This window comes from Petaurus breviceps, unplaced genomic scaffold (assembly GCF_028583685.1).
Source record: "Petaurus breviceps papuanus isolate PSGF00001 unplaced genomic scaffold, PetGlider_PUasm1.0 90897, whole genome shotgun sequence".
Classification (NCBI taxonomy): domain Eukaryota; kingdom Metazoa; phylum Chordata; class Mammalia; order Diprotodontia; family Petauridae; genus Petaurus; species Petaurus breviceps.
The window spans coordinates 1,924,971-1,997,059 of NW_027187374.1; the positions used below are offsets into that span (position 1 = coordinate 1,924,971).

Consider the following 72,089-nt stretch of genomic DNA (forward strand, 5'->3'; position numbering starts at 1 on the left):
GTTCGAATGAGGTATAGGAGACTGATATTGGACTTGATGAGGGATGGCTCCCAATAGGTTCAGCAGGAACTCTGATCTTATCTAAGACTAGAGCCTGTGATTCAGTCTGGAAAGAATTCAGCTCAGACTTACTTGGAGTCAGAGTTTAAAAAGTTTATTATATGCCTTACAGCGGGCAAGGATCCTTAGGGGACCTGCAACCTTAAAGGGGTAGAATTAAGGTTTATATAGAATCATTCATAGTAGAACCCATGCCAATTATGCTAACTAGGTGATTAAGGGTGGGATTAGGGAGGAGTTAAGGTGAGGACAGTGTAATGTAACTGTGCAGGCGTATTGCCCATGATTCACTGGGAAAAAGCCCAAGGTGGGGCTACCTAGAGGTATGGTTTTAGGCTTGAAAACATCACTAAGTCAGTGAGCGGTCAAGGGTTGATGGAAAAGTGTCCAGTCTGCCACCCATCAGCGTCATGTTTGACAAGATTAATGTCTGGGAACCAAGGCTAACTGGAGACTCAAGGGATAATGGGCCAAGGAGTTAACCCAGAGATAGGGCCCTGAAGGATTCATTGAAGCAGCCAAGGAGTCAACCTAGAGATAGGGTACCAGATTCATGGGGGCAGCGGGACACTATACAAGGGGGAGATAATAGCTGCCTAAGCTGGAATGTTTATAGATACTTTTGTGAAGGATTGATAGGTATAGCTTGTTAGTGTTTCAAGGCTGAGATAAACAATCCATGAGTTGTTGCTGGGCACAATTAATGCTTTGGAGCCGGGGGGGGGGGGGGGGGGGAGAAGAAAGGACAGAATTAATGCTCTGCGACTGGGGTGGGGGAATGGAGTATGATTTCACAAACTGATACTACAAAGTTTTACAGACTGATGTTACAAATATAGATCCCAAGCACCCCATCATTACTGATGTTACAAATTGGTATTACAAATTGAGTTTACAAATAGATTTTACAAACGTAGATCCCAAGCACCCCATCAGACTTATGGCCAAGGTCACCTCTTTCTCTTAAGACAGGTGAAAGATATAATGACTGAGGAAAACAAAGGTTCAATTTCCCAAGATTATTGATTTATTAAGCAGTGCATGTCAGTTGCCTAACAAATCAGAACCAAGAACAATGCATACAAACCAATAGCCTCAGTTTAAGGCTGGACCCCAAATGCAAGAGGAGACAGACTTTTATACAATAAAAACAAGAAATCAAATAAGGACAATTAATTAAAAGGAAACGATGCAACACAAGGTAATCTAATTCCTAATTAGAGGAAAATCTAGGGATGTTCCAAGTTGGGAGGGGGAGAGTGAATAGCTACTATTCCCTGAATTCAGAAAAAGAGGTGTCCCACACCCCAAGTGCCCAAACAATCAAGGGAACATGGAAACAATAACAGGGCCAGTTTTCAGATAAGACATGTAAGTAGCTTGAGATATACAATTGTGAGAGAAGGCCTTGTATCAGTCTTTGAGTCTGATTGGATTTCTGGTGAGTACAACCTAGGTCCTTGATTAAGTCTCTGAGCAACAGGAAAAAGTGCTCCAGTTTCCCAGCCACATAAGGCTAGGTTCAAATAATGTGATAAGGTTTTCTCCCAATTCCATAAGATTTTCTCACAAGACAGACATTGGATTCAGGTTGTAATTGAATAGAAAGGGAACTGATCTGGCTCCAGAATGGAATTGCAAGATAGAGTCAGTGTGGTTCAGTCAATTCCCACAATTAATCACTTGCTGTCTTGATTCTCTCAATTCCCCCACTTTCAACTTTAATTAGTTTTATAACCATTCTGAAGAGGGTTATTGGGGAAAGAAAAAAGGATTTAAACTTTGGGTAACAATTTCTCTATCATTGGGAAAAACAGAGACTGAAAGTCTGTTATCAACTGCCCCAATGGCTATATCTGTTCATTTGATCTGATCTCAGCTCTAGACCATTCTCACCACTTTTTTGTGTGTGCCAGTGTCCCAGTTGATGTTACTCCAAAACAAAATCTCCCTTTGTCAATTGTCAATATCCAACCCATACCTCTTCAGAACACTTTCCTTCAGAATGTAGTTCTGTCAAAGGGCCTTACAGATTCTTTCTCCAAATGTGGTTAATTCTCAACACCAATATTCCTTCTCTTCTGATTTTTTGTGACCTTCTTACAGATATATAATCAGAGTTTGATGTCTCTGTAATATGGGCTTGAAGCTGGGTTTCACATCATGACAAATTTTATCAAATGCTTTCCTAAAATCGAACTATATTATATCTAAATTATTCCCCTAATCAACCAGTTTAATAGCTTGTCAAAAAAGAAAATCAAATTGGTTGGTGTGTTTCTTGGTTCTTTTTGATTAATGCATCCTTTTCATGCTGGTTCTCTTTGATTACTACTTCCTTTTCTAGATAGTCACTAACCATCTCTTTTAATAACGTTCTTTGTCAAGCTCAGTAGCTGGAGTCCATAAGCTCCATTCCCTCCCCTCTTTGGAAAAATGGGGCATTTGCTTTTCTCCAATCCCACTTCTGTTCTCCATAACTTTCAACTGTCATTAATACCATTTCACCAGAAAAATCTGCTAGATCTTACGGTATGAGAGAATATGGTTGATCCTCCTTAGATGACTTAAATATATTAAGAACTACTAAATTTGGGAGGCGGATTCAAGATGGCAGAGTAGAAACAGGACCTCCGCACCTCCAATCCATATAAAGGGGACTCTGAACAAACTCTGGAGCTACAGAACCCACAAAATGATGCAGAGAAGCTAACCTCCTGCTGAGGATAGCCCAACAGGCTGGCAGGAATCAGCCAGTGCAGCACTCTGGGAGCTGAGCCCAGCTTCACCCAGAGGTTTTAGCCCCAGGGTAGGCCTGACCAGTTGCAGGCTGGAGGGACTCCAGATTACCAGCAGCTGTGGAGGTCCAGAATTATCAGCACATAAATGCTAAGGACAAAGTGAGAGGTCAGTGCAGTGTGGAGTTTGGGACCCAGTAGTTGGGAGTGCATTGGCTTTTGCCTCCTCTCTCCCAGCCCCCTGCCAAGAAGCCACTGAGGGCTGCGGTAAAGCCACCACCACATGGCAGCTTCAGCTCCTGGCCTGCAGAGTGTAGGGAGACCAAGAGACCTGTCTGAGGGGTAATCGCTCTTGCTTTAACCTGCTTAGATCTGGATTGCAGTCTAGGGTGGAGGTCCTGGGATATGTGATCAGCTTGCCAGAGGGTGTGGAGGCCTCAGAGAGGCCAACTAATACCTCCGGCAGCTGAGAAAACCCCAGAGTTTGGGATGGAAGCTCCCCTATCTGGTGGCAGAGTCCTACTGTGGCAAAAAGCCAAAAGTCAAGTAATTGAGTGGCAACATGACCAAGCAAAGGAAGCAAAGCAAACAGAGGAATCCAACATTAAGCTCCTATTTTGGGGACAAAAAGGATCAAAGCATGGAACAGGAAGAAGACAGTGAAGTCAGAACTCTAGCACCAAAAGCTTCCAAGATAAATACGAGCTGGTTGCAGAGCATAGAGGACCTTAAGAAGCAGATAAAAGAAGTGGAGAAAAAGTTGGGAAGAGAAATTAGAACAATGCAAGAAAATTACAAAATGAGAGTCAACAGCCTGACTGAGGAAAATAACACCTTAAAAAAAACCTACTAAATTCTCTCTTCCTTATCTTAGGTATGAACTTCCTATTTGTATTCTGCCCTTCCACTACAAAATTATTCATTTTGGTGGAGAAAACAAAATCAAAATGATAACCTTTCTACTTTTTTCTATTGCTAATTACCATTCTCCCATCTTCCCCAGTCAGCAGTCTTTTTCCTTAATCTATTTTCTCCTTTTAGCTTTAAAATCCACCTTTTGTTGCCCTTTGCTTTCCCCATCAGCCTCCACTCATTTTGAATACCCACACCCTTGCAACCATTCTTCTAGTAGAGTAAGTGCCATGTTTTTACATTCTTCTTCTGTCTCTTGCTTCCATATTCTTTATATCTTTTCAGTTGTTATCTCTACTCTTATTCAAATGCTGCTGAGGAAGTATCAAACCTATTCTGCCTAGGTCTGAAAAATTGTTACTTTATCTAATCTCAACTTTTCCTCATTATCAAAAGTTGTGCCAACAGTTGTGACCCTTTAGGTATTGCACTCTGCACAACAGCTGTTTCAACCATTTTCTTAGCATCTTCATATAAAAAGCTGCCATCCTTGTCACCTATTACCCTACATCTCTGTAGTGGCAAGCAAAGTAGTTAAAGCCTTATTTCACCTATTTAATTATTTAGCACCTTGTTTCAGTTCAAGTTTCTTTTAAGCCTTGCCCTGATTATATCAAGTGTTTTTGAAGAAACAGAACTTGTGAACCCCTGTTGCTGATGCAATAGGAACAGGCAGAACAGGGAGGAGCTTAATGACCATATATAAGGAGAAGCCCAGGTTGGGAGACAGTAGAACTGAGAGAGCACTTGTGATGGCAGATTTTGAGAAGGGAACATTTGTGGTTGCGGCACTCTGTCTCTTCTGTCTGTGTTGATGTTTGTGATATGTGTTGAGTTCTCAGACCTTGTTTGGTTGTGTTAATTTCACAGGCACATAGTGAATTGATGATGGTGCCAGCAATGTGCAATGTTATTGTGGCTCTTTTAAGCTTTGTCTTCCCAGAAACAGAAAATGTGAAGGACTTGAGGTAGACTGCACACTGTGAGCTTAAATATGGAATGAGGACTAGACAAGAAACTGGATAAGGAGCTGTGAGCTGTCTGCCTTTGATTCTAGGTAACAGTTGGGTAGATCTGGGCAAGAGCGAGAACAATGGGAGAGACCATGGAATCTGAGATCCAGCTGTGAGTCAAGATAAAAAGACCTCTTCTTGGGTACCTAATGCTGAGATTATGATTTACTATGACCTAGGAGTTGAGAACTTTGACCTTTTTACTTTGTGTCCCTTAAGGAGACCTGCTCCTTAAGGATGATTGAGTTAAGGACTTACTGAATGATTTCTTTTGCTTAAAACTATGTGGCCACTTTAGTGCTGACTTGTTATGTCATAACATTGTGAATGCTATACTTTGATTTCTGTGAATGTTTTGCTTTAATTTACTGCTGAATAGAGAGTTCACTATACTATGCAATCAGAACCTTGAAGATGTTCACAGCAGCAGTCCTCTGGAAAGGTGCTTATGCTTGGCTTTAAAAATCTCTCCTCCCTTTCTCAGTCAAATTCACTCCCTGCTGCCCTGAAAAATAAATCAGTTTACACTTCTTGCTTCCCTTGTAGCTTTAATAGCCTAGGACAAAATTACATTTATTTCATCTTCTCATTTAAACTGAAATATATATTAAAGGAAAACCATACAAACTTTCACGTTCAAATTTCCCCCCATGTGAAAACACATCACTAATACAAATTTTGTAAAGACCCTTTCCCCACAGGAGAAGTACATGTTGAGGAATTATTTCAGATGAACTAATTAAAGATGAAATATCTTAAGTTCTAAGTCATATCACTTTTGACAGTTACTGTAACTGAAAAGGAAGCAAAAATAAGGTAGGAAATTGTAAACATTTTTCTGGTGGAAAAATCCAGATATAGGTTATTTCAATGTCAATGTTTGGATGACATCCCTAGAATTTTATTTTTTTTTGCATCCATTGAATGATTGTTTGAGAGATTGCTGACCAATTAACAAAATAATATCCAGTTCACCGCAACAGAATTACAAATCTGTTATTTGATTTAAGAAGCAAAAGGAAATAGAGTAATTCTCACATTCTTATAACATGTCAGTATAAAAAACTCATTGTTTTTCATAAATTCAGATAATATATATTAAATTTTAAAAGCTCAGTGGAGAAAGTTTCAGAAATTTATTGCTTTTTCCAATATAAATACCAAAAGGCATGGCTTCTTTTCTTTCTGTACTAAAACAGTTGGCAGAATTAAGCATGTAAGACAGCAGTTTTCTATTGGCTAGATAATTGCATATTGAGCATAATAACATATTTGGATCCCTGATATTATTTATAGTTTTCGTTGTTCATATTAATTTCATGCAAGAGATACAGAAAAATATAAGACAATCCTCTATCTCTAAGTGAGCTTACAATATAACTGGAGAAATGAGGGAGAAACAAGTAAAAAGAAAAATAAATAATAAAGGATTTAAAATGCAGTGCACTACATCAAATAGGAAAAAACAAGTTTGGGTCTTCCATTTCCAAAGTCAAAGGTACCTGGTATTCGGGAAGACTTTCTAATGAGAATCAATTACTATCACCAAAAGATATAAATTCAATTTAATTTATTGGGAAACTTTGAATTCAATTTACATTAACATAAGAATTGAGATAAAGTGGCATTTGAGTTTCCTTTATAACAGTAAAATAATACTGAAGCTGAAGTCTCCTGCTCTAACATAAACCAATAAACAGTATTGATTTGAGTACTTACTATGTGAATACCACTATTGATGAAGAAGCCTACAAATAGAGGATGGAAAAGGGAGATTCAAAAGTAGATAATACTATCCCCACTGACATATTCTTTTAAAATTATTCAAACTGTCATTTATATATTTTAAAATATATTCATTTTGTGATCAAAGAATAAATAACTAGTTGGTACATTCCTATCTACTTTATTAAGGACATTTAGTGTTAGGAGATGAACAAAAGTTTAATTCACCAAAGACGATACTATATTATAGGATTCATTACTTATAGCTTGAATTTTAGAAATGGCAGGTTAGGTTCAGATTCATATATTTCTAAGAAAATATTTAACTTACATAAACATATCATAATTTCATTTATCTTTCAAAATTTTGATCTGTATGCCTATATATCTCTTTTTAATTCAACCTTATCTTTCTTACTGCAACTAGCAATATTTTTTGAAGAAATATACAATTTTAATTTTTTTTCAGAAAGGAAAAGTATCAACTAGTTTTTTAAAATAGATTTTAGACATGCAGCAGGGTTTTTTTATGGGAGCAAAACCAAAGTATAACATAAGCCTATTCATTTTTTTATAACTTTATTGAATTGTCTTAGTTATAAGCCTGTCTTTAAAAAAAAAAAAAACTTAAAAGGCAGGAAGAATTTAACTGTATTTGTATCACAAATATGTAAGCTTTACATTTTTGAAGTCTTGTAGATCCTGATTGTGGGGAAACTTAGAAAGTATTTCATTTTTTAATGGAAATCAAAGTGTTTTCAACCTGTTTGCCACGTTTTCCTAGGCAGAAATGGTAGGTGGAAAGGGTGGTCAAAGGAGGTAACATGAAGAGTAGAACTGGTTCTTCTCTTTCCAACAGACTCCAGGGATCAACTCTTCAGATACATTAAGAGGCTTAACTCTAAGCAAGATTGGATTCAGAAAGGACAGGATGAAGACCTGACAGATCAAATGACACATGATATTTTCATGTTCTTCTACTGTCTGTATTTCAAAGAGATAATGAAGGAAATGGGATTATTACTCAACCATCATAAAAAAAATTACAGAAAAAGTTAAGAAATAAAGGAAGATCATCCTTTATAAGTATCCTTACTTGCCACCAGAAAGAAGAGAGTAACATAAGCAAAAGAAACAGGATTGCTTCAGGAAGAAAAATCAAATCACTGTCTACAAGCAGAGAAATTTTTAATAATAATTTTAATAACATAGAAATTTTAATACATTTTTCTCCAAAATTTCGTCTTGTGATTACTTTCAGTATATTTACATCCCCTTATTATAAAGTTTTGAGGTACACACATTTAATGGTTCATATATTTACATATGCTTAAGTGTACAGTTATGAGGTACATATTTAATGGTTAATATGCATTGCCAATCATTCCCAAAATTTCGTTTAAAGTTAATTTGTATGTTCATGTCTTGTGAATCTTCTCTTCTCTACAAATGAGAATAAAATGAAAAGGATTTTTTCCCCAATAAGGTATCAGAGTTCTCTGTCCCTAGTTACCTAAACTAAATCTGATTAGTTTCATTCAGGTGCTTTGCCATTCACTTATTTGGAATGATAGAAACTCCCAGCTATCAGTGAACAACAATAACTACACACCCACTGAGTTCAGAACTCTACATCCTAGCCATTACTAGGAAAACCATCTTATAAACTTTATTTATTTATTTTTTGAAGCAATTGGGGTCAAGTAACTTGCTCAAGGTTACAACGGCCAGTTATTTCTGGGTGTGGTGCTGAGTATCTGAGCCCGGATTTGATCCAGGTCATCCTGACACTGGAGCCAGTGCTCTTACTCACTGAGCCACCCGGCCGCCCCTAAGCAATTGGGGTTAAGTAACTTGCTCAAGGTTACATGGCCAGATGTTTCTGGGTGGGTGCTAAGTGTCTGAGCCCGGGATTCGATCTCCAGGTCTTCTCAACACTGGAGCTGGTGCTCTTACTCGCTGCGCTACCTGGCCGCCCCTCTCAACTTAACTTTAAAAATACAAGCTCCTGGGTGTATTCTTTAAAACATGCTTAGAACATACTGTGCATACAGTGAAAGGAAAGATTAAATATCTCATGAAGTCAGGTTCTCTATGACTAATAGGATACTACAAAAATATTTTAATTTATTCTCTATACACTTTCAGGACAATGAAAGTTTCAAACTCTAGAAAATAAAATGCACCTCAACTTTAAAGCAGCAATTAACTACCTGTTTTGGAAGGGATATTTATAGCTGTGATGGTAGAACAGGTTTGAGATTTAAACATTCAGCTTCTTCAAGGTGTCTTTTTCTCCTTTCAAAAACCTGAAAAAAGGCTGGCATTCCCTACATTTTCTCCTTTAACACTCGAAGCTACAGGTATTCTTTGAGACTAAAGAACCTGAAGAGACTAAAGACATAACCCTTAAGGGGACTACCCCATCCACCATTCACATGAGATGAGGGATTGATTTTCACCAATGAGAAGTCTCATATCAATAGATTTTGGGGTTCAGGTTTCACGTAAAAAGTACCATTTTGTAAACTCATTATCAATATTTTTAAATTTTTTCACAAAAAGTCACTTTACCTTTCTAGATATGGATATTGTGATCTTGCATTGAGTACTAGTTTTCAAGAAATACCCACCAAACATGAACATTTCAAGAGGAAAATGATTCCAAAATTAATTTTCTTCTTTATTAATAGAAGAGTCCGTATGGTGTCCTTATACTGATAAAATCACAGAAAGGTCCAGGTATTTTTTTTTTTAAGAAAAAAGAAAATTTCTTATTCTAGTTCAAATACCCTTCAAGGTACATGAGAAATCCAGCTTATTGTGAAACAACATTTTATTCTATGTCATGTTGTTCTTCATGCTCAAACCACATTTTACAGAGATGTTGTAAAGGTGAAATCAACAAGCCATGGTAGCAGACTGGATATGGGAGGTGATTAGTAAATAAACCTAGTTGATTCCTAGGATGTGGGCTTGAGGGACTGGGAGAATGGCATTGCTCTCTACAGTAACAGAGGAAGGTGGGGGCTAGGGGCTGGAAGGGGAAAATTTAGGGTGAAAGACAAGGAGTTCCATTTTGGTCATGTCGAGTTTAAGACGTCTATTGGACATCCAGTTTGAGATACCTAAAAAGTAGTTGGAGATGTAAGGCTGGAAGTCATGGTAGATGGTAATTAAATTGATGGGAGTTTGATGAGATCACCAAGTGAAATAGTATAGGGGAGGAAAAGACTGAAAATACCAAAGATTTCAGGAAGAAGAAAATTCAAAGACCTTGAACATCAAGAGATAAATCAACCGGAAAAACAGTAAGAACAGAAGGAAATATGGCCTTCTGATATAGTAAATGAGTTCAGGCAGTTATGAATACATACTGCAAAATACAGGAAAATGTCCCAACACTTAATGAGACAAAGGACCCTGAGGAGTTTGAGAACGTCGAATTACAAAATCCTGTTCCTGAGTGATTTAAAAGCAAAATGAGAATAAGAACAAAATTTATGTCCTACACAGCAAAAATAACGAATCAAACAGAAAAATTGAAATCTGCAATGGCAAGCTTCACCAAAAAATGAAAAGAAATAACATTAGACTGGAATGCAAATACACAGAAGTGAAGGACAACCTAGAAAAAGAAAAAAAAAAAAAGATTTTAAAAAACAGGCTCATTAGGCAAGCAAAACATACTGAACTCAAAAGACAGTATGTGCAGAGTCAACCTGAGGATCACAAGTTTCCCAGAAGAACATAACAGGACAAAAAAAACATAATGAAAGAAATTATAAAAGAGAATTACCTAAAATTTTTGGACATAAATGAAATTCCAGTTGAAACAATTCTCTTATCTATCTACTCCAGAAAAAAAACCCAAGGCTGCCAGTTCCAAGACATACATAGTAGTGGTTAAATTTAACAGTTCAACTCAGAAACAATAAGTTCATCAGGAGAAAATGCATAAGTTCAACAGTAAGTCATGAGGTGAAAGACCTTCAAATACAAAGAAAAGGACATCTGAATAACATAAGACCATTTTGAACCCACTAGAAAAAGGAGGGAAAGGAATAATGTGTTTCAAAATTGCAGCGGAAACTCAGAATGCATGCAGCCCAAGGTGACCTATCCTGACAATCTGAGTTTAACCATGTTTTTTCTATGGATGGATATTCAACAATAAGGAATTTGAAACAGTTTTAGGAAAAAAAAAACAAAACAAAACTGAAGAGATTATCTGCTTCTCCATCAACCCAAATAACAGAAATGGAAGAAAAGTGAATAAATGCAAGAGTGACAATAAAAAGACCAGTAAGAGACTTCTTTCTACCGTGTTTCCCTGATAATAAGACACTGTCTTATTAATTTTTTTTGGACAGCAAAACACCAGAGGGCTTATTTTCAGGGGAGGGCTTATTTTAATGAACATTGACAGCAATTTTAATAAAAAGGTAAATGTGAACAAAAAAATGTACCTTTATTCAATAAGCAAATCACTGGGGAAGAACAGGATGACGCGCTCACTGCTGCAGCTCTGATTGGATGCAGCTCAGAGCGTGGCGTGCGTTTCACGGGGGGGGAGAGGGGAGATGGTGCATACAGAGGGTACCGTAATGTAGCGTGTAGCGCAGGGGATCACATTCACTACAGTAGCAATCTCAATAGGGCTTATTTTCGGGGGAGGGCTTATTTTAGAGGAATCTTACACAGTAAGGGGAGGGCTTATTTTTGGGATATGTCTTATTATCGGGGAAACACGGTAAACGTACATAAGGAGACAGAGAGGTAGAAGTGGAAATCTGGTAGAGGCGACAGTGAAGAGGCAGAGGAGATTATGGATAGAATCTAGAAACACCTTCTCTAGATGAATGCTTCCTTTGTGGGGCTACATTACAAATAAGAGGGTACATAAAATGGGAGGGGGGGAAAAGGGAGCAGGGGAATAGAGAGGACTGAGTGTGATGAATACAGAGAAGCATGGAATGATCTGTATGAACTGATGCAGAGTGAAATGAAAAGAGCGAAGAAAACAATACACACAAGTAATTACAGCAATGTTAATGAAAAGAATGACACACCAAAAATTTTAGAAATAAATATAACAAAATTATGAAGATCAAATGAAAAGATATGAGAAGATTACCCCACCCCCAACCCCGGCCCAGCCTATCCCTTTGTGGGAGGTAAGTGGTGTTATACATTGCACATGTTTTCAGACTGTTGTGCTTTTTTTTCCCCCTATCCACAGAATACCATGGTGATCTAAGAAACAAACAAAAAAATTCAATAAAAACTTTTTTTTTTAAACAAAGAGTTAAAGTTCTAAACTAAGGATAAAATAAGCTGGGAAACAGTAAATAGCTGTTTGATTTACCACACACATATTTTGCCCTAAAATGGAGCCTTAAGGAGTACTACTCTCATAAAACAAGAATTGGAATTAAGCATTTTTTTTAAAAAGAAGAGGTTAAAATGTGTGCTCTTCTAGACCTTTGAATGGTAGAATGAATATCCATTCCTGTTACACATGATAATTTACTAACATTTATATTCACATAAAGCCCATACCAGGTTCACTGTTTTCACAAAAGTATAAGATTAGTAAATTTCCACAACACACAAGTAAACAAAAAATTAACAATATTCATTACTAAATAAATTCTAGGGTATTTATTCAACAGCAAATTTATTGCCAAGGATCAAACAAACTAATGTCTGGTGGTTTGGCTATTTTTAACCAACATCAGGTTAAAAAATAGCATGATGAAAAAGGTGTAACAAATATTACAGAATTATAGTTTTAATACGATCTTGCCCTATTAGGAGGGATAATAATTTTGTTACAATAGAAAGATGTTGAAAGATACAAAGCTGTTATTATTTCAGATTTTACAATCCATATTCCATTTTTTATTGTTATGGCTAAATTTACATTTTGCCCAAAAAGTTTCAAAATATGGTTTATTACATGCATTGACACTTAAAACACAAGTTCAAAATACATGTTTCATGACTAAAAAAAGTTTACCTGAGAATTTGTAATATTGCCATGTTTTCTTTCAAATTGATAATATAACTCAGAATCAACATGCAATCTTTATTCTTACTGCATTAAATATATTTCCAATTACTAAAATGTGGATGATTAAACATTGATCTTCAACAAATGTTTTTAAAAATAAGAAAAATATTTAGCACAGAAATTATATTCACATTAGCTCTGAGTAGCACATAATTTGTCATTAGTATTAAAATTATTTTTTTTAAGTCTGAAAAATAATGTAATACAATTAAGACTGTGTTCAATGTAATTGTTTTCAGAAAATTACATAAGACATTAAAACACTTAAGCAAAGGACAGGAAGCAAATGATTTTGAGTATCATGTACAATGAATATATCCTTAGCAAATTGTGAAGGACTACAAATGGTGGTCAGGTATCAATTGTATTATACTGTCATTCTGTTGCATGCATAATCTATGCAATATACAGAATAAAAACTTCCCCACCTTATGAAGGGGAAAAGCAAAAATGTTTATAAAAATTCTTTAAAATATTCTTTGCACATCTGTTTTATAATTTGACAATCACTTGCATATGAGGTAGTGTAGTTATTTGTATTACATGCTGGTTATAAGGAATATATCAAGAAATAAACATTTTAGTTATTGGCCAAACCTTAGAAAAGGATTCCTCAGGTTAGTTTAGTTACATATTTGAATATGTAGATTTAAAACCCAGTGCCGTGAAAATTATTTTTAAACTCTGGAGACAATGAGGCATTATCATAAAATACTGAATAAATCTGCCAATATTTACAGTAGTAATAAGAGCAGATTATCTAATATTTTTGCATATACACATGCTGATACGAAAAACATTTATGTGTATGAGGTAGGGAATCAAAGATTCTAGCCATTGGCTTATACAAGAGTTGACATTTTGCAAATCAGAAAAAAGTTTACATGCAACTGTGTGAAGCTGAAAAATAAAGAATGAAATCAAAAGAAATGGCTATATGAGATCATTTATGTACAATTCCGTTTTAATCTATTACATGTTATTTACAATTATAAAAATGGTATTTTTCCAGACCACTTCAAATGTTTCCTGAAGCCTATAGAAAATAAACCAAAACCTAATTCATTTTCCTGTTACAACACCTATAATATAAGTAATTAAAATACTAGAGAATATTCCCACATCATAAAGGGGGAGAAAATTACAATTAAAAAAAGGTTTAAATATTAAGATTGGTCCCAATATAAGATATAGCAAGTGTATTTTTAGGGTCATTCAATACATTATGAGTTTATTTCTCAGAACCACTAAACATTATCTCATAAGTCATTCTAAGGACTCAAGATAAATATAATCATGGAACCAACCACCATTCCAAGGACCAGTTCATTTTGGGTAGTTTTTCAATGCAATGTCCTTAGTAACTAAGCCTTTACCTAAGAATTAAAAACCATTTTACACACCAAATCAAAATATAGAACTTTGCAAAAACATTCAGGTTAAGGTGTCTGCTTGTGCCTTTGTACTATACAAGTGGATATAACCCTATTCAGAAAATTTAATTTTCTATGAAAACTTAATTAAGATTCTCTACTACTCAAATTTTTAGTGCTTTACTGATTAGTGTTTTTCAACAAGTATGTCCCAACATGTCAGAAAAGCATGTTGCTTAATAAATGCTTGTTGACTAACCCATATCTAGTGAATTCTTGCAAATTCCATTCCCCCTTTTAGCTCTCTTTAACAGTGAAAATGAAAAACTTTTAAAAATGCAATGCAGGATAAAATTTTAAAACTCAAACTTAAAAAGGTAATTCAGTAGTGGTGTCATGTAGTATGCCCCAGAAGATTCATAAATTGGTTGTTAATAAATTAAACATTTACCTGATTATTCAGCACTTTTATATTAGCAGAAATCTGCTTAACAGAAATTCATACTTAATTCATGGAAAGTTATTTCCCAATTTTCTGAATTTGGGAGGCCTATGCCTCCCCATCTGTCAAGTTTTCTCTAAAATAGGCATTTGTCTATTTATTGATAGCAGAGGAAGAGGGTTTTTTTAATCTTAAATAACAAAATATATAGGACTTAAAAATTAAGTGTTGCATCTTACTCTCCCTTCACATACTCTTGGATTTAGTGACACTGGCCTTCTTTTTATTTTGTTCCTCATACAAGATACTCTTATCTTCCATTATCTCTGGATTTTCACTGGCTATCTCATGCTTGGAATTACTTTCTGTTTCATCTTGTCCTCCTGGCTTCCTTAGTTTAGTCTCAGTTAAAAATCTACTTTCTACAAGAAAACTTTCCCACTACCCCTCAATGCTACTGCATTCCCTCCAAGATTATCCAAAATGTATCCTGTATATATCTTATTTTTACACAGTTGTTTGGATGTTGTCTTCCCAGTAGACTGTAAACTCCTTGAGGACATGAACTGTCTTTCCCCTTCCTCGAATCTCCAGCACTTAGCACAGTGCCTAGAACACAGTAGGCATTTAATAAATGTTTGCTGATGACTTGAAAGCTGATTGTTTTTTATGTTTTTAAAACCTTAAGGATTACTAGCAGCCAAAAAAAGGGGGGGAGGCCCAGACTTTCTCAAGGTGTTTCAGACATTCACTCCAAGTTTTACTTTAAATACAGGACATTAACATTAACAAGTTAAAACCACTATCTTCTTATGTGATTTTTAGAAGATCTGCCATATTCTCAAATGTAATTATTACATCCAATTGAAAATGCTTTTTTAATAGAAGTTATCTCTGGTTTTCTGATGGAGGTCATGGGGATGATAATATCAACTTAACAGAAACATGCTTAACAGCAAACAGCAGAAACTAATGTATGGAACCTATAGTAGAGTTTCATGTTAATACAAAAAAACTTGTATAGTAAAATGTAAAGTAAATGGTAGGAAGGAAATAAAACATAGTTTTAATCATCAGCAGAGCATTTACCAGTCATCTGACAGAAGTCTGTGATGCTCCCACTCTGACAACATTGTCCTATAAGCAATGATGAAGTTCGTGGGGATTTTTGATAGGAATCTTGCTGCTGTTCCTGTACTGAATCATTTGTTTCTCTCACACATGGATATGAGGAACTTTGTTCTCTGGCCAATGGAACATTTGGAAGCCCATGAGGTAAATCCATACATGATGGTGGCAAAAGTTTAGAGTCAGAAGTAAATTTTTCTTTTTCAGAGATTAACAATGTAAGTGGGCAATCTGAGGCAGAATACTTTGCAAGTATCTGGATTTGTTCATGGCTTAAAGCTGCTTCTTTGCATACCTGCTGGCAAAGTCCAGTTAGGTTCTGCTTTGTTTCACCCAATGTTGATAAAATATGATCCCTTTCCTTTAGTAAACTCTCCTTCTCCTTTTGCTGTAGAGAGAAGAAAAAAAAAATCCATGATATTTTCTGGCCCGATAACATAAAAACCGACACTCATTAGAAACTTTAGATAGCACAAATGTCTCATTTAAATATTAAGGAATTATCTAAATCTCATATGCTAGGGTCTAGCTAGGTCCTTTGACTGAATCCAAGCTCCACTAAAAAGATCTGTTCTCTAAAGCTTGGATTTAGTCAAAAGGCTATACCCACAAGGACCTAGGAGGCCACATGTAGCCTCAAGGCTGCAGGTTCCTCTGCCATCTAGACGCCAAATAACTGACAGTTACCCTTCTGAACACCAAATACTTTAAAACTGTTTTTGAGAGAATTTGTTCTAAAAGGCACTACATTCTTTCCTGATTTCATGTAATTTCTTAAAGACTTGGGATTGGCTGGATAATACAGAACTGTTTACTATTACAAATAAATTAACCAGACTGCTATAGTTTGAGTTTGTGTCAACTTATTGCCATTTGTATGCTTCCTTCCTTGCTGTCAGTGTTTTGCTGCTTTCAAGGTATTTGCTCACAAGAGAACTTGTCTAATGGGCTGTGGGCTGGAAAATCAAATACACACCGTTCTAACAGGCTGGTTAAAATAAGAAAAATCACCTTGGAGAGAACTTATAGAGTTGTCTTATGAGTCTTTAAAAACTTATATGGACTACTAAAAACATTTTATTGTGCATGTAACGTGTTTGTGCTTATTTTCTCATTCTTGGAAGTCCTCTGAGTTGAGGTTGCTAAATAAGTGAATGCTAGATTGATTATTTTATGTAAAGATTAAGTTTTTATTGATGTGTTCTGTTTCTGACATCATCAGTTTTTCCAAGTACCTGTCCTCCCTCTCCCTTCCCAGAAAGCCATCTCATAAAAAATATCTTTTTGAAAGAGGAAAAAAAATCAGCATAGATTACTAATATATTGAAGAAGTCCAAAAACGTGTGCAATGTACAATACTTGTGGACCTCTACGTTCATGTATCACAATTTGTTTAGTCATTCCCCAACTGAGGGATATCTACTTTGTTTCCAATTCTTTGTTATCACAAACAGTGCTACTATGAATATTTTGGTGTAATGGGGAATTTTTACTTATTGATGGCTTACTTGGGAAAAAAACTAACTTTTCTAAAACAGAAATGGTAAAGGAAAGCCTATAGTTTTTAAAGCATACTTTGCATAGGATTATTCCTGCAAGTACTGGGAAAATCTAATCTCTTTTAAGTTAAATTTTAAACTATTGAAAAGGTAGGAACACCTGAGTTCTATTGTGGCCTCAGATACTTACTAGCTATGTGACTCTGGGCAAGTCACTTAACCACAAGTGCCTCCAAAAAAAAAAAAGGGAGAATGGAAAATACAAACTTGTTTTGTAATGTGAGTGCTTCTTAATTTAATTTTAAATGTTATTTATATATATATGTACATATTGATATATGAAGCTTTTTTTCCCTTGATTTAAGAGCACAGCACATCTATACTGAATCCTAATGCAGTAAATATATAAATGACCAAAGTCAACTATTCAGAAAGCTATGTCCTTCCTGTCCTAAATTTGGTACCTTCAGTTTTAAAAGCAAAATTAAATTATTGAGATAAATGATTATTTCTCTCTTGTATGAATAACTAAATATTGAATTAGGACTAAGGTTTTTTCTTCTTTCCTACTTCCTCATCCAAAAATCAACCAATGTTGGAAATCTTTCTTAAAGATTTACAGAAGCTAAGATCTAATCAAAGACAGTAAAAGAAATTTTAAGTTTAGACAAATGGGTAGATTCCTGTTTGTGATAGTAATGGAATGTGGAGAGTCCCCTCTATTGGCTTGGTTTTCAAATTGATTGTGTTAAAACCCAGAGTTTGTTAATCCCACCTGTGGGATGGGCTTGTTGATGTGAAAAGAAAGTCCTGAACTGGGAGGAGCTGGTGATGTAGATTTGGAGAGACACTAGAGAGAGGCGGAAGATCTTTTTGGAAGCAGCACCTCGTGGAGAGAGAGAGACTAAGAGAATTGCTGGTGGCCGCTTTGAATTGCCCTGGACTTTTGAGACCTGCCCCCTGAGCTGCCAAGGACTGAGGAGACATGGCTGTTTTGCTGGTACTTTGTCTGTCTGTTTTGATGTTATTTTGCCAGATTTGTCCACTGGTGAAAGACTGTCCTTTTGTTGAAGAAGTCTTGGAACCTGGCTGTTCGCTAAGAAGCCCTGCGACTGTCCTGCAGACAGAGAGTGAATACTGTCCACTGGTGAGGGACAGTACTGTTGTTGCAGGGGTCTGGAGACTGTCCTGCAGACAGAGTGAATACTGTCCACTGGTGAAGGACACTGCTGTTGTTGCAGGGGTCTGGGAGCCTTTCTGTTGGTTCAGAAGCCCTGAAGAAGGATTTTCTTGTTGTATGTTTACAGAAATCCTGAGAGAGGGCTTTGCTAATGTGTTCAGGGGTTCTAGGACTGTTCTACAGACAGAGGATAAATTCATGAAGGGACTGGCAATGTATCTTGTGGCTTTGCTAAGCCTTGTCTCCCCAGGAACTAAGATTGCTGAGAACTTGCCTCGTGTCAAGATGAAGAAAAGACCTCCATTTGGGTATTAAGTGCTGTGTTTAAACTTGATGTAACTCTGGGGTAGATTCAATTGTGATCCAGGGGTGGGGAACTTTTGATCTTTTTGTGTTCTGTGGTTGAACAAATGAATGTAGTTTACTTATGTTTGGAAACTAACCTCCATTTGAGAAGAGGGGCTTTGTGGTGGACTTAATTAAGGTATAGCCTGGGGTGGAGAAGTATTTGGAACAGGGACTTTGTAATTGATTGAATGATTGGAAGGTCCTGGGGTGGGGTAGTACTTGGAGATTATTTAATCAGCTTAGTAAATGCTGTATTTGGAATGATGTCATGTTTTGATCTTCTCTGTTCTTGGTTTGTCACTGAATAAAATAGAGAGCACCTATGCTGGTATTTTGAACCTGGGAAGTTGCCTTTCTTTTGGCATTACATTACACTGTTCACTGGGGTAGAAGTGGATTCTCTCATTAATATGTATATTGTTAAGTCTCTTAGACCAAGACTTTGGCTGATCTAAGTCACTACCCCCAAGACCCACATTAGAATGAACCCAAATCTCAATATAATATTCATTCACTCATTAATTGTTAACCAATCAGAGTTGATTGCCACCCTCAGGAACACCCACCCTTCCAAGGGCATATAAACAATAAGTAAGTTCCATGAAGGATCTCTGGCATTTGAGAGTGCCAATGACCTCTTTTATTAATAAAATGCTAGCATTATTTATAAAATGATTAATTACCCAGAAACTATGTCTCCCAAACTTTTTAAACATCTAATTACTTTAGGGTTGGAACTCAGTGTTTTACTTCCTTTTCTCGGCAAAACTGATTAATAAATAAAATCAATACAACTAAGTATCTATCTAATGCCCACAGGGTACTATTGTATGCAATTAAAGCACATAAAACCAAGTGAATGCTGTTATTCACAATTATATAATTGTTCACATTAAGGTGAAGGAGTATTCAGTAGAAGAGGATGGCCAATAATTAAGTAATGTTATTATAGAATAATGTTATTTTAATTTCAAAGTGGTTAAAATATAGCGATTAACCATCTTTCTTTGAACAAAAGACAATTTTTTTAGGAGCTGACTGATAGTGTGTCAACTATAATACAAACTGGCAACAAGAACATGAGGATTAAACCACAAATACCAATCTGTTAAGTTTAAACAGCAAATGCTGGGATGCAATGAGAAAATTAGTGCATGGCTTATCAGAATTCAATTCAATGAACACTTACTAAAGTGGCTAGTATTTGCAAAACATTCTGCCAGGTGCTAGGAATACAAAGACTACACAAAATGGTAAAGAGCCTAATTCTGCAGGGTGGTAGGATGATGGCAATACGCAGGGGAAAAAGACTAATACAAAGTAAAATTCAAGAGAGGGAAAAATGCTTAATAACTGGGGGGGGGGAGAGAGAGAGAGAGAGAGAGAGAGAGAATCTGAACAAGAATTGGTCAAATGATAAAAGAGGCACAAAAATCCACTGAAGAAAAGGACCTCTTTAAAGAGCAGAATTGACCGAATTTTAAAAAGACATACAAAAATTCATAAAAGAAAACAAGTTCTTCAAAAGTAAAATTGGTCAAATGGAAAAGGAAGTAAAAAAGCTTACTGAAGAAAATTAATTCCTACAAAATTAGAACTGGACAAGTGGAAGCTAATGAATTCATGAGACATTAAGAAATAATAAAACAATTTTTTAAAAATGAAAAAATAGAAGAAAATGTGAAATATCTCATTGGAAAAACAACAAACCTAGAAAATACAATTAAGGAGAGATACTTCTACACTATAGGATTGGAGGGTCCAATTATATGCCAATAAATCTAACAATCTAAGTGAAATGGATGGGTATTTACAAAAATATAAGTTGCCCAAATTAACAGAAGAGAAAATAGAATACTTAACTCTACCTTAGAAAACAAAATTGAACAACTCATCAGTGAGTTCCCTAAAGGGGAAAAAATACCCAGAGCCAGATGGATTGACAAGTGAATTTTATCAAACATTTATAGAACAGTTAATTTCAATTTATATAAAACTATTTGGAAAAACAGGCAGAGTCCTAATCAATTCCTTTTACAACACAAATATGCTGCTGATACCTAAACCTGGAAGAGTCAAAACAGAGAAAGAAAACTATAGACCAACTTCCCTAATGAATATTATGCAAAAATTAAAATATTAGTGAAATTACAGCAATATATCACAAAGATCCTATACTATGACCAGGTAGGACTTATACTAGGAATGAAGGACTGACTCAATATTAGAAAAACTATCAGCATAATTGTCTATATCAATAAGAAAACCAACAAAAATATGATTATCTCAACAGATGCAGAAAAAGCTTTTGACAAAATACAACACTCATTCTTATTAAAAACTCTAGGAAGCATAGGAATAAATGGAGCTTTCCTTAAAAATATGAGTACTACCTATTTAAATCCAACAGCAAGTATTATCTATAATGGAGATAAGATAAAAGCCTTCCCAATAAGATCAGTGATGAATCAAGGAGGCCCGTTATCACCACTATTTTTCAGTATTGTATTACAAATGTTAGCTATAGCAATATGAGTAGGAAAATAAATTGCCGGTAGTAAAATAGGCAAGGAAGACACAAAACTATCACTCTTTGCAGATGATATAATGGTATACTTGGAGAATTCTGAGAATCATCCAAAAAACTAGCTGAAACAATTAACAACTTCAGCACAGTTGCAAAATATAAAATAAAGCCACATAAATCATCGATATTTCTATATACCAATAAAACCCAGCAGCAAGAGACACAATTTAAAATACCTGTAGACAATATAAAATATTTAGCAGTATTGGCAAATACTGGCAAAACAACCCAGGAAATATGAACACAATTACAGAACACTTTTCACGCAAATAAAGTCAGATGTAAACATCTGGAAAAATATTAACAGCTCATGGGTAGGCCAAGCCAATACAATAAAAATGACAATTCTACAAAAATTAAGATAGTTATTCAGTGCCATGCAAATCAAACTACCAAAAACTATTTTATAGAGCTAGAAAAAATGAAGATTCATTCAGAAGAACAAAAGGTCAAGAATATCAAGGGAATTAATGGGGAAAAAATGTGAAGGAAGGTAGCCTATCTGTACCAGTTCACAAACTGAATTACAAGGTGGTAAATCATCAAAACAATCTGAATAGAGTGGTAAATCTGTGGAAGAGATTAGATACACAAGATACAATAGTAAATGACCACAGTAATCTAGTATTTGATAAAACCAAAAGACTCTAGCTTCTGGGATAAGAACTATTTGACAAAAACTGCTGGGAAAACTGGAAAGCAGTTTGGCAGAATAGAACAAAAGGTATAGACCAGGGGCAGCGAGGTGTCACAGTGAATACAGCATTGGCTCAAGTCAGGAGGACCTGGGTTCAAGTCCGGCCTCTGACACTTAACACAAAAACTAGCTGTGTGACCTTGGGCAAGTCACTTAACCCCAATTGCCCTCCCAAAAAAAAGGTATAGACCAACATCTTACACTGTATACCAAGATAAGATCAAAACGGGTACATGATTTAGATATAAAAGATGATACCATAAGCAAATTAGGGGAGTGTGGAATAGTTTACCTATAATTTATGGGGAAGGGAAGAATTTATTACCAAACAAGGGATAGAGAGGATTATGAAAGGTAAAATGGGTAATTTTTATTTCATTAATTCATAAGTTTCTGTACAAAAAAAAAATACAGTTAAGATCAGAAGGAAAGCAGAAAACTGGGGAAATTTTTTTGAGTTTCTCTGATCTTATCACTTAAATATATAATTAAGCCAAATTTATAAGAATACAAGTCATTTCCTAACTGATAAATGGCCAAAGGATATGAATAGATGGTTAAGAAAAAAAATCAAAGCTGTCTATAGGCACGTGAAAAAATGCTCTAAATCACTCGATTAAAGAAATGGAAATTAAAACAACCTTACACCTATTAGATTGGTTAATATGACAGAAAATAAAAATTACAAATGTTGGAGTGGATATAGGAAAACTGAATGAAGATGGAAGAATATGGTTTCTTTACTTTTGTTTTTTCATGGAGTTTTTGGGTGGGTTTTTTTTTTTTTTTACAAAATAACTAATATGGAAAAGTTTTGTATAACTCTACATAGTTAACCTTTATCAAATTGCTTGCCTTCTCAATGAGGGATGAAAAAAGGGTGAAAGAGAAATTAGAACTCAAAATTGTAAAAAAAAAATGAAAGATAAAAATTGTTTGGGAAAAAATAAATATTTTTATTAGTTTTCTCAGTCTTTTAAAATTTTTGTTGTAAATGATAGATTGCTGAGTAAGGAAGAGATGTTTACAAATGAAAGTGAAGTAAAAATAAGATTAAATGCATACAAGCTGCATGACCCCAGGCAAGTCATCTCACCTCAGTACCCCAGGAAACACTTTTAAGAATAAAAGTTGCAAGGGGCGGAGCCAAGATGGTGGAGTAGAGGCACGACCTTGCGGCGTCCAGCTTCCACCTTCCTCAATCCATGTAAAAAGGGGACTCCAAACAAACTTTGGAGCTGCAGAACCCACAAAATGACAGAGAAGCTAACCTCCTGCTGAGGACAGCCCCGGCAGGTTGGCAGGAATCCAGCACAGGCTCTGGGAGCCGAGCCCAGCCCCACACTGAGGCTTTAGGCCCAGGGTGGGCCTGAACAGCCTCAGCCTGAGGGACTCCAGATCAGTAGCAGCTGTGGCCATTTCCAGATTTATCAACAAACAGATGCAAAGAACAAAGTCAGAGGTCAGTGCAGTCTGGACTCTGGGACCAGTAAGTGGGAGTGCGTGGTTTGATACCCCCCCACCCTCCCACTCCCCTCTCCCCCCACCACCCCACCTGAGAGGCGACATGACCAGGCAAAGGAAACAAAGCAGACAGAAGATTCTAACACTACACTCCTATTTTGGGGACAAAAAGGAGCAAAGCATGGAACAGGAGGAAGACAGTGAAGTCAGAACTCCTGCACCAAAAGCTTCAAAGAAAAATACAAGCTGGTTACAGGCCATAGAGGACCTTAAGAAGCAGATAAGAGAAGTGGAGGAAAAATTGGGAAGAGAAATGAGAACAATGCAAGAAAATTATGAAATGAGAGTCAACAGCCTGACTGAAGAAAATAATACCTTAAAAAACAGACTGACCGAAATGGCAAAAGAGGCTCAAAAAGGCAATAAGGAGAAGAATGCCTTAAAAAGCCGAATTTGCCAGATGGAAAAAGAATCTCAAAAGCTCAATGAGGAGAATCATTGCTTCAGAATTAGACTGGAGCAAATGGAAGCTAATGACTTTATGAGAAATCAAGATGCTGTTAAACAGATCCAAACAAATGAAAGAATAGAAGGCAATGTGAAATATCTCATGGGAAAAACCACTGACCTGGAAAATAGATCTAGGAGGGATAATTTTAAAAATTACTGGACTACCTGAAAGCCATGACCAAAGTAAGAACCTAGAAATCATCCTCCAGGAAGTTCTCAAAGAAAACTGCCCTGATGTTTTAGAACCAGAGGGCAAAATAGAGGTTGAAAGAATCCACTGATCACCTCCTGAAAAAGATCCCCCCCAAAAAACTCCTAGGAATATTATAGCCAGGTTCTGGAATTCCCAGATAAAGGAGAGAATATTACAAGCAGCCAGGAAGAAACAATTTGAATATTGTGGAAACACAATCGAATAACCCAGGATCTGGCAGCTTCTACACTGAGGGATCGAAGGGCTTAGAATATGATATTCCAGAGGGTAAGGGAGCTGGGATTAAAACCAAGAGTAACATACCCAGCAAAACTGAGTATCATGTTTCAGGGGAAAATATGGTCATTCAGTGGAAGAGAGGACTTTCAAGCATTCTTGCTGAAAAAAACCAGAGTTGAATAGAAAATTTGACATTCAGATACAAGAAGCAAGAGAAGCATGAGAAGGTAAACAGGGAAAAGAAATCATAAGGAACTTATCGAAGGGATTAGAAATATATATGTATTTCTATATATGAGGGTATATGGGCATATGAATACATATGTGAATGTGTGTATATATGTTTACAGGTATACATAGATAGAGGGCACAAGACCAATTTAACAGGAAGGGATGATACTTAAAAGGTGAAATTAAGAGGTGAGAGGAATATAATGAGAGGAGATGGGGAGAGACATTGGGGTAAACTATCTCATACAGAAGAGGCAAGGGAAAATGGTTACAATGGAGGGGAAGAATAGGAAGGCAAAAGGGAATGGGTCAACCTTATTCCCATTGAATTTGGCTTAAGGAGGGAATGAAATACACATTAAATAGGGTATCTCACCCTCCAGGAGACTGGGGAGGGGGGAAGGGGATAAGAGGGGGGATGATGGAAGGGTGGGCAGGCTGGGGGGCGGGGCGGGGAGGAAAGTTGGAAGCACCCAAGGGACAGGATCAAAGTAGAGAATAGAACAAGTGGGAGGTGGCATAGAAGGGAGGGAAATATAGTCAGTCTTTTACAATATATCTACTATGTTATTATTTTGCATTAGCCACACATGTAAAACCTATACTGATTTTCTTATCTTCCCAGTAAGGGTGGGTGACAAGGAAGGAAGGAATGAATCTGGAATTGAAAGTTTTAAAATCAAATATTCAAATATATATGTATATATATGTGTGTATATATATATATACATACTATTATTAATACCATCTTACATGTAATTGGGAAATAAGATATACAGACACTGAGGCATAGAGATCCACTGGAAAAGTTGAAAGGGGTATGGGAGAAAATATGGGAGAGAGCAGATTGGAGCAGGGGATATCCTGTGGGACTGCTATTTTGGGGCGGTGGGTAGGGGAAAAACGGGGAGAAAATTTGCAACTAAAATCTGGCGGAAATGAATGATGTAAATCAGAAGTTAATAAAGCATTAAAAAAAAGAATAAAAGTTGCAGAGTAGGTGCCAAAACGCAGTGGGGCAAAGGGACTGTCTCAATCAAGAGATACCTACACAGATGAAATCACAGACCAAAAGGAATAAATGATTAAAAGACTGTGAGGAGACTAAAGTGAGGTCAGGTTAGGACAGAAGACCAGAGGAGTTCTGATTAGCAAGAGTAAGTATAAGGGAAAAGTAAAATAGATCACAATCCAATGAGAGGATTTCAGAGATTAGGCTTAAGGAAGTATTCAATTTTCTGTGTGCTGGGTATCCAAGAGTTGAAGATAAATGTGATGCAGCAAGTTGATATGGTAGTCTAACAGCCTGTGGTCAAAATGCTTCTGGAAGTTAATGATGAGTTTTCTCAATAAACCAGGGAAAAGACCCCAATTGACCAAGTCAAATTAGCCCACAAAATGTAAAAGAAAGTTGATAGGAGAAAATAAAGATATCTCAAGTCTACTATTTCCTGAAGGAAACCAGCAAAATTTGTCATTCTTCAAGATGATAAAATACGTTCTTTAACTCTTATCTTAGGCATCTGTCCTGGGCCGCCTTCTTTTCTCTCTATACTACTTCACTTGAGGATTTCGTTAGCTCTTGTGGGTTCAATTGTCATTTTTATGAAGATGATTCCTAGCACTAAACTCTTAAGTTATGAGCTTCATTCACCATTTCTGATTGCCTCTTGGACAGTTCAAACTGATGTCCCAAAGACATGTTAAATTTTCAACATGTTCAAAACAGAATTTATCTTTCTCTTCCCTTTCCAAATCCTCCCTCACTACTTCTGAACTCTCCTAGTATAGGTGAGGGCACCATCATCCTCCTAGACACCCAAGCCCCCAACCTTGGTATCATCTTTAATTCCAGTCACCCCACATATAGAATCCATTGACAAATCTTGTGGCTTCTACGTTCATAAAAACTCTCATATAATTCCCTTCTCTACATTTACACAACCACAACTCTAGTTCAGGCCATCCATCAGCTCTCATTCAGAAAACTCCATAGCCTTCTTACTGGTCTCTGTCTCGTCTTTCCACAGTCTAATCAATCTTCCACACAGTTGCCAAACAGATTTTTCCAACATGTATATCCATCTATGTCATCTCAATGCTCCAGTGACTTAATTACCACCAGGAATTATAAACTGCTCTGATTGGCATTTAATAACATGGCCCTCATTTACCTTTCCAGTCTTTTTATATTAAGATGCAAGAGATATATATATATGTTTTAAATCCAAGACATTTTAAAAGAATGTACTAAATTTCATTTTAGATTTATAGATCTGGAACAAAGAAGATCCAAGTTCAAATTCAGCCTTAGATACTTCCTAGCTGTGATTCTGAGTACTCCATGCCTCAGTTTCTTCAAATGTAAAATGGATATAACAGCACTTACTTCAGTGTTGTTGTAAGAATCAAATATCTGTAAAGTACTAACATCATCCCCAGTACATAGTAGGCTCTAAATAAATGCTTATTCATTTCTCTTCCCTTTAAAAAAGTCAGTAATATTTATACTTTGCAAAATAGAAGATTGAAGTGGATTATTTACATCTGGCTTAGAAATCAAGACAGTAATTCAAAGAAAATATTTGAATTATTTTAAAGTAGGAAATAATATTTACTTACCAACTTCTCAATTTCCAACTCAAGATTCTGTATGCAGTCAAGTTTTCTTTTTCGACAACGCTGTGCAGCAATTCTATTTTTACTTCGTCTTCGAATATCATGTATACAATCCAGCTGTTCTGGAGTCAACTTATGCATTTTCAGCATGGATTGAAAATCATTTCGAGAAAGTGAAATGATTCTTTGTGCATTGAATGGCAGTTTAACCTAAACCAGATAGAATTAACAGGGATTTACTTTTAAAAAAAGAAACAGAATATACTGGAAATGAAATCAGATATTAGAAATAAAAATTCAGATTTTTTAAAAACAATCTTCATTTAGGCCAATGATAGAATATTGAACAATGGATATAATTTCTATCATCTTTCCAATAACAGAGACCAAAAATTTCAAAGTTCTTATCTTTTTATTTTTATATTTTTTGGAGGGGCAATTGGGGTTAAGTGACTTGCCCAAGGTCACTAAGCTAGTTTTTTGTGTTAAGTGTCTAATGCCGGATTTGAATTGAGGTCCTCCTGACTCCAGGGCTCTATTTACCACTCTACTTAGCTGCCCCCCAGTTCTTATCTATTTTAGAGGAAACTGCATATACTATTAAGACTCAATTGATGTGTTCATTAGTTTTGTTGAACTGTTTGTTTCCCTCTTTAAAAAATTCTTTGTCCCAAAGATAGTTTTCTGGGTAGGGGAGGGGGGAAAAGAAATCCTCTCTCATTTAATCCACAAATGAAAGGGGGGGGTGGAGCCAAGATGTCAGAATAGTAGGAAGGATAGCCTAACTCCCTCACAAAACCTCATCCACAAAGACCAAAAAAATGCACCAGAACAAATTCAGATTGAGAGATTCAATGAGTCATTTTCCAGCCCAGGGTAGCTTATGAAGACAGTTTGGCCAATACAGGAGAAAGGGTCTGCCCAGAATTGTACTACAATGAGAAACATTCCAGGTCCAGGGACTGAAAGACAGCCATGATTGAGCAGGTCAGATAGGATAGAAGCAGACATTCTGCATTATAGGGGTGGAGTTGTAATGGTCATGGGAATTTGAAGATCTTCTCTGTCCTTTAATAGGCCTAAGGGATTTTGAAGATCTTCTCTGTCCCTTAATAGCCCCAATATAAACACATGGAGCCTGTAGTAGGAGGAGCTTGTTGAACTGGTAGAGCAGAGCCCTGAGGAAGCTGGGAGTCAGAGCAGTTAGAATGGAGGGAGGAGAGAGGACACAGGCAAGGAAACAGCTAGGCTTATGAGCATTTGTTTGTGGGAAGGCTTTGGGATGGTGTTTCTCTTTGCGGTATTACTGTTGTTACTTTGTTGCTATGATGAATTTAGTTTTCTGGTTTGGGGATTTGGCTTTCTGATGTCTGAATAAATGTTTTGCTTCTGTCTTCACTATCGAGAGTCTATTACATTTTGCAATCAGAATTATACTGGTATATTCATAGTTGTTGTTGGTGCTGTGAACATCATGTTGGTGCTACAGGTGCAAGGAATAAATTCTGGAAGCAAAAAGTAACTGTGTGGCTCTAAACCAAAGGGCCAAACAGGAATTCGGTCTAGCCTTCAGCTCAGGATGGGAAATCAACAATGAACTAACAAGGGCAGGAGATAGACCAAATGGGAGTCTACAGTTTGGTGACTGCACAGCTCATAGAGGACTAATAGTGGCTGGGTCAGTGATGTGCAGAGTTCAAATCAGGAGGGCAGGGAGCAGACTTTGTCATGTAACCACATTATTTTGGAGCATTAAAAGCTTGCAAGCCCCAGTTCATAATTGTGAAAGCAGTAGAACATAAAAGGACATAAGTATGGGGCAGACACACCTCCCCCAACCCTTGTCCCAAAGAAGTTCACAAAGGCCAGCACTAACAAACTAACACCTATCTTCTTGGTCTCTGTTATTGGAAAGAGGATAGAAATTGGATCCATTGTTTAATATTAGTTCTATCACTGGACTAAATGAAGATTGTTTTTGAAAAATCTGAATTTTTATCCTAATATCAAAGTAATGAAGTAAGTTGAAAGTCAAGAAACAGACTGGAAGAAGGAGCAAACAAAAAAGAGGAACCCACCATAAAGAACTATTATCAGGACAGGGAAGCAAGACACAAACTCAGAAGAAGAGAATGTTACAAGAATAGCCTCAAAGAAAAAGACAGCTTGCCAAATGTCCAAGCAGAATCCATGGAAGAGTTAAATCAAGAGTGTGGGGAAAAAAAGAGTTTTAAAAAATGATTTCAAAAACAAAATGAGAGCTATGGAAGGTATAAAAAGAGAATTTACTACTTGGAACAAGAAGTATAAAACTTTAACAAAGAAAATAATTATCTGAAAATAAGAACTGACCAAATAGGAGCTAATGACTCAATGAGACATCAAGAAATATTAACAAAGTTAAACGACTGAAGAAAAAAGAAAATGTAAGGTATCTTATAGCAAAAGCTGACTTATAAAACAGATCAGGGAGAGATTGAAAAATCGCAGGCCTATCTAAAAGTTATGACCAAAAATGAATACCTAAATAACATATCAATATTAACAGAAATTTGCCCAGAACTCTTAGAACCAGAGGGCAAAGGAACAACTGAAAGAATCCACTGGACAACTATTGAAAGAAACCCCAAAATGAAACCTCCCAGGAACATTATAGCCAAGCACAGAGTCCTTAGGTCATAGAAAAAAAAAATACACTGCAAGTGGCCAGAAAGAAAAATTCAAGTACCAAAGGGCAATAATCAGGATAAAAGAAGATTTAGCAGCCACCATTGTAAAGGAAGAGAAAGTTCAAAAGATGACATTCCAAAAAGAAAAAGATCAATGCTTATACAAACAATTAACCTAACCAGCAGAACTGAGTATAATTCTATGGGGGAAAAACAAATGTTTAATGAAACAGAAGACTTCCAAGCATTCTTGATGAAAAGATCACAGCTAAGTAGACATACAATATAGGAGCCCACAGTAGCACAAAAAGATAAACATGGATTGGGATGGCTAGATGGTACAATGAATACAGCACTGGCCCTGGAGTCAGGAGAACTTGAGTTCAAATCTGGCCTCAGACACAACATAAAAAAGTAGCCATGTGACCTTGGGCAAGACATTTAACCCTAATTGCCCTACCTGCCCCCTCCAAAAAAGCAAAACAAAACAAAAAAGATAAATACAAAGAAAACATAAGGTATTAAGGTAAAACTGTTTACATTCTTATATGAAGAAATGATACAAATAGCCCTTCAAAACTCTTATCAACATCACAGATTGTAGAGGGAGGCAAAGTTGGCAAAGGGCCTCAGAGTGATTCTTTTATGTTTTAATGATCTTAAAGGAAGAATGAAAAAGGTAGGCAGAAGAATAAAATGGGAGAGGGAAGAAGAGTGGAGAAAAGTATCAAACATAAATGGAGTACACAAGTAAAATATACAAGTGAAGTTTACGAGGAGGGAATGTGTGATGGGGAACATTTAACCCTCACTCTCATCTGAACTGATTAAAGGGAAGAAGAATACATATGCATATCACACAACCAGGTACATACATTTTACCTAATAGGGAAACAGATGGGAACGAGGTTAGAATAAAAAGGAGAAAAAAAGTAAGTGAGACTGAGGGAAAGATTAGTCAGAAGCAAACAAATTCTTAAAGAAGGGAAGAGGAGAAAAGTAAGAGAATAAAATAGAAGGGAATAATACAATTAGCAATCATAACTTTGAATGCAAATGGGATGAACTTACCCATAAAATGGAAGAAAAGAGTAGACTGGTTTAGAAAATAGAATCCAAAAGTATGTTCTTTACCAGAAACACAATCAAAGCAGGAAGACGGAGAGTTAAAATAAGATGCAAAAACAAAACCTATCAGCGAGTGATAAAACATTTATTATAAGCTTCCACAATGTGTCAGGCAACAAGCTAAGTGGTGGATATACAAAAAAACAAACAAACCACAAATGACACAAAATATAATCCAATGGGGGAGACAACACATAAACAACAATGTACTAACATGCTATACACAGGACAAACAAGATATGTAAACAGAGGAAAGACACTGGAATTAAGAGGGATTAGGAAAAGTCTGTCTGCAGAATGTGTGATTTTAGATTTAGATGTGACTTCAGAATGTGTGATTTTTAGCTAGGGAGGAAGAGCACTACGGCATCAAGGACAGCCAGTAAAAACATCCTGTCTAGAGATGAAGTATCTTGTTTGAGGAACAGCAAGGAGGTCACTGTCACTGAATCAAAAGTGTATGGCGATGGGTGAGAGTACCAAGTGCTATCAGGTCTGGGATTTTCTTGGCAAAGATACTTGAGTAGTCTGCCATTTCCTTCTTCAGCTCTTTTTACAGATGACTAAACTGAGGCAAACAAGATTAAGTGACTAGCCCAGACAGCTAGTGTCTGAGGTCTTCCAGCCTCTAGGCTCAGTATTCTATCCACTGCACCACCTAGCTGCCCCAAAAAAGAATGGCATCTTTCAAACTCATGTTACCAATGGCAGGAATACTGACATGCAAATAGCTGTTATCACATGTACATTGATTTACCATAGATGAAAACGTAGAATAATCTCATTTTAGCTACACTCAACTGATGATAAAAGTGATAAAGAGATATGTTGGGGCATCTAGGTGGTGCAACAAATAGAGCACCAGCCCTGAAGTCAAGAGGACCTGAGTTCAAATCCAGCCTCAGACACTTAACGCTTACTAGTTGTGTGACCTTGGGCAAGTCACTTACCCCAATTGTCCTGCCTTCTCGTCTCCAAGAAAAAAAAAAGAAATATGTTAATGAAACTAGCTGTTGAAATTATGTCATAATTAGAACTTTATTTTATGAAGGGCCCAGACAAAAACATTTCAAAAGAGGCTTACAGATATCTCCCCCTTATAAATATGAAGATAAATTATTTCCTTACCTCACACTCTTGTTCTCTGGCTGAGTAGGATTCACTGTCCCCTTCTGTGTCTGTTTCAGAATCATCTCCCAAGCTAATCACACATGCATATGGGCAAGGCTCTTGTTGTGATTCCGGAACAAAATCATCACTTCCTATTTCCAAATTATTTGTACATTCTTCAGTACTAAGAGTATTGATAAATGGGCAACTGACAGAATTCAATGTAGTAAAAGTTCTTTGACACTGTTCAGGGCTCTCACTGATTCTGATACCTAACCAGGGACACTCCGATCTTTTCTGTGAAAATACATGTTCTGAACAATCTTTTGTTAGGGTAGGCGAAAGCTGAATTTGACAATTAGTGTCTGTACTGCAAAGGTCACTCCAGAAACCTTTTGCTAGGTGCTCTGCCACTTCCCTTTCCACACTGCTTCGATCATTTGTTGATGCAGGCCTCTCATCTCTTTGGCCTGAAGCAGATTTCAAAGGTAGAGACTGATTTTCAGTGATTGTTTTATCTGGTCTTGTATCTGTACTAGTCAAAGGATCTTCAGCTAACATGGTTACATTTTGCACACCTGTAATATTCAAATCACCATATTGTTCATATGAGTGCAAAAGAGAAAGAGAATAAAATCCAGGGGGTACCACAGGAGAATCTGGAGGAAATTGTGTCACCTCTGTTTTTGCCACAGAACTCTGACGTGGATTTTTTTTCCCTTTTGCTTCTTCCCCATCATCCATTTCTACTTGACTGTCTTCATGTTTTAAAATCATCTGTAAATCTGTACAATCTTGGGTTTCTACATCTTCATTTTCAGGTAATTCATTTGGCAATGTTTGAACATCTTTAACACTGGATTCCACAATACGAACTCTATCTGTTCCAAAAGCTTTTTGGAATTTCCTATACTTCGGGCCTAAAGATGGCAAACCAAGAACATCTTCCTTTTCTAAGCATGATTCATATGTTTGATTGGCACTATCTTGGACAGGAGGTGGTATCTTTACATTTTCTTTACATGTTTGGAGTTTAAAGTGAGGAGTCTGAACATGTTCAGCTTCTAGAAGTTCTTCTACTTCATTTATTCCTAGATCCTCATGATCCAACAGTGAAATTTTAATGTTGGCTTTCTGACAATGTGATGTAAAGCACTTTTTTGTTGGGTATTCTTGCTGGTCTATCGTGGAGTTCAAAAATTTAAGTCTGAGGAACTCAAAACAGGATTCTTCAATGTTGTGCATGCCTAAAAATTCAACACATTTATATACTTCATCTACATTGTCTTTATTTAAAATAAGTTTAGCTGTATAGGCAAACTGAATCAAAGGATTAAATCCTTTAACTGTCACCTGTCAAAAGAAACAAACAAAAAAATTAACATACCATATAAAAGTTTCAATTAAATTAAAAACAAACATTTCAACTACTGTGTATAATGTGTAAGGAAACAGGAATACAAAGTCCAAAAATTCAAGAATCTTCATCCTCAAGAACTTGTATAAATGTGAACGAAAACACGTATACCAATAAGGAAATACAAAGTAAGGGGGTAGGAGGAAGAACCTGAATATTATCTAAAGTCCTTAGTAGGGTAAAGTGGCCTGCCCTGGAGTCAGGAGGACCTGAGTTCGGATCTGGCCTCAGACACTTAACACAAAAAAACTAGCCGTATAACCTTGGGCAAGTTACTTAACCTCAATTACCCTCCAAAAAAAAGGCAAAAACAAAAAACAAATAGTCTTTGGTAGGGAGAAGAGATTTGGGAAGGGATCTGCATTGGCTGTACTTAAATTAGAGAGAAGAAAAATCCAGTCATAGAAAGAACAATGAATAATGACAAAGAGGAAGGAGATGGAAAGTCATGTATGGCGAGAATAAGCCAAGGTAGCTGGATTGAAGAATAGAAGCAGAATATTGTGAAATCAGGCTGCAAAGAGAGATTAGATCCAGATTGTGAAGGACTTTAATTGGGAGGCAGGAATTTTTATTTAATGCTAGAGGCAAAAGGAAACCACTGAAGTGCCTTGAATGAGGTAGTGACTTGGTCAGACCTATCTGCTGAAAGTTTAAAATATGCAAAGTAACATAGCTGGCACAGGGTCAACTATGATTGTCATCACAATAGCAATGGTTTAGTAAGATAAAAACTCCTTAGAATACTTGTGCATTTTCAAGAAAAGTATATATTCTATTCAGTGGAACCATACCCTTAATTTTTTAGTATCTCATCTTAATTTTATGTAAAAAAATTATATCATCATAATCAAAGAGTAGTCACTGACCTCCTATCAAAGAAAGCTTAAGTTATTAAGGGTATATAAAAAGCAAAACAGAATCAGAATCATTTGTAACCTATTTAAAATTCCAGGTTTCTCTTGCCAAGCTTCTAAATACTTTCTAAAATTGCTAAAAATTAAGTGCATACATGTTTAAAAAAAAAAAAAACAAACTTTTGAGAGGTCCTTGTCTAGCCATCCTGTCTTTTAAAAAAAATTAATAACACACAAAACTCCCATATGGAAAATAAGAAATAAGAGTACAATAGCAGAAATAAGGCCCAAGATTCATACATAAGGACTCACTCTCTGAAGGAACATCAGCTACCTCGGCCTAGTTAGCTGTTCTTAAAGGATGATTAGAGGTACACCAAAGTGATTGTTTCAGGCTCATTTCAATTTTAGACACTTGTCAATTAATCTCCAGGGGTGGGGGAACCTGAAGCCCTAATCTAGGTCAAGCTCAGTCCCTTTGGATCCAAACCTCACAGAAAAAATCCCCTTAATAAAAGGATTCGTTCCACAAAACCTGGACTCAGTCAAAAGGCCACACCCAAGAATGTGGAAGGCCTCATGTAGTCTGGAGGCCCCCACCCCTGACTCTAGACAGGTAAGGGTTTCCCCTTAGGATGATTTAGGTGATTTCCTAAACCAGCTTAGGGTAAAAGATCCTAAGTGGGAGAGATGCCTGCCACCAGGATGAGAGAGGCTTTAAACAGAAAAGCTGTACAATGACTGCTACTTCAACAATCAGCAACTTCACCTGGCAGTTGAGTTGGGTCTACAATCCACTTAATTGGAGGAATGGGAGAGAAGGTTCCCAACTGCCAGCAAACATTCACCATCATTCCATGCATTCCATGACAAATGATTTAAGACTGGACAACTTGGGGCGGCTAGGTGGCGCAGAGAATAGAGCACTGGCCAGTCAGGAGGTCCTGAGTTTAAATCTGGCCTCAGACACTTAACATGTGTGACCTTGGGCAAGTCACTTAACCCCAATTGCCTTCCAAAAAGCAAAAAAAAATTTTAAAAATTAAAAAAAAAAAGACTGGACAACTCAAGAATTGATTCTTGATACTTTTAATGGTAAGAATATTGGAAAAATCTAAAATATCTTGATTTGCATTACAAAAATTATAATAGTTATTTATTTGAATACTTAAAACTGTCCTTCCCAGTCTGAGTTCTTAGGAAGAGGTGAAAATGGAGAATGGAAGTTTTATATTTATTGTATTCTGCCAATGTCACAGCAGGGTTTTAAATGACATTGTTTACTTGAAAGTTTTCTATAAAACTTAATTGTCTGGGGCAATGTGATACGGAATACACTCGGGTGTGTGCTGAAACCAACTGTCTGAGCCCACTGTTAAATTTTCAGTAAGCATTTACACCTTAGTAAATCAGCAAATGCTACAAATCAGAGCTTGATTTGTTTTGTTGATTGTCTAGACTTTAAAAAGTGATAAAATGTTAATAATGCAGACTAATCTTAAATTTTTTCTAAGAGAGATGTTTGTTAACATTTACCAGTAAACCTATGAATATATTTCAATAATACTTTCAGCCACAATAAGAGAACCATATATGCTTGGAATAGGGACAAAGACATTTCCCAAAATCACAACCTGACACTTTAATGATGTTTGGAAGCATTTATAAACTAAGAAAAATTTAACAATTGATATCAATAAACAAAAATTAATTTACAGACTATATTCCTAGGGTTCTCTACCCAAATAGTGACACATTGCCAGGCTGATGTATAAACAAGAAAACTTGTATTCATTAAAATAAAAGGTAAATTAAATAAGGAATAAATCAGAACTTAAGGAAACGTGAAATTTATTGATCATCCAGCACCATGGGTTCTATTATGTTTCTAATAAGAAAAAACTACTTTTAGGGGGTTAAAATATTATTTAATTAGAAGGCTAAACATGGTTTTGCTTTATGTTGTTAAAAAAAATTCATATTGGGCCAATTAGGTGGTACAATGAATAGAGCACCGGTTCTGGAGTCAGAAGGACCTGAGTTCAAAGCTGGCCTCAGACATCTGACACTTGCTGTGTGACCTTGGGCAAATCACTTAACCTCAATTCCCTTGCCTCCCCACATCCAAAAAAAAAAATTCACATCAAAGTAATCAAAATTGTAACTTCTAATTTTGTAAAACAAGACATTGTAGTCATAAAAGTTTTTTGGAAGTTATCTCTAAGAAACACGTATTTGTTAATTCATGTAATTTCACTGCTTTGATTTTTTTCTAGGCCAGGACATCAATATTGATCTGACCAGAAGAGGGATAATTTAAATTACCCAAGAAAATGCTCCCAATTATATTTCAAATAAATTCTCTATTTTTATTTTGCCTTTTGAAGGGCAATTGGGGTTAAGTAACTTGCCCAAAGTTACACGGCTAGAGGTGTGTGTGTGTGTGTGTGTTAAGTGTCTGAAGCTGGAACCGAATTCGGGTCCTCCTGACTCCAGGGCTGCCTCTTTACTCACTGAACCACCTAGCTGTCTATTTTTTTTTAGATTTTTAGATCTGTTTAAGATGGTTCATAAAATTCTTTACAAACATCTTCCCAAAACAGAAAGGTATTTATAAATTTAAATTCAACACATCTTGACACCAATGTCTCTATCCCAAACCTGGATTCTTGATGGAAAAAGTTTTGGCAGATCTTATAAAAAAATAAGGACTTCAAGTATGAGCCAGGGTGCAGACTGTATTTGTCTACAGACTAGTTTAGATGAGCTTGAAAGTCTCATTATAAAGTATACCTCAAAAGTGATGCAGTTAGGAACCACAAAATTCTTGAAACTACTAAGTCATAAAAGGGTTATGATTACAGGCAGAGACTGACTACTCAAAATTCAAATTAGAGCTGGGATTTCCCATTCTCTGCTAAGCTTTTTTATAAGAAACATTCCCAGATTATTCAAACAATACTTAACTTAGTATTAAAGCTGAGAAGGATAAACTATGGGTTTATTTTTCCCTGTTAAAATGTCCTACAGAATGAATATACATTTAAATAAATATATGACAACTCCGAAGCTACTTTAAGCTACAGTACCAGCTGATATATCTATTTAAATTAACTTGTTGAACTTGATATCAGTAAACCTGAATGTATTATCTACTTACATAACAAACTTGTTAACAAAAGTTAATACCATTATGATATAGAATTAATGAGGTTAAGACCAGCTGTTCTCAAAAGTAAAATCTCACAACTAAACATTTTATTCAAGGAACCCATGAATGAATAAGCTGATGGATTATTCTATTTCTTTTTTTTTTTTTAAAGCAATTGGGGTTAAGTAACTTGCTCAAGATTACACAGCCAGTTATTTCTGGGTGGGTGCTAAGTGTCTGAGCCCGGATTTGATCCCCAGGTCATCCCAACACTGGAGCCAGTGCTCTTACTCACTGTGCTACCTGGCCGCCCCAGGATTATTCTATTTCTAAGACTTACTTTCTACCTTTGTCCCATTCTAAAATTTTTGACAAAACATACTTCTAAAAGCTTGACACAGAAGCTCAAATATATGCCTGTGTGTGTGTGTGTATATGTATATAGCTGTTGAAAATCATGTCTGTCTTAACATAGGGAAGTCTTTTTCATCAGACTAATTAGACCATTAACAGAGTAACACTATTTTACAAAGCTCTTTCCTTATAACAATGAAGACACTATCATCTAAAATTTTCAATGCCTTGAAATTAACACAAATATTATCTCAACATAACAGATGAAGAAACTAACTACAATAAAATGACTAGCCTAACAGCTAGTAAATGGTAAAGAAAGGATGCGTTTTGATTCAACTCAAACTCCAAATCCATTACATTGTGAAAAAACTAATACGTTTACCATGGGCCAGATCAAATGCTAAATGGCATTTTTTAAAAAACTTCATTTTTTTTAACATCTTAAATATGAAGTTACCCCCCAAATACTGAAGATATGAGGCAGAAAATAAAACTTTAAAACTTTCATTGAACCATGTCTTGTTATTTTTGAAACACTATAGTAAATTTTAAAAAATCAACAACCACAAACCAAGTTTGTTGCTATAGCAGATCCTGCTTGTCAATTTGAAAATAAGACTATTTCTACACAAAGCCCTTACTTAGATAGGGCATATACCTCTATTACAAGGGCAACAGAAATCGCTGGACTCTCTCTTGACCATGTCATGTCATTTGCCTGTCTTCCTTCCCTATTACTTAAAAATCCAAAAAGCAGCTTACAGATATCCACATCAAAGACTACTCCCAGAAAAGTCTTGGTACTCATGGTTTTGTACTTCTTGAATTCTCCATACCTAGGGAATATATACTGGTTCCTGACCTACTTAAACACAATGCCAAGCCTAAAGAAAAACTGTGAACATACACTGTCGTTAAGTCTCTAATTCATTCCTTTCTGTACACAATTCCCTTCTCACTTTTCACCAAGGTACCCAATGACCTCTTGGTAGCTTTTAAGTGTTCTTCTACTGCACTGCTCCAAAAGGTCTATCCCAGGATGCCCTATGTGCCAGATCTTCCCCTATCTTTCATCAATTAAAAATAGCATTACATCACTTATCCCATTTGTAGGATTTGTTTGCCAATTATCCAGTTAATTTCATAACTGTATGTATGCTAACAAATGTTACTTAGATGCGTTGATGAAAAAATTTGATACTGATGACCATTCTTCTCAGAGGACTCTAAGCCAGAGACCACCTACAAGTCATACAAGGCCTTCCTGTCCAAGACGGTGACAGTGGCTCAGAAACAGACATTTCAAATGAAGAAAACTGTGTATGCTCTGCCTGGAGAACAAAAACACTTCTAGGCAGCAAGGGCCCTCAAAAGCTCAGGTGTAGAAAGGCAGGTCAGCTAAATGGCACAGTGGACAGAGTGCTGAGCCTGGAATCAGGAAAATCTGAGTTTAAACCCAGTGTCAAATATTTCTAGTGCTGTGGCCCTGGGCAAGTCACTTAACCTTTGTCTACTTTGGTTTCCTCAACTGTAAAACAGAGATTAGTAACATCTACTTCCCAAGGTTGTTGTGAGAATAAAATAAGAGATTATCTGTAAAGTGCTTAGCACAAGGCCTGGCATATATTAGGTATATATTTAGTACTTAACAAATACTTGTTCTCCTCCCCTGAAGTGAAGATTATGATCCTTTAAAACTAGCATTGACTGGTGTAGGGGAAGACATGGTTAACAGGTCACAGAAAAGTAAAGGGTTATCCAACCAGTCATCAGACTTACTGTCTCAGACAAAACTGGGGAATCAGTTATACATGAAACCAAATAAAGCCTTGAATGTAATAGCATGTGTTCAGTATGCACATTTTAAAAACTGCTGCATACTCCTATTTTATTTTTTCTCTCCTGTACCTTTATTAGCTTTATGTTAGCATGATGAATATATCTGTTAATATGAAAAAAATGAACTGCTTTAGGGGGGCGGCTAGGTGGTGCAGTGAATAAAGCACCAACCCTGGAGTCAGGAGGACCTGAGTTCAAATCCAGCCTCAGACACTTAAAACTTACTAGCCCTGTGACATTGGGCAAATCATTTAACCCCAATTGCCCTGCCCTCTCCCCTCCAAAAAGAAAAAAAAATTAATATGCTTAATTTGTTGTTAGCAAATTAATCTATTTTCCCTAGCTTATAAATGGTATCATGTGAAGGCCTAAATTATAGCAAGGTTTAGATTAGCTGACTTATTAGGAGGTGAAGAGTCACCAAAGACCCTGGAAGTTATATTTCTTTCCAGCATGGAAAAAGTAGAAGTTATTTCTGAATCACAACTGGAGGGCAGCGATTTTCTTCCCCTCTGCTACAGCAGGAGTTTAAATCTTTTGGAGAGGTATGAATATCAATTACCAGAATAACTTACACACTGTGCCATACAGGCTTTTCCAAAGACTTTTTAGTATTAAAAAAAATGAGAAAGGCATTCAAAACAGATAATGCAGAACCTACTCAAGCCACTAAGAAGTTACCCAGGATTTGGGACAATGGACTTTGCCAACTACACTCCAGCAGATTAGGGGACAGTAAGCATCAAAACTTGGGGGAGAATGTAAAGGTGAGGTGACTGATCTATTCAAACCCTTGTCATTTAAAGTGTTAAGATGGGAAGGGTGGCTAGGTGGCACAGTGACTAGAGCACAGGCCCAGAGTCGGGAGGGCCTGGAGTCGGGAGGACCCAGGATCAGTTCTGGCCTCAGACACTAAAAACTCACACAAAAAAAACTGGCCATGTAACCTTGGGCAAGTTACTTAACCCCAATTGCTTTATATGAAAAAAAAAAGTGTTAAGATGGGGCAGCTAGGTGGCGCAATGAATAAGAGCTCTGGCCCTGGAGTCAGGAGGACCTGAGTTCAAATTTGCCTTCAGACACGTGACACAATTACTAGCCATGTGATTTTGGGCAAGTCACTTTAAACCCATTTGCCCTCCAAAAAGAAAAAAAAAGTGTTAAGATGCCAAAGCAAGCTCAAACATAGGCCTTAGACTCAACACAAGGCAGAGCTGTTCAGACCTGCTAAAGAAACTTGGCTGTACCCCAGGGGTCATCCATGAATTATCAAAATGAGAAAATATTTATTAAGAGGTTAGAGCAATCATAATAGGACTGACCTGTGGCAGAGAAGAGAGATATCAAAGAGGATCACTAGCATAGGCATCTCAAAAGATCTAGACAATGGTTGGAAAAGGCTGGCTCTTGCCCTAACTTCCCTTCCCAGTACGAGTCTATCCAAAGACCCTATATAATATAATTTGTTCTCTCATTAACCTGAATGTTTCTTAACCCAAACTGATTTCTGCCATGACAACAAAGAGGCCAAGCATTAACTAAAAATAGATATGAAGATAAGCAGAGAGGCCTAGGTAGGGGTGTCACTGAATCAATAACTTTTTGTCTAAAATGAACTCACTAAAGCTGAAGATGACAGAATACCAGAGTTGGCTTAAAAGGAGCTATTTTTTTTTTAACACAGTGCTACACCTACTTATGTTTTTAACATACCTAACATATGTATGTTAACAATGAACTTTTGGCAAAAGTACCTTACCATAAAAAAGTTAACTCAAATGGTAGGAATGAGGCTTTGGACAAATCATGTTTTGTGATATTCTTCATCTCCTTGAGGATGTGGCCTGTGAGCTACTTTTAAGTGCTTACTTCTGCAAGATGAGAAGTAGGAAGGCATACTAGATAAAGTGCATTGCCTCTAAGTCAGGGAGACCTGGGTTCAAGCTCTATCTCTGAAACATTGATAAGCTGTATGACCCTAAACAAGTCACTTAACTACTTGGTGCTCTAAGTCAGCAGGGTCTAGGCTGAATGGGACGTCAACACTCTCAAGTTCCACCCAAACTAAATTAAAATGGGATAGGGAAATATTTAAGAAAATAAATAAAAATACAATAAAACATAAATAATGTTCTATTTTAAAAGTAAGTCTAGAGGCCCCCATTTCTATTCAAGTTTGACAACACTGTTCTAGGCAATTCTGAAACTACAAGTTGCAGAAAAGATACTGAACTACATAAGGAGTATTCTTAAATGGGAACTCCTTATACCAATGAAATCACACTGTAACCCCGATGTGCAAAACAATGTGCTAGTCAATGCTGGAGATACAATGAGTTTATCCAGAGAAACAGCTACTTTTATGAGCCATACCCAAGTAAGTTCCTCCACTGGGATGGGCATTCTTTAAACATCATGAATGCCTATAAACTTCCCTCTTCAACTTCTTAATATCCTCTACATTCACAGATACTGGTTTGATTATTTTTAGTCATTTTGGAAAGGTTTTAGGAGGTGAATAATATATCTTTAAAAATTAATTTAGGAGTCATTTTCCTACTTGAAAATGTAAAATCCTTTTATTAGAAACAGTGTGATATTATAGAAAGGAGATGTGATATAAGTGGTTTTGAAACTCAGTTTTGCCACTTCTTAGCAACATGAAATTGGACGAGTTATTTCATATCTCTGGATCATAATTTTTTTCATTTGTAAACTGAGGAGAGTTAGCCAAGACGACCTGAGATCCCTTCTAGCTCCAAGCCCATGAGCACTGTGATTTTTAATATAAAATAATTCATGATTCTGAATACAATCTAAAAAACCGATTACATTTAGGAATGCTTTTCACATGGCTGGCTGACGTCAATCTTTATTTTACATATCTTTACAAGTTCTGGCTTAGGTCAATAAAGGACTAAAAATAAGTTTACTGTTACATGTTACAGAAACATGGATCTCCTACCTCTTCTGGGAGAGTAATGATAAGATCCGTATCTGATTGGCCAACAATTCTTGAAAGAAAGTAACTGCTGCATGCTGCCAGCACACAACGGTGAGCACGAAATTGCTGATCTTCCACTAGGACAGTGACATCACAAAGAAGATCTCTTTTCCTTTGATCATTGAGGCTCAAAAGAATATTGGTACTGTGTACTGAAGATTCATATGCAAAACCCATTCTATTCTCCGTCAGAGACATTCTCTATGGCAAATGATGGTATGAAGTTCAATGGAAAGCATATTTCTCTGGTCTTCATCAAACCTATGAAAGAAATGTGCGAGATTACATAAACTATTAAATCCAGAGTGACTGTAAAGATTTAAAGACCAAAGCTTTCAACATTCAACTGTTTAAATCTGACTTTATTTGTGTGAAAAGTGTTTTGTAATTGCGTTCATAGAATCACTGGGTTTTTCTTGGCAGGCACATTCCCAAGTAGTTTATACTGTCTACATATGTTAAATAGAAATTCTCTATCTCTTGCTGCTGGACTTTGCTGGTAATAAATAGAAATGCTGATGATTTAATGGGCTTATTTTATATCCTGCAACTTTGCTAAAGTTGATAATTATTTCAACTAGGTTTTTTGTCAATTCTCAGGATTTTCTAAGTATATCTGAAAAAAATGATATTTTGTTTCTTCACTAACAATTCTAATTCCTTCGACTTCTTTTTCTACTTTTATTGCTATAGCTAGCATTTGTAGTACAATACTGAATAATAGTGATAATGGAATCCTTGCTTCATCTCTGATCTTACTGGGAAAGCTTCTATCTTACTCCCATTACAGATAATACTTGTTATTAGACTGAGACAGATACTACTTATATTTTTAAGGAAAGCTCCATTTATTCCTATACTTCCTAGTATTTTTGATGGTAATGAATGCGTCATTGTTTTTCTGCATCTACTGAGAATCATGTGATTTCTGTTGGTTTTGATATTGATGTTGTCAATTATGCTGATAGTTTTCCTAATATTGAACCATCCCTATATTCATGGTATAAACCCTACCTTGGCCATCGTGTATGATCTTTGTGATATATTACTGTAATCACCTTGCTTGGATTTTATTTAAAATTTTTGCATCAATATTCACTAAGAAAATTGGTCTATAGTTTGTTTCTTTCTATTCTGACTCTTCCTGGTTTAAATATCAGTGTCATATTTGTATTGTAAAAGGTATTTGATATGACTCCTTTGTCTCCCATTTTCCCAAAGAGTTTATATAGAATTGGAATTAGCTGTTCTTTATTATTTTTCTTTTTTTGCCTTTTTTTGGGGGGGGGGGCCCCGCGGGACAATTGGGGTTAAGTGACTTGCCCAAGGTCACATGGCTAGTAAGTGTTAAGTGTCTGAGGCTGGATTTGAATTCAGGTCCTCCTGACTCCTGGTGCTCTATTCACTTCTCCACCTAGCTGCCCCAACTGTTCTTTAAATATTTGGTAGACTTCACTTGTGAATCCATCTGGTCCAGGAGATATTTTCTCAGGGACTTCACTGATGGCTTGTCCAATTTCTTTTTCCAAGATGGGGTTAAGTATTCTATTTTCATCTTCTGCTAATCTGGGTAACTTGTGTTTTTGTACATTTTCATCCATTTCACTTAAGATTGTCAGATTTGTTGGCGTATAATTGAGCAAAACAGCTCCAAACAATTCTTTTAATTTCCTCTTCACTGGTGGTAAATTCACCCTTTTCATTTCTGATAGTCTTCTAGTTTCAATAGGAATTGGGAAAGTGGTTGCTACACACGTAGGGGTTTTGTCTGGGATAATTTTGAGGGGCTTCAAATTTGCAACTCCCTGCTGGAAAGATTTTCTCCTTATGACTTTCTTTACTGGATACCTTATTTTAAGGATCCACCACAGAAAAATTAGCATTTTTCCCCCTCATTTTGGTTTAGGCTGAAATTATACAGTATATTTTCTCACATGTTCCTTTACAAGTCAGGCCATTTGTGTGTGTGATCCCCATTGAAACAAGAAGACTGGATCTGCTAATTCCTCTCAGTGTTCCAGGAGAAACCTTGAGTAAAGAGTTTCTAACATCGTCACTCAGGGCAGCTAGGTGGCATAATAGAGCGCCAGGCCTGGGGTCAAGATCTGAGATAAAATCCAGCCTCACTAGCTGTGTAACTCTGGGAAAGTCAGTGAACCCTGTTTGCCTCAGTTTCCTCATCTGTAAAATGAACTGGAGAAGGAGATGGCAAACCAGTATCTTTGCCAAGAAAACCGCAAACAGGGTCACAAAGTGTTAGACATGACAAGCAACTGAACACTGTCACTCATAAGTCAAGCCCCACTTTCTTCATCTGATATGTAGCACCTAATGTATTGAGTTACCTCACAAAAAAATGTTAAAGAAAAAAGTTTGGAACTACAGTTGTAATTATGTTGATATGAAGGGCTTCTCCATAAAGAAATCATGCAATGTGGGGATAGTGGGAAGTAATTTTCATCTATAAGGATAAATGATAAATATTTGGCGAACGTAGACAAAGTTGAAGAATTACTTCTTTCTTGACATAACTGTCTTAATTGCTATTTTATGAAGAAATATTATAAAGAAAATCCTGTGAAGTCGTGGAATTTTTGAAAGAATGGTACCCATGATGGCAGAGGAGGAGAAAGAAAATAAGACTAAAATAACATTTTCTGAAAAACTGAACTTAACTCTTTTCCTGAAGACAAATGCACAGGGGATACTTGAGAGACCTGAATCAGTATCTTGAATGAGCTGAATGGCAGAATTCTATTTCCAGAAGAAATATCTCCAGAAAAAAAAATAGTTTACTCTAGTCATGCTATCTCATAGCTAAAACATTGATTTCACTGTTACTACAACATATATTTATTAACTTTGATATGGTAATTTAATCACAGGAGACAAAGGGATTTGATAAATAGAGATATCAGAAATTACTATTGGGAAGGGAAATTTATCCAAAATGGAAGATCAAGCAGATTAATGAGAAAGAAACATTAATCTTGTTAATAAGATCCAAGCTTACCTTTGAACTAATCTAGAACTCTGGATAATGATTAAAAACATGGAAGCAAATCAAAAAGCAGGCTAGAGATATCAAGCCCCAAATGAAGCAGGTTGTGAAAAGCATAGCCCTACATGCAACAAGGTATTACTGGTCTGGGGTCTGATCAGTTGTAACTCACCCAATTTCTGCCTGTCACCCGACTTATTCTCTATAAATTATCTTTATGCTCCCTAGCTATACAGTAATCTAAGAGTATGCTATGATAACTTACTTCTCATTAATATACTTCCTCATCAGGCACTCCAGTTCATTAGACAGTGGTTAATATTGGTGATAAATAATATTTAATGAACTAGAGAAACACCCATTCCCAATACTTCAGTTACATTCATGGATTAAAACTTGTTCAACCATAGTTCAGAGGATGGGCATGTATTTGTTTCTAGTTTCTACTAAGAATATTTTTATATGGGGCTTTTGACTTGATTTGGGGAGGGGAGTATATTTAAAGAAATGTTAAAATTACAAATTATTAACTAGTGAAATTTATAACAAGAGCATTTAATATTTTGGCTATGATCAATGTCACAACCTGAATCACCATAAAAATCCTGACTACACTGCCAGTTGATTTTTCTTTACTTGCAAAAACTCAGTCTTCAGCCATTAAATTTTTTTAAATTAAATTGTTTCTTTTTAGTTTACATCATTCGTTTCCACAATATTTTGAGTTACAAATATCCTCCCCCATACTCCCTCTGACTTTCTCGTAGGGCAAGATGGATCTTTATGCCCCAGTGCCTATATATCTTATTTCCCAGTTGCAGGTAAAAAAAAAATTATATATATTTTGAACATTTGATTTTGAAACTCTGAATTCCGGATTCTTTCCCTTCCTCCCTCTTCACCCACCCTTACTAGGAAGATAAGCAATTCAATATAGGTTGTACACATGTACCTACAAAAACATTTCCATAGTGGATATATTGTGAAAGACTGACTATATTTCCCCCCATCCTATCCCTCCCCACACTTGTTCTATTCTCTACTTTGACCCTGTCCCTTTTCAAAAGTGTGTGCTTCCAACTTCTCTCCTCCCCAACCTGCCCTCCCCTCCATCATCCCCCCTCTCATCCCTTTTCCCCCTACTCTGCTGTAGGGTGAGATACCCAATTTAGTGTGTATGTCATTCCCTCCCTAAGCCAAATTGAATGAGAGTAAGGTTGACCCATTTCCTTTTGCCTTCCTGTTCTTCCCCTCCATTGAAACAGTTTTCCTTTGCCTCTTCTATGAGATAAATTTACCCCATTCTGTCTCATCCCATCTCCTCTCAATTATATTCCTCTCACCTCTCAATTACACCTTTTAATTATCATCCCTTCCTATTCAACTGGTCCTGTGCCTTCTATGTATACCTGTACACATATATACACACAGTCACATATGTATTCATATGCCCATACACACACACACACACACATTTCTATTCCCTTCAACAATTCTCATACTGAGAAAAGTTTCATAAGTTACAATTATCACTTTTACATGTGGGATGTAAATAGTTCAACCTTGATAAGTTCCTCATGATTTCTTTTCCCTGTTTACCTTCTCATGCTTCTCTTGCTTCTTGTATCTGAATGCCAAAATTTCTATTCAGCTCTGTTTTTTTCAGCAAGAATGCTTAAAAGTCCTCTATTCCACTGAATAACCATATTTTCCCCTGAAACATGATACTCAATTTTGCTGGGTAGGTGATTCTTAGTTTTAATCCCAGCTCCTTTGACCTCTGGAATATCATATTCCAAGCCCATAGATCCCTCAGTGTAGAAGCTGCCAGATCCTATGTTATCCTGATTTTGTTTCCACAATATTAAAATTGTTTCTTCTTGGCTGCTTGTAATATTTTCTCCTTGATCTGGGAATTCTGGAACCTAGCTATAATATTCCTAGGAGTTTTCTTTTGGGGATCTTTCTCAAGAGGTGATGGGTAGATTCTTTCAACCTCTATTTTATCCTCTGGTTCTAAAACATTAGAATTTCTTGAAGGATGGTTTCTAGGTTCTTTTTTTGATCATGGCTTTCAGGTAGTCCAATAATTTTTAAATTGTCTCTCCTGGATCTATTTTCCAGATCAGTGGTTTTTCCAATGAGATATTTCACATTGCCTTCTATTTTTTCATTCTTTTAGATCTGTTTAATAGTATTTTGATTTCTCATAAAGTCACTAGCTTCCATTTGCTCCAATCTAATTCTGAAGGAGTTATTCTCTTCAGTGAACTTTTAAGATTCTTTTTCCATCTGGCAAATTTGGCTTTTTAAGGCATTCTCTCCTCATTGCCTTTTTGAGCCTCTTTTGCCATTTGAATTAGTGAGTTAGTCTATTTTTTAAGGTATTTTCTTCAGTCAGATTATTGACTCTCTTTTCCTGATTTTCTTGCATCATTCTCATTTCTCTTGCCAATATTTCTTCCACTTCTCTTATTTGGTTTTCAAAATCCTTCTTAAGCTCCTCTATAGCCTGTAACCAGTTCATATTTTTCTTGGAAGCTTTTGGTGCAGGAGTTCTGATTTCATTGTCTTCCTCCTGTTCCATACTTTGATCCTTTTTTTGTCCCCAAAATGGGAGTCTAATGTTGGATTGCTCTGCTTGCTTTGCTTGCTCATGTTGCCACTCAATTACTTGACTTTAGAGCTTTTTGCCACAGTAGAACTCTGCTTCCAGGGAGGGGAGCTTTGTCCCAATCTCTGGGGTTTTCTCAGCTGCTGGAGCTATTAGCTGGGTGCCCTCTCTGAAGCCTCCACACACTCAGGCACCTGGTCACACACTCCAGGACCTCTATCTACCCTGGACAGCAATCCAGATCCAAGCAGGTTAAAGCAAGAGAGATTACCCCTCAGACTGGTCACTTGGTCGCCCTACAATCTGCAGGCCAGGAACTCTGAACAGCCATGTGGTGGTAGACACACAGCTGCAGTACCTCAGCCACTTCTCCCTCCAGGTGGCAAAGGCCAGACTGCACTCCCGGACTGTTCTGCACCCTTCCTGCCAGCCCGCCTGGCTATCTTCAGCAGGAAGTTAGTTTCTCTCTGTCACTTTGTGGGTTCTGTAGCTCTAAAGTTTGTTTAGAGTCATTTTTTACATGTATTGGAGGAAGTGGAAGCGGGAGCCCCGAGAAAGTCCTATTTCTACCTAGCCATTAAATTTTCTTGAAAAAAAAAAAAAAAGACCTTTTCTTTTCCTTTCTTTGAAGTTAGCTCCTCCCCAGCAGGAAATATTTTCACACTATCTTAACAGTCTCTCTCCACAACCAAGTAAATTTTCATTTATCACAGATTAAAAAAACAACACACACCTTCTCTAACACAACTCCATTGGGATAAATTTTCCATATTAAGCCACCTTTTCATGAATTCTCATAGGTCACAAATAAAACATATACTCCCTGATTTTATAAGAAGCATTTCACACCAAGCTATTTCTCAAGTGACTTTTAAACTGCAAGAACAAAACTTTTTTATCTCAACATTTTAATTCCTAAAGGTACTGTAACAGTATCTATGATCTCTGGAAGATTTCAGCTATTTTTTTCAGTCACATTTGACTCTTTGTGATCCCATTTGAGGTTTTCTTGTCAAAGATACTTGAGTGGTTTGTCATTTCCTTCTCCAGTTCATTCTGCAGATGAATAAACTGAGGCAAACAGGGTTGTTATTTGCCCAGGGTCACACAGCCAGTAAGTGTCTGAGACCAGATTTGAACTCAGGAAGATGAGTCTTCCTGACTCCAGGTTTGGTACTCTATCCACTTCACCACCTGGCTGCCCTATGCTATGGTAATACAGAAACACTAATATCCTGAGGTAGAACTGTAGCTTTGAGCAACTATTCTGGAAAACAATAAAAATTAAATCAGCCACATAATGCTCCACCTCTGCAGTCCCATCCAGAACTAGGAGGAAATAGCTAAGGAAAAGCACAGAGCACATACAGTATTCCTATCTTCCTGGAAAGGAAGTAACTGATTATATTAGCCCTAGATCCTCATCTTCTCCAACACATTCAAGACTACAGAGGATGCAGTGAACTACAACAGAAGATAGTACAGGGGCGCTAGATGGTACAGTGAATAGAGTACTGGCCCTGGAGTCAGGAGGACCTGAGTTCAAATCTGGCCTCAGACACAAACACTAGGTTGTGACTGTGGGCAAGTCCCTTAACCCCAATTGCCCTACCTTCCCCCCTCCAAAAAACAAACAAAAAAAAGAAGGTAGTACAATTGTAGGAGGGTGAGGGAATGATTGTAAAATCCTCTAAAATTACTATCCTATGAGCCTATAAAGAGAGATTCTTAACTCAACACTCTCATATAGGACTAGGCCCCTAGAGGGGAGTAAAGTTCAGTTCAGCATCCCAATCGAAGAGTGAAGCAGAGGGGGCAGATTTCAGTGAACGCTGTGATCCCATCTCAACTACTCCATCCAGGACCAATGAACTTCATCTCAGTATATCAGGTCAAGGAATGAAAGAACACAAAGTGGTTGTTAACAGTCCTCCAGTGTAGAACCAGAATAACTCTACAGCTAAAAGAAGTTCAAAAGAAACAATACGGAGACTTTCATGGAAAGATTAACAAAGATATAAGCAAATAGGAGAAAACTTCCAATACAATGACGACATACTATGAAACCCAAGATAAATTTCAGAAGTAATTTTGCAGTAATTCCAAGTAGAACCCAGAAAGAAAAAAAATGATGGATTGCTCACAAAGATCTAAGGGTGGAACGAAAAAGTGAAGGAAGAGCTAGAGAGATAAAGAATCAAATTAGAGCTCTTATACAAAATTAGAAAAAGCAAACAAAAGGTGGAAAATCTTGCCTAACTAGTAAATATCCTGAAAGATATAATGGAGCAGAGCTAAAAAAAAAATTCAAGGTCACGATAAGGAATATTAGAACAAAATCAAAAGACTAAAAACCAGAAGAAAGGAAACAAGCATTTATTAAGTACCTACTATGTGCCAGACATACCATGCAAAGCATTTTACAAATATTATTCTCATTCAATCCTTACTACAACCCTGGGAGGTAGGTTCTATTTTACAGTTGATGAAACTAAATCCTAAGTGACTTGCCCAGTTCATTCACAAAGTTAGTAAATGTCTGAGGCTAGTTTGGTTTCAGGTCTTTCCTGGCTCCACTCTAACTCAAGTATTCAGAGGCACCACCTATTTGCCTCTGAATATATGAGGTAGCTGACAACTGACCTGGAAAAAAGAATAAGGAAAAGACTGAAGAATCATTGGGTTTCTTAAAAACCATGATAAAACAAAAGACAGGGTCACTACATTTTTTAAAAATCATTAAAGAAAACTGCCTGAGAACCAAAGAACAAAATGAAAAATTACACAGTCCAAAAGTTATCACCTGAAACTCTATACAATATACTCATAAACATGACTGCACATTCCAGAGCATTCAGGTTAAAGAGAATGCAAGATCCCACTGTACTTTAAGTGGGATCTTTACAATCTGACAAGATACAGCCTTAAAAACTGCCTGCCCTGTCAAATGCAAACACTAACATCATACAAAATTCCTTGAAAGACGCAAGATGGATAATTCCATCTGATCTATTATTACCATCTAAGGTATTTGCCACCATCATAAATGATGTAAAAGAAACAAAATAGAAGATGAATTTTCCTCTTTCCAAGTACTATTTATATATGCCATTGTGATTAAATTAAGCCCTAAAATACTACACAGTCTCCTAAGATCTCTAATCACTCAAAATAGCTGATTGTAAACATCCACATAGGAAAAGAAAGAAAAAAAGAGAAGGGGGATGGGAGGAAGTAAGGAAGAAAGGAAAAGAGGAAGGGAGGACAGGAGGAAGAAGGAAGAAAACAGATGAAGGTTTTCTATTGTCCAGATGATGGCATGCAGTTGAAAGGTGTAAAATCACCTAAACGAGATCCAAAAGCAGAATGATTTTTTTTCACCATTTAAAGCAATATTGGGTTGGTGATATTCATGTTTAAAGCTATTAGCAACAGTATCACTAAAACTGTTCACCAAGATAGGAGGAAAAAAAGAAGCAATTTCCTAAGGAAGCTAGTTAATGGTACTTGGTAGTTATAATTCTGCTCCCAGGTAAGTCTGGGGCAGTGTGGTAGGCACAGCACAATTTATTCATGAAAAGTCTTGGGAGAGGGAGGTGGGGGAAAAAGCAATGAGAAAACCAGAGACATCACATCTCACTATCATCATAAAGAGACTAATATCTTTATTTAAAACACAAAATAACTTAAAAAAAAAAAACACAAAAACAACCCAACCCTTCTGATGTTAAAAAAAAAAAAAAGGCAGGACAGTGTTTTTTCCTGGCTGTTAATAGTAAGTCAGTCAAGTTAAGTGCTGGCAATATAAATACAAGTAGAAAAGACACTCTCTTGTTCTGAACGAGCTTACACTTTAATAGGGGGAGATAACAAATAAAAAGAAGCTAAAGGGGAGGAGAGGGAAAGAAGAGGAGAGACTGAGACAGAGAATGAATGAGAATGTAGACAGTTCAGGATAGTAGCCTGGAGAGTAATGAAATATGGCATTTGCAATGTGTGTGCATTCCAGGGCTGGAGTAAAACTTCAGGATGAAGAGCTGTGACCTGGAAGAGCAATTCCAGAGTGTTGCCCAGAGAGAAAAAGCTCAGGCTCAAACCATTTGGTCAAAAATATTACTCTACAAATTTCTTCAGTCATTTCTACAGGTTGGGCACTCTTTCAGTTTGTCAGTTAAGTAACCCTAGGAACAGAGCACCAGTATTTAAATACCACACTGAGGCTTCCTTACTTACTAGGAAACACAAAGTTTTAATTGGCCAAATTCAGGGGCACTACAACCACTCGCCTCTTCTCCAGCTCTGGTTTGCCTTTTATAGTGGAGCCTGGTAAGCCCCAGCTGTTTCTAATTACCTCTCAGGCTCTTCCTGGGTGAATGACTCAGCAACCTGACTTTAAAGGAGCCAAACTATTTTCTAACACAATCTATTGGTTAACCAATATTGACAATTAAACACTTTTTTTTAAAGTAACTTTACTGGATAATAGAGTTGGAAAAGAAAATGAGGTCCCCAAAGAGTTAATGTTTTGTCCAAGGTCACAAAGAGAGGAAGTGGCAGAGCCATTTTTTAAACTTAATTCCTCTTTCTCCAAAGTCAGCACACTTCCTACTGCACCAGGCTGAAAGATGATTTGCTCATAATGCTTTCCTCACTCCAATCAAGCTTCTTTTTTAAACAGTTCTCTAGATTGCTCCTTAACAAGCGGCACCTTACTGACCTGGGAAAATCCTACTCCTGTTTTTCTATATCGGTCAGTCAAAACATTTGTCATCAGTCTGAAAAGACGAAATATTTTGCCACTGATATGTTCCTACATTTGCAGTTTGTAGCTTTTAGTTATTCAAAACTAATGAGCCTTTATGATTTAGGAGTGTTATATTAAAATTGCATAATCACATGCTAAGACAAATAAATCCATAATGGCAAACAGTTCTAATACTGGCATTAACGCTGCAAAAAGAATACAAGTGCTGACACATTTTCTTTTTAGGCACTGGCGTTTCCGGTGACACTTTTCACAGCTTCCACAGTTACTATTTCATTCCCTGGGTTCTGTCTGAACTTAATTTTTTTTTGAGAATAAAACAATTAGACCTGTAACATTCATTATTTTATAATGCTGCCTGCCTTAAATTATTTCCTAAATATTAATATTTAACATAGAGTTTGGGTAGTGATTTTTTTCTATGACCTATGAGTAAGTTCTGATGCATCCGAGTTTTCGATTCCCGGAAAAAGAGGATCTTCAAATAAACTGAAAGCAACATGTTTACATTGTAACCAGGAACATTTCTCACACCCAAATGAAAGCCGAGGGGCGGGCTTTTTTTTGAGGGGTGGGCGGTGAGGGCTTCGGAGGCGTAAAGGGCTAGAAATCCAAGGGGGATTAGCGGGAATATAAAACAAATACTAAGCTGTATTTACACAGGGGGGGAAAGCCTTGCTGAGGTGTAATGAGCTGCAGCCCGCCAACGGCTGGGGGACGAGGGCACCCACCCAAAAGACCGGGTTAAGAGAGCCCAGCGGGAGGCCAAGGACCAAAGGACGCCCCGGCCCGGGCAGCACCACCCCCGTGACCCCGCCGCCCCACCACCCACTCCTCCCCGCCCCCAGCACCCCAACCTGTGCCCGCCCCTCCCCCAGGGGCGCAGACCCCGCAGGCTCCCGCCCGCCTACGACTCCGCTCTACTCACCCCCGACGGCTACACGGCCCAGGGTCGGGGGGCGTCACTTCCCGCAGACCAACAGGGCCGAGGATATTCGGGAGACGGTGTTTGCTGACAATGTCAGAACCTCTAGAGCGCCGGACGCAAGCAAGTGACCGTGCCCCAGCAGGAAAGCAATCAGGTGACTATTTGTCTCTCGGTTCTTTCTCTCTTCTTCCCAACCCCGCCTCTCACCTCCTCTGCTAGGCTCGTGGTCCCGCCCCTTTTCGTTCACGCTAATGATTGGCCCCCGAGGCCTGTTGGAACACGTCAGTCCCGGCCCCTGGAAAACCGGGCTGTCTGTCCTCCGCTGGTCTCTTCCGCTGCGGGTGCAACCGAGACATATCCCTTTTCTCTTTTGTGGTACTTACGTGAGCTCGAGGTGTGGCGAATAGTTGCATAAATTAAGAAATGAAACACGAACACGTTATTTTACGCCACAACAAGAGAAAGAAGAGAAGGAATGACAAACTCTACTGACTCGAACTCATCCTATTATATCACTTGCTTAAAGTGGAAAAAGGAGCCCAAGTTGTTGGACAAAGCAATCAATAGCTCATGGATTTATAGGCTTAAAAATTTAAGCCCAACATTTGAAACTTCGAGGTCTTGCAAAAGGCACTAATTGAATGATTTAGAACCTGTTTCCTTCCTGGCTGGTTTGAATAAGGAAGCTATATGTAGTTGCCAACATGTGATTTAAATGTGTGACTCTAGTGGAGGAGTAACAACTATTATTTCCAAGGAAGAGAAAATAGGAAAAGACCATCTTTGAAACCTCCCCATTTGCTACTTTAAAATGCATTACACCGGCCCTGGGGTCAGGAGGACCTGAGTTCAAATCCTGCTTCAGACACAACACAAAAACTAGCCGTGTGATCTTGGGCAAGTCACTTAACCCCAATTGCCCTCCAAAAAAAAAAAAACAGCAAAAAAAAATGCATTGGGGAAAGTAAAACTGATAAAGGTATTTAACAATGGAATCAGGATGCGATGAGGTTGCAAATCATGGAACACCACAATCTCAAAAGAATCAAAATTACAGGTGACCCAAAGGTCAATGGAATACAGGGTATTTATACAGTATTTTTTAGTTTGCAGAGGAAACAAGATCAGAATGGTTAAATGACTTGTCCATGGTCTTATAGCTATTAAGGATCAGAGGCGGAAATGAAACTTACATCTTCTGGGCTTAACATGTTTTCCAACACACCACATTGCATCTGAAAGATATTTGGCTACCAACCAAAATGAACCAATTTCAAAAATTGCTGCTTAAGGTGAATGATATGATGCTAAGTGATGACAAAGAGATGGCAGAGCTATTCAGATTTTTCCGAATGATTCTTGGATTAAAGGACAAAATAAAATAGCTAATTGGGTGATAATACCCATGTTGCTATTAAGGAAATTTTAGGGGAGCCACTAGTTGCCCCTGAAGAGTTGAAGTCACATAGTCCAAATAAACTATATCCTCAGGCATTTCTTTCTCCAGTGGATTAAGGCAGATAGAGGGTGACTTGCCCAGGGTCACACAGCTAAATGTGTGTCTAAGACCATATTTGAACTCAGTTCTTCCTGACTCTGCACCCTGCTCTCTATCCACTGAGCCACTTTGTTCAGGAGGACTAGCACCTCTGGTATGAGGGCTTACAGAGTCCTCATTAGTAATGCTTTCCCCCTTTGGTGTCCACCTGATTCACCCAATTCTCACTGGTGGCTCTAAGAAGCTGCTTCATCCACAGCAGCCACACCTAAATAAACCTCATGGGCAGATAGACTAAACAAGATTAAAGATAACTGACAGGCCTCAAACCCATCAGTGAGTTAAGGGGATGTGTCCCCCAAGCATGTGAAGACTTCCCCTGACAGAAAGGAAAGATGAAAACAATTTGCACCCAAGACTATGAAGGAGTCTGAAGCAGGCACTGTGGAAGGGTTAGAGCTTGGTTAGATATTGAAGATGCCAAGGCCACCCACAACCTGTCACCTTGACTTTGTCTTGCCACTAGACTCCAATGACTCTGGAAGAGATAGCGAAGCCAACAATTTTATGAAGCTCTGCCTCACTTAAATCCAGTTCATCAGAAAGTCAAGATATCACCCATGATGTCATTAGTCCTCTTCAAAAATGAAGGACAAATAACATCCTCAGGCAGATGTGATTTTTAGACTAGTTTAAGTTTATTGTTGAACATGTTAGTGATGGAATTCTAATAAAATAGGCCCCACTGAACAGCAGACCCACTGCCCCTACCTAGCCATTCAACCCCTCCCCCCACCTCAATATCCTAACTTCTTCATATATGCCTCATTGCTCACTAGAATAACAGGTGTGTCTATGAACTCATATTTCTCAGAGAAACAGCAGACATTTCCATATGATAGGATCCCAGCCACTGCCTCTAGCTAGCCACAGCCCCCAGACCCATTCCTTACATTTCCCACAGAAACAGCAGATGTATGTGTGTACTCAACCACATCCATCTAGTCTCAGAAAGTACCACAATACTTAGCCAATCAGAAAGCAGCAGCACCACCAGGATGCCCAAGGATTTGGAGCCCAAAGCAATAGAAGGGACTTTCCCTAAGTAGGCACCTTCAAAGTAATAGAAAAATCTGTCCCTTAAGTAAACTTACAAGGTAGATAGGCTTATAATATCATATATACATACTACCCCAATGGGTTTTTCTATATGCATTATGGGTAATTGCATGTACGATTCCACTGTGGCTGGGACCCCTACCCTATTACCTAACCCTTAACAAACCCCTCCTGCCTTTTTAATATTAATAATTTCTGTTATGTAATTGCATCTTTACCTTATAAAAATCTATCTTGCTTTCTCTGAAGTTGCTGGTTCTATTGAACTTAGCCTGCTTGGGAGGAGGCATCAATCTCAAAAAATGCCTATACTTGGATTAGAGGTGGTATAATTCTGAATTCTTTGAGACCACAACACATCATGAAACTGCAATATTAGGAATGCTGAAACTAGAACAAAAATTTCAGTGAAATCAATATGTGGCCTTTTTTAGTATGGTTGTAGTATTACCAGGAATTTACTGCAGGCTTTATACCATATGTATATACCATATGATGTATGGGCAAGAACCAGGCCTATCCATTATATTGTGCTTTGGTGTCTCAGAAAATGGTAAAAAGGATTTAAGCACTCAAAACCAGCACATCTTGCAGTTTAAAAAATATATCGCCAAGTATACTGTACTTGAAGGCAGAGAAGTGACTCAGTGAACAGAGCACTGGGCCAGGAGTTAGAAAGGCCCAAATTCAAATCTAACCTAAAATATACTCCAGTATATTTGCCAAGAAAACCCCACAGACAGTATCTGTATGTTATGGTCCACAGGATCACAGAGAGTTGAAAATGACTGAACAACCATACTGTGCCTGGTTTTACAAGAAACTAAAAAATTATTGTCCAAAAAAAGGAATCTAACCCATGTTTTACCATGCCCACCTGGAGCAGAGTCTTGGGGGAAGGCACTGACCTTCTTATGAGGACTGACTTGCCAGTTCACTCTGGATCTCATTGGTTGGACAATAATAGGTCCTTCCCCTGTCCTGCCCAAGCACCACTTAATGATTATTTTCTGGGCCTCCTTGGCTCAGACTGAATGTCCATATTAACTCTTTCTCAGTCAGCAACCCTGAGGGTCTTCCTCTCCCAGTTTGATTTTTCTTTAATTAAAGGGGCCATCGCTTGCTTCACTTCTTAGAGAGCCCTATTCACTAAATGGGCATTGCCTCACTCAAAGTGGGAACTTGAAAAGACCTTAGGCCAAGGTCTTCCACTGCATCCTGGGCCATCTCCAGTCATCCTGATCAATATCTGACCACTGGACCCAGATGGCTCTGGAGGACAAAGTGAGAATGGGGACTTTGCACAACCCTCCCTCACTCAAATCAAATTGAGTTGCAAGTCATGTCATCATCTCCCTGATGTTATAATCCTCTTCCAGAACAAAGGTCGAACCACAACCGCACAATTCATGCCTAACCCTAACCCTGGTTGAAGGGGCTTACAGGAAGGAGGAGGAAGTTATAGCAAGAAGAAAAAATAGAATTAAAGAGCCATATGAAGCAGATTCCAAGAGGAGCCATTTGAAGTTTTTACCTCCCTTTTTTTTTTTACCCTCCCTTCCCACACATACAAAAACTATTGGCTAAAAACCATGAACTGTTTGTTATATAAGACGATCTAAAAGGCTTCAATCTATTAAAGCTGAAAATTAAAGCTTTTGGAATACCCTGTATTTTTGCTAATATATAAATAAATAATTTTTTGCATGCAACTGGGAAATAAGATATACAGGCACTGGGGTATGGAGATCCATCTTGTCCTACCAGAAAGTCGGAGGCGGGGTGGAGGAGGATATAGGAGCGGATTGGGGAGTGGGTATACAGTGAGATCACTGTTTTGGGGTGGTAGGTAGGGGAAATACAGGGAGAAAATTTGTAACTCAAACTCTCTTGGAAATGAATGATGTAAAACTAAAAATAAACATAAAATTAAATTTAAATAAATAAAGATCAGAGACAGAGAGCAGGAGAGACATTTTGTTCATCCAGATCCAAACTGCAGACAGCAAAATCAAGGCCAAAAAGTAAAATGGAGGACTCAGTATTAAGCTTTCATAAGCATAAAGGTCCAAATAAAGATAATATTCCTAGACCTGTTTTTTCTCTCCTCTGAGTTCAGAGCTACTCTAAATTCTTGCCCCCTTGTCCAAACTGCCCAAGGCTCTGAAAGAAACTCAATTGTAGGGTATAATAATACTTTTGACTTTGAAAATCTCTCTAAATTTTTTCACTTAATAACAAGCTCCCACCTGGTCATACTATCCACATCCCAGTGATTTTGAAAGACATTCCCGAGCCCCCACTCCCCAGTTCCTCATTCCCATCTCCCTCAAACTACACACTTCAAAGTCCCAACCAAACAATATATATCCCTTCCAGTGTGCCCTCTATAATGTTTGACACATAGACAATAAATTTGCTTCATCTCAAATCTTTTCCTTTCCCATTCTTTCCATATTCTGGCTGTCTCCTGATAAAACAACTTCCCAGATTCAGTACCTTTTCAGTACTAGTCATGTTTTCACTCATTCCCCTTGACTCACCGATGTAAGTGGAAAAGTTGAAATGCTTCTTGCTGTCCATTGCCACTTCTAGGTTCTTGCTCTACCACCATCACTCAGTAACCTCTCTTCCTTTGAGGTCCATACAATCCATATCTACTACTCAATCAAAATCCTGGTAGCTGCTGTCTATAAACCTCTGAGACACCTTCCTTCTTTAATGACTTAAGTACATGGCTTACAATCTTTTTTTCCTCCCAACTTCTGCCTAAATATTCAGACTTCAATATTTTGATCCTTCCTCAAACATCTGTAACCTCTCTTTTCCTCAAACTGTTTGTTTTCCATTATTTGCTCATCTAACCCCACCTCAGCCACAAACAAGAATGTTCATACTCTTGATCTTGCCATTATCAGAAATGTACCATTTCCATGTTCATGAACTCTGAAATTCCCTTACCTGATGATATAATCAATTAGTTCTGCCTCTGCCTTTCAATACCAAACCCTGCCCTTTGTCCATACCATGATCTTGAGCCTCCACCAGACTCCCAAGACCAGCACTGCACTAACCACTGTTTTGGCCTTGACCCACCCCTTGGTGATCCATTTCAACTCTATGCTGTCCTCTTGGATTCCTGAGGTCATTCCCCCAACTAATCTCCAGAGACAGATATTCCCAGTTAACTTTTCATTAGATGTCGTTCCCATTGAGCTGCTGGCATTTTTCTTGAAGCAATGAAACACTGGTTTAATAACACAAACATACCTGAACATAAAGATCAAAAAGAAAAATCACAGTGCCAAAAGATTTAGCCTAAAACAGCAAAATTTCGCTAATCCTAACTTAGAGCTGGATTCAGTTATTATTACTGTCATGGTCTTGCAATAGGACAATTAGCAATAAAAAGTTTACTCGACACCCCCCCACACATGTACACACTTCACTTAACATCCTTTTCTTCTTCCCCAGTTTAAACTTAACCTGGTATAAAAATCAATCATTAAAAATTAAGAAAATCATTACTATCCAGAATTCCACATAGATAGTAAATATATTCACTCAAAAAAAAAAATCCTCCAGAAAAACACTGGGTAATTACTGCAAATCTTCAGACTGCCAGATATCCATCTCTTAAAGTATTATATATTAACCCCTTAAGCAAAATTAAAACCCCAAAACTGGAATCTGTTAAATCTAAATTGCTTCAAGATAGAACATCAAGATATATTGGAGGTATAACTTAATAATTTCATAATCACAAATCATTATATAAAGCACTTCTGTACTATAAACAAAGTTATAAATTCTCCCCTCTTTGTCAAGGGAGACATTGAAATGGAAGAGGGGATCTCATTTTCTCAGTAAACTAATTCACAAATTCTTGTACAGTGCTGATATGATTTTATGGTATTGCTCAAACAGATGGTCCCAAGAAACCTGGCAAGTTTGCAAATAAGGAGACTTTTACAAGTTTCTCTCTCTCTCTCTCTCTCTCTCTCTCTCCTCTCTTCTGTCTCCCTTTTCCACAAAGTAATTATTATTCTTTTCTTTTAAAATATACTCAAGGTGTTAACATTATGACAATAACCTCTAATCCCTTCCAAATTATATTACATAGAAAATCATTCTATCTGAAGTGGCTTTTAAACTCCCAATCCATATAATTTGGGGAGGCAAAACACATTTCATTAAAGACAGAACCAGCAAAAAGGTAACAAAAACATGAGATAATGAGGGGAGGAGTTGGATGTTACTACTTGTCCCTTTTGACTAAGAAATAGAGGTGACCGTGATGAGGGATGGCTCCCTCTATGTTCAGCAGGAACTTTGATCTTATCTAAGACCAGAAAACCTGCAAGGAAACAAAAAAACGTCAGGAAAGAATTCAAGGTCTCAGGCTTAATTGGAGTGAGAGTTGTAGAAGTTATGAGAAGTGGAAAAGAGTCCTTTAGGGGACCTTCAAGTGAGAGGGGTGCAGGCTTTTACTTTTAAAGGGTAGGGCTGCCATTGTCAGGGCTGACCTGATGGGAGGAGCCTCAGTGAATAGACAAAGGTCAGAGCTGACCAAGAGGAGAATGTGAATAGATAGTTTACAAAAGGCAAGGATAAAGGAGGGTGTGGGCCAGGGCCTGGGAAGAAATGAAGAGATTAAGTAAGAACAAAAGGGGTCACAGGGTGTTGCCTAGGTGGAGTGTGGGATAGGGAGAAGGGGCAGAGCTCAAGGGTGGGAAAGGACAAATTACAACTTCACAGACTGGTTTTACAAGTTGGTTTGACCTAGACCCCAGGTACCCCATCATTCCCCCCTTAAACAGATGATACCCGAATTCATTTGGGGGTACAGGACGGATGATATCAGCTTCCAGAGCTACTTCCCGCTGGGGAGGGGCGTAGAGCTGTCCCTGCCTCTCAGGGTATCATTATTCAAGGGGTGGGGTCCGTGGCCAAGGTCTGGAATTTGGCCGATGCCAGGTCCAAGGGGTGATGGGTAATGACTTCGGGCAACGGTTGGTACTCAGCCTGCACAATCATCTGCAAATGGAATGCACTGAGCCTAGAAGAGACAAGCTTAGCAAGAAGGTTAAGCTAAAAAGGCACACAAGATATCAGGGAGAAGAAAGAGAAGAGTTAAAAGTAACTGCTAGGGCAAATGGCAATTACAAAGAGGCTAACACATAAAAGGAGTAGGTCGAATTTAAATCCCCTGCACAGGGGTATGTGGGTGAAGTCTATTTGCCAGTCTTCCCCTGGATAGGTACCCCTCCTCTGAACAGGTTTTAACAGGGGAGGTGGCTTAATTGCTCCCTCAGGATTCACTTGGGCACAAGTAGGACAAGCCCAGATCGTCTCAGCTAGCTTTCCTTCTGTAAAAAGGGGCTTTATTAGGGACTGAAGGGCATTTTTCCCCAGATGTGTGGCCTGATGTAAACCCGACAGCTACTTCCACTGGCTTCCCTCTGGGATAAGAAGTTGGCCTGAGGGGGTTTGAAACTACCCAGAGGTGGAGAGAGTATATCCCCTTTCATTATGGAGGGTCTGTTCCTGGGGGCTGTAAGAGGGCTTAAAGGAGTCAGAGATCTGCGGCACTAATGGGGCTATCAGAGTCAGCTGTCGGGCTGCTTCCTTTGCTGCAGTGTCTGCCAGGCGATTCCCCACAGCCTGATCTGATTCTCCCTTTTGGTGGCCCTTGCAGAAAATAACAGCCACCTCACTGGGTTTATGTACAGCCTGGAGAAGTGTTAAAATCTCCTGGGCATGTTTAATAGGAGAATTATTTGCTGTCACATGTCCCCTTTCCCTCCAAATTGCCCATGAGCATGCAACACATGAAAAGCATATTTAGAATCAGTGAAAATGTTTAGCCTTTTATTTTCCCCTAGCTCCAGGGCTCTGGTGAATGCTATCAGTTCTGCCTTCTGGGCAGAGGTCCCAGGGGGCAGGGGCTTGGCTTCTATGGTGCAGTTTAAACTGACCACTGCATATCCTGCCCTCCTCTCCCCTTGATCTACAAAACTGGAACCATCTGTGTACCATTCTTCATCAGGATTAGGGAGAGGGGCATCTTTAAGATCCTGGCGACTCGAGTGTACTGAGTCGAGGGAGTCCTCACAATTATGAATAAGGCCTTCTGAAGGGGCCATGTCAGGGAGAAGAGTTGCCGGGTTGAGAGTATGACACACTCTGAGAGTTAGGTCAGGGGTGTCCAGGAGCAGGGCTTGATATTTAGTAAGCCGTCTGCTAGCTAGCCACTGGTGACCTTTGGCTTCTAGGATGCTCTGGACTTGGTAGGGAGTTAAAACTTATAAGGGCTGGCCTAGTGTGAGTTTAGAGGCTTCCTTAATCAGGACAGCCATAGCTGCTACAGCCCTGAGGCATGAGGGCCACCCAGCAGCCACAGAATCAAGTGGTTTAGAAAAATATGCCACAGGCCTGGGATCAGGTCCTAGGCACTGAGTTAAAACCCCCGAAGCCTGACCCCTCCTCTCATCTACATACAATGTAAAGGGTTTTTCCAGATTCAGCAAAGCCAGTTCTGGTGAGGAAGTCAGTTTAGATTTCAAAGTTTTAAAAGCTGTGGCCTGATCAGGTCCCCATTCTAAGGGAAGGGTATCAGGCCCTCAAGTAGCTTCATAAAGGGGCTTAGCAATTAGTCCAAAATTAGGAATCCAAACTCTACAAAATCCAGCCATGCCCAGAAAAGTATGGAGCTGTTTCTTAGTGGCTGGGACAGGAATAGACAGTATAGCCTGTTTCCTCTCAGGTGTTAAGGATTGAGAGGTGGGGGTTAATTCATGACCCAGATATTTAACACTTTGGCAAGCTCAAATAGCCTTAGACAAAGAGACCCAGTACCCTCAGGCTCCTAAGAAATTAAGAGTCTTTGTGCTGGCCCTGAGGGATTCCTCCCTGGTAGGGCTACAAATAAGAACATCATCCACATATTGTATTAGTCAAGTCCAGATCTTTCCCCAAGGCTTGACCAAATAAATGGGGAATATCCCTGAATAGTGTGGGATATCTTGTGGCAACACAGTCCAGGTTAACTGGCACGAAATTGATTTCCCAGGGGGAGTCCACTCAAATGCAAAAATAAATTGGGAGTCCTCATGGAGTGGTATACAAAAGAAGGCATCTTTAAGATCTAGAGTAGAGAACCATTGGGTACCCCCTGGGATTTGGGCCAGAATTGTATATGGATTAGGCACTGTGGGATGAATGGGAATTACAGTCTCATTAACTGCCCTGAGATCTTGAACCATGAGATACTCCCCATTTGGCTTTCTCACTTCGAGAATTGGGGAGTTACATGGGGACTGGCAGTAAACAAGAATCCCACACTTTAGAAATTTGTCAATCAGTGGTAGCAGTCCCTCTCGGGCCTCAGGTTTAATTGGGTATTGGCATTGGTGGGGGTATACATTAGGGTCCCGCAGCCGTACAACAGCTGGGGTGGCATGAGTAGCATGCCCAGGAATTCCCTGGTCCCAGACATCAGACTCAACCCCCTCCCATACTTCAGAGGGAACGTGGTGGGGTTGAGTAAGCACAGCCACGGGGGATGGAACAGGCTTGATTAGGGAAAACTGGCTACCCAATTTCACCATCAGATCTCTCCCCAGTAAAGGGGCTGGGCAGGAGGGAAGAATAAGAAAGGAGTGTTCAAATAACAAATCCCCATACTGACAGGGCAGAGGATATGTCTCTCTACAAGTCCTCACTTTTCCTTCAATGCCCATCACCCGACAGCTAGAGATACGGGTAGGACCAGAATATTGTAACAAGAGAGAGAAAGCAGCACCGGTGTCCACCAACAGGTTAATATGCTCACCTGAGACGTCGATTTCAGCCCAGAGCTTGGCCAATGAGATGGAGAAGGTGGGAGCTAAGTCAAGCCCCGGCCCGGTCAATCCAGGCCTGAAGAGGACTGAATGACCGGGCACTGGGGAGAGGCTGCTCGACCACGGGACTCACCGGCCAGGCCTTTCCTCGGGCGATTCCTTCTCCAGTGGTCCTCACTCCTGCAGGTTGGGCACCGTCCTGGAGGTCTCCCCCTGGAAGCAGTCCTAGTAGGACAGTTACTTGACCAATGACCCTCCCTGTTGCATCGTAAACAGGTCATCTCACCGCTCCAAGTGATGGGGGACGGGATCCCAATAGGTTCAGCAGGAATTATGATCTTATCTAAGACCAGAAAACCTGCAGTATCATCTGGAAAGAATTCAAGTTCTCAGGCTTAATTGGAGTGAGAGTTGTAGAAGTTTATTGTTACGCTTCCATGAGAAGCGGGCAAGAGTCCTTTAGGGGACCTGCAAGTGAGAGGGGTACATGTTTTTACCTTTAAAGGGTAGGGCTGCCATTGTCAGGGCTGACCAGACGGGAAAGACCTCAGTGCATAGACAAAGGTCAGAGCTGACCAAGAGGAGAATGTGAATAGATAGTTTACATAAGATTTGGGCCAGGTTGAAGGAGACAAAAAGGCAAGGATAAAGGAGGATGTGGGCCAGGCCTGGGAAGAAATGAAGAGATTAAGTAAGAACAAAGGGGTCACAGGGTGTTGCCTAGGTGGAGTGTGGGATAGGGAGAAGGGGCAGAGCTCAAGGGTGGGAAAGGACAAATTATAACTTCACAGACTGGTTTTACAAGTTGGTTTGACCTAGACCCCAGGTACCCCATCACTAGTATGTAATTGTCTAGAATGGAGCAGTGAGAATGAAGTACTTCCAACTGCCAACATGTATGTAGTGTTTTGTATTCAGCAACAGTTGTTCCTCATGTGAGAAATTCTGGCAGTCTGGTTTCCACAGGTTCTATAGGAACAATGGACATTGGACAGGGTGCACAGGAAAGCATAAATCAGGATAAGATAGGAAGGGTAGATCTGCCTCCCCGCCAGTAGTATAGCTGGAGGAAATCTGTAAAGGGGCCTGAGCTAAACTGGCTCGGACTGGCTGGGGGATGGTCACCAACTTTTAATTAACACAAATGCTTAATTGCCAGGTTGGGAAAGTTGTAACCCCAGAAGAAGTGGTACCAATCCCAGCTCTGAAGGGAGGATTCTCTTCACAACGGGAAATTCAAATGGAAACAGCATAAAAGGGCTTGGCTTTGATCCTTTATAGTCTTTTTTGGGAGGTTACCCATTTATTCATTACAGAATAAATGTAAAATAATGATAATGAAAATCTTCCTGGATCTCCGAGTATGATTTATTCCTAGACAGAGCACAGAGAATGTTTCTAACACTCATTAAGCAATCCTGAGTTTGTCCAACTCCAATGGTTGCAGACTACAAATCTGTTCCATTACTGTCCTCTAAGATAACTAATTCCACTGAAATTCTTTTCCTTAAAATGAAAGAAACAGATGTTTCTGATTTTAACAATACTAATTAATGGATTGTGATAGTAATGGAATATAAAGATTCCCCTATATTGGCTTGGTTTTCAAACTGATTGTGTTAAAACCCAGAGCTTGTTAATCCCACCTGTGGGATGGACTTGTTGATGTGAAAAGAAAGTCCTGAATTGGGAGGAGCTGGTGACGTAGATTAGGAGAGACAAGAGAGACGCAGAAGAATTTTTTTGGAAGCAGCACCTCATGGAGGCAGAGAGAGAGACTGAGAGAATTGCTGGGGGCCACTTTGAATTGCCCTGGACTTTTGAGACCTGCCCCCTGAGCTGCCAAGGACTGAGGAGACATGGCTGTTTTGCTGGTACTTTGTCTGTCTGTTTTGATGTTGTTTTGCCAGATTTGTCCACTGGTGAAAGACAGTCCTTTTGTTGAAGAAGTCCTGGAACCTGGCTGCTGGCTAAGAGATCCTGAGACTGTCCTGCAGACAGAGTGAATACTGTCCACTGGTGAAGGACAGTGCTGTTGTTGCAGGGGTCTGGGAACCTTTCTGTTGGTTCAGAAGCCCTGAAGAAGGATTCTCTTGTTGTATGTTTACAGAAATCCTGGGAGAGGGTTTTGCTAATGTTTTCAGGGGTTCTAGGACTGTTCTACAGACAGAGGATGAATTAATGAAGGGACTGGCAATGTATCTTGTGGCCTTTCTAAGCCTTGTCTCCCCAGGAACTAAGATTGCTGAGAACTTGCCTTGTCAAGATGAAGAAAAGACCTCCATTTGGGTATTAAGTGCTGTGCTTAAACTTGATGTAACTCTGGGGTAGATTCAATTGTGATCCAGGGGTGGGGAACTTTTGACCTTTTTGTGTTCTATGGTTGAACAAATGAAGGTACTTTACTTATGTTTGGAAACTAATCTCCATTTGAGAAGAGGGGCTTTGTGGTGGACTAAATGAAGGTACAGCCTAAGGGTGGAGTAGTATTTAGAACAGGGACTTTGTAATTGATTGAATGATTGGAAGGTCCTGGGGTGGGACAGTACTTGGAGATTATTTAATCACACTTAGTAAATGCTGTATTTTGAATGATGTCATGTTTTGATCTTCTCTGTTCTTGGTTGGTAACTGAATAAAATGGAGAGCACCTATGCTGGTATTTTGAACCTTGGGAAGTTGCCTTTCCTTGGCATTATATTACATGGATTTATATTTTTTTCCCAATGACTTCTTCATATTCGTCTAATTATTTCTTATCATTCTGAGATACTTCAAGGACACCTGTCTATTTCCTAGCAAGTGGATGGCAAGTTTAGGAACCTGTATCTAATCTCATTATTTTAATTTAGTCTAAACAGCTTCTTCCCACAAATTAGCAAGGTTTATGCTGCAGTTTGTTTTTTTAAATCTTATTACTCAGTTACCTAGTATACTTCTCAGGGCAGTATGTTATACTGGGCAGAGATTTAAATTGAATGTCTCTTTTGTAATTTCTAGATAGACTTTTGATTTTATGGGTGTGGGGAATCCTAAAAAAATATTGTTCTTATTCCCAACTAAAATTAAATTACCTTCTAGACAATGTGGGGGCTAGCTCTTGAAATTTTTAAGTATTAAAATTCTCCCCAATTCCCAAACTATTTCTCAAACTTAATAATTTTAAACTGTTAGTAATGTTGAAGTTTAAAATGTGGGGGGGCTTAGGGGTTCTCAGGACTTCAAAATACCAACATGCGGGGTCCTGCCCAAATAAATTTGACTCAAGCCTTCTCTCAGCCAAAGAAAACAAAGTTTATCAAAGATTTGCCATAATGGGTAGATTTGAGCAGGCAAGATTGAACCTTGAGCCTTTTGTCAGGATAGATAGAATCTGAGCACTTGCATGGAGGCAAGATGGATCTTATATACAGAAGACTGTGAGAGGGATCTAGGTGTAGTCTAGTAGTCTGTTGTGATGGAAGAAGGGGTCTGGGGAGAATCTTGATGGGACTGAGATGACTAGGGGTCAGATTCCCAGGAACCAAGAGAATGGAATTAAGGGTAGGATCAAGGGTGGAAAGCAGCTGGGGACAATCTGGAGGTAACAGACAATGAAGGGCTAGGCTAGGTTAAGGATAATAGCAAAATGAAAGGTTTATGGCCTCAGATAAACTCTAGATCAAGTGGGAAGATTCAAGAAGAGCTCAAGGGGGTTCCCAGGGCTGGTAAGATTTTAGGACCCGACATTTCACAGATGAGGATATCTTAAGAGACCTTTGCCCTATCAAATTTACAGAAAATCATTACTATTCCCCATTATATTTCTAAATAAATAAGTTTTCAAACATTTTTGCATCATTCTTTTAATAACTGAATCTATAACCAAAGAGAATCCAGATTAGAAGAGAATTGTTTACTTCTAACAATATTTCTAATACCAGATTTACATTAGGCACCCTTTTGCACTTTACAGATTAGTAAAAGGAGATAGATTGGTCATATAACTGATACATTTCTTGATGTCAAATTGCAGTTTTTGTTTAGTTCTAATCTACCACAATTACCCTAAAAGAAGAATACACTTAAGACCACATTATTGTTAGTTTCAAAACAGATTTCAACCAAATCAAATCTGGATCTTATAAGCACTGTGAGAAACTTACTTGTGAGAATCACAGGAGTCCCCAGGCAGGACCAGGGAGTTACCCAGGATGAGCTTCCACTGTCCACTGCTTCCCTGGGAGCCCTTAGGAAGCTCCACTTGACATACTTCTTGAAACCACAAGCCTCCTTTTCACTGAAAGGACTCAGAAAGGAAGTTATTCATTAAGCTTCCTCAAGGAAGTAGGTGTGGTGCTCACTAGGAACACACAGATATTGAAGCAGGAGTGAGGTTCTATAGTTCTGTCCTTCCTGGTACACTTAGGGTTAGTCAAATTCCTCACTTTATTTCCCTACATTCCTTCTATCTATGCAGATTATATACAGATTACATAGGTGTGGTAGCTAGGAAATTTGTGACCCCAGCATGACCTCTAAGGTTCAAGCTGTTTGCCACACCCCCACCTTTCTAGTTCCCTCTGGCCATTGTGATAGTTCCAGGAAGGCCATCATCTTAATAAAATAAGATAAGCCAGCTTCCCTACAGCTATTGGTTATCTTCTAATAACTTTTGTGGGAGCAAAACAAGATACCATAATATCTCCTCTTAAACCACCAATGGTAACATTTAAAAGCTAAAAAAATTTCTGGCAACACTGCAAACTTGAGAGCTTACTGTTATCAATTAGCTGATTTTTAAAAACATATGGTGGCATGCTTAGCTCCCTATAACATTTTTTTCTTTTGCCCTTTCAAATCACCCAAAGAGCCAGATCAAATCATATTGTGTTCAGTTTTGCATTCCTATAACCCTGCTTTGGAGTCTGAGAATTTTAAGCTGCCATTTTATTACTATAGTTTCCATATTATAAAGAATAAAAAAGTTCTCGTAACTAATCTTTATTGAACTGAATTTTTCTTTTCGTGCAAGTTAATGTTAAAACCAATGACTTAATAAACGTTTACTACTTAAATTGCATAGTTTTTTTCAACTCAGATGGCTTTGTCCTTAATTTACCTAAATTCTAGTGAATTATTGCTAATTAATTGCAAAACTGTTATTCTTTAGGAGATGAAAGCACCTCATCTTTCTCTCCTGGAGGGGGAGAGAGGCTACTGCATAGTCTTAACCATGGCTGCAAAGTTCCAAGAACTCATTAAGATGTTCTTAGAAATGATAAAAACCTTTAAAAGCTTTCTAAAGCCTGGTCTATCCGATTAACAATAAATTTCTGTTATATCTTGTACAGAAGCCACAGGAAGCATCTTAACAAATTGAGTTTTACTTATTTTTCACCCTGAAGCCCCAGGTGATAAGGTACAGGCTCTGGGAAACCCCTAGAACTCTGATTGAATCTTCCCACTTGATGAGGCATTTGCCTGAGGTCATAAACCTTTCTTTATAGCTAGGCCCAAATCTCTGTTACTCTTAACCTAGTTTAGCCCTCCATTGTCCAGCTACTCAAAATATCTATACTTAGATCTGTTACCTTTAAACTGGCCTAGCCCTCTATTGTCTGTTATCTCCAGGTAGCCTTCAGCTATTTTCCCTACCCTTAATCTCATTACTGGAGTCTGACCTCAGTTCCATCTAAGATCCTCCTTAGACTCCTCCTCAAGACCACCCCTAAATCCTCCCACAATCTTTCTGTATATAAGATCCATCATCCTCCATGAAGGGGCTGAGAGTAATCTAGTGCAGACTCATTCTGTGTCAGATTATTCTGTCCTGCTTGTATTAGACAAGATTCACAGATACTTAGGCTCCTTTAGAGTCTGCACATCATGGCGAATCTATAATAAACTTTGCTTTACTTTGGCTGAGAGAAGCCTTGAGTCTAATTCATTTGGCAGGACCCAGTGTGTTGATATTTTGGGGTCTTGAACACCCCTAAACCTCAAGCTTCAACACAGGGACACCATCCCTATATGGAGTCCTCCCTGAAGAGTAAACACTCCTCTTCCTTCTTGAAAACACCCACATCACACTCTGCAACCTGCCAAATCAAGAGAGCTGCATTTTCCAATCCTTCACGTTTCTCACACAATGGTAGCTGTGCAACAGTAGCACCCATTTCCAAACACTAACCACTGACTTTTCAAACTGATCAAATCCAGTATGGAGAAATCTTGATCAAAGTATACTCCAAAACCTACTTCTGCAGTTTCCAAACACATTTCCCAATGTCAGCATCAGGTGGCACCATGACAATTCAGCTCAATAGCAGTGATCTATATCCAATACTTCCCAGCAGTAGTTTTATCTTAAGGGTTATCTTTATTATCTGCACCTTCTTTCACAATTCTTAACAATATGAACTTCTTTCAGAAAGTAGAAATATCTACCCTGGGCCTTAGGTGTAGATTTTTCTTTTTCCTTGTGTAGGTATTCTCAGCTATGGGGGCCCTCTTGGCTTAGAGTGAATGCCAATGGTAACTTTCTCTGAAACAGCAACCCTGAAGGTCTTCCCTTCCCAGCTTGATTTTTATTTTTCTTTTTTCTAATTAAAGGAGCCATCCCTTGACTTACTTCTTAAAGAGGCCTATTCAGAGAATGAGTGTTACCTCACTCTAAGTGAGTAGGTAAAAAGACCTTAGCCTAAAAGGGCTAGGGTCTTCCATTGCATCTTTGGTCATCTCCGGGCATCCTAATGAATATCTGGTCACTGGATACAGATGGCTCTGGAGGAGAGAGTGAGGCTGGTGCCCTTGTACAGTCTTCTCTCACTCAAATCAAAGTCAACTGCAAGTCATGTCATCTTCTCCCTGATGCCATGGTCCTCTTTGAAAACAAAGGACAAACAATTCTGAGCTGTACCTTACAATTCATCTATTATAATCTAGTACAAAAGAGATTAGGAGATCCTTCTGGAAATAGATAAATGCCCAAAATTTGGGGGAGAATAGCACAAGTGAGCATAATCTATAAATTTTAGTTTAAGGACCCAACTAAACCGGGATTTATAATTTCTAATATTCAAAACCAATTCCCAATTAAATTTCTTAGAAAAAATATAGTTACTTTAAAGCAGGAGAAAAATTTAACCCAGAATTAAATTTCACTTACCTTCTAGATGCTTTCCCTGAGTTAAACAAATTTCTTTCAAAATAGCTTCTGTTAGTGGATTAGCATCTGTTAAGTTCCTGATGGTTGTTGTCCTTGATACCTGAAGAGGATTAAAATGACATCACTATGTCGGAATCAAGGTATGATGTGTCCAACTGTTACTGATCAGACCAATACAAGCTCAGAAGGCTCCCCCACAGGTTGGGCACAAATAGTCCTTATAAACATTTGAAGTGGAGATATCTCTAAATGTGTATATCTCATGTTTCTTTTGAACTTAAAATTCTGCATCACTCATAAAGTACAGAACCTTCTTTGATGAGGGCATGCTATACTGAGAGGTCCTTTATCAGCATTTTCCATGTTATGCAATGGATTCCCAAGTTCTTCAGAGATAGTTTGAGGGTATCATTGTATTACTTCTTCTGACCTCTATGTGACCACTTGCCATGTGTGAGTTTTCCATAAAATCTTTTAGGCAAATGTACATTTGGCATTCGAACAACGTGGCTGGCCTATTGGAGTTGTACTCTCTGCAGTAGAATTGGATTGCTTAGCAGTTTAGCTCAAGAAAGTACCTCAGTGTCCAGTACCAGGTGATCT

General features: G+C 38.1%; 1 protein-coding gene across 2 annotated transcripts; it reads right to left on the bottom strand.

The window, feature by feature from the left end:
- Window positions 1–14,784: 14,784 nt before the first annotated feature.
- Window positions 14,785–54,119, bottom strand: BACH1 (BTB domain and CNC homolog 1). Of its 2 annotated transcripts, XM_069074844.1 has the most exons (5): window positions 53,876–54,117; window positions 42,529–42,828; window positions 31,961–33,295; window positions 27,039–27,245; window positions 14,785–15,855 (listed from the first exon to the last, which is right to left on the bottom strand). In XM_069074844.1, the coding sequence occupies exons 2-5, from the start codon at window positions 42,763–42,765 to the stop codon at window positions 15,406–15,408; spliced, it is 2,229 nt and encodes a 742-aa protein (XP_068930945.1). In that variant the 5' UTR covers window positions 42,766–42,828; window positions 53,876–54,117; the 3' UTR covers window positions 14,785–15,405. The 2 variants fall into 2 exon arrangements, with proteins under 2 accessions (XP_068930945.1, XP_068930946.1); XM_069074845.1 differs by lacking the exon at window positions 42,529–42,828 and having other exon boundaries at window positions 53,876–54,119.
- Window positions 54,120–72,089: the final 17,970 nt, after the last annotated feature.

Excerpts from the sequence above, each read along its gene's own strand:
- BACH1 (XM_069074844.1), bottom strand. The coding sequence starts at position 42,765 with ATGTCTCTGACGGAGAATAGAATGGGTTTTGCATATGAATCTTCAGTA. Across the intron at positions 33,296-42,528 it reads TCATTACTCTCCCAGAAGAG|GTGACAGTTAAAGGATTTAA; the intron begins GTAGGAGATCCA and ends TTCTTTTGACAG. Across the intron at positions 27,246-31,960 it reads CCAGAGAACAAGAGTGTGAG|GTTAAACTGCCATTCAATGC; the intron begins GTAAGGAAATAA and ends TATCTGGTTTAG.